Source organism: Acartia tonsa, chromosome 5 (assembly GCF_053477335.1).
Source record: "Acartia tonsa isolate MP-2025a chromosome 5, ASM5347733v1, whole genome shotgun sequence".
Lineage (NCBI taxonomy): Eukaryota > Metazoa > Arthropoda > Copepoda > Calanoida > Acartiidae > Acartia > Acartia tonsa.
This window is the reverse complement of record NC_137264.1, coordinates 37,157,463-37,229,551: the sequence shown is the minus strand read 5'-3', so window position 1 is coordinate 37,229,551 and position 72,089 is coordinate 37,157,463. Positions and strand designations below refer to the sequence as shown.

Below are 72,089 nucleotides of genomic sequence, written 5' to 3'. Positions count from 1 at the left end.
TATCCTGGCATCCTGTGGTCATAAGCATTTAAAACAAGTCACTCAGTTATAGCTCTCTATCTTTCACACACAGAAAATGAGACAGAAAATACCAGAAGGGGGGGCGACCCCCCCCCCCCCGACTATTAAGGGTTAACAAACATTGTTATTTGGGTTTTACAATATCTTTTGATATAATTCCCGTCAATGTAGCTCAAAAAGAAAGGAAGTTACAGCTTCTGAAATGTGCTTATTAGACTATCTTTACACCCCCCGTTGACGCCCCTTGTGTAAACCCCTATTATAAGTATTTTTCACCATTTTTAAAAAGATATATGTATACTTATTGCTATTTAAAGAAAATTTCATCAAAATTTTCAATTATACACTCTCTATGATTTTTTGTCATTTTTCGGGATTTCTGGAACACAGTGTGTGGTGCCTCAACCCTGCAGGGCACTTTATATAATAGATTCCAGTCAAACCTTGAGGTGAGATGTCAGCATGCAATTTCAATGGTTGATATCGAATATAAAAGTGGTCAAGTATTACATAATGTCGAGTCGATATGGCAATATCTTTTTAGGAGCTAAACTACGCAATAATATTTAAAAAACTTTGAATTATTTCCTGATTAAATTCTTGATTTATGTCCACTGAACCTCTGTTCTTTCAACCACTTTGTCTTATTTTCAATGATTACTCATGGCTCGCCATCAATGTTTTATTTTTAGGAAAGCTGGCACTTGTCGAAGATTTTTTACAAATAATCTCAAAACTGAGGTAACGTTGATTTCATAGTAAGAGGAAGGGTGTCTGTCTATATGTTATGAAAAAAAACATTTTGTTTCCTCTTTTTAAGTTTTCTTTCAAAGAGGTTAATGTCCCCTCATTATATAGAGAGAACATTAGGGATAAGACTATCAATAAATATAAAGTTTAGATGTATAATCTTGAAAACTACCTGTCCCTTTTGACAGAGATCCTTTTCGTCTGCCAGCAAATTGCTTTATTGTGTTTATGTTTTCGACGCTATTAGCTGATTTCAATGACCCACTACAAAATTGGGACAATGACCCTGCCCTGATGGGAGAGTTTCATATACCTCATGCCCCTTGTCTTCTTCTTTTACTGGATGGAAAACAGAATATAACCCTGATTACAATTATTTAATTACACCGCTAGTTCAAACCAATCAATCAAGATTTCGGTACCTGTTTTAATTTACAATTTATTATCCCCTTTCTCATTTATCTGTTAGTTTCCAGGGAGTAAGGGAGGGGACAATGGGCAATTAATTCAATTTAAGAGGGTTCGCTGAAAAGCAATGAAAACCAGATTTATCAGGAAAATTTTACCAAAATTGTAAAGGGATCATGATAACCTAATTTAGAACAAAATTAGTTCTAAGAAAAAAATCATTTACTTGAAAATTAAATTGTCAACACATCACAATGTAGTAAACATTCTGTAATTAATCACTAGAAAAATCTTGTTTAGAACTACCTCAACCCTTCTGATATATTTATAACTGGCCCCTAAATTCAAGCGGTTCTTAGATTATTTAATACATAAATATCACAGTAGAGTTTCTATACATGAAATGACATTTTCTTGGGAAAAAATATTTGTTAAAACCAGCGATAAATAACAAACTTTTCTGTCTGCATATTCAAAACTAGCTCAGCTAGTTAGCGGGGCATTGATGCGCAAGTCCCAAAAATCAGTAAGAATCTGCTGTATTCGTGCACATTCCCTTTAAGCAAGTCCCCAAAGTCTGAGACTCCTTAAAAATAGAATATTCAATCCATTGTCCCCTCCCTTACTCCCTGGTTAGTTTCTCTATCTCTACCTCTATCGATCTATCTGTCTATCTATCTAACTATTTATTCTTCTATCTACCTATCTATATATCTATCTATTTTTCTATCTATTAATCTATCTATCTATCTATCTTATCTATCTATCTATCTTATCTATCTATCTATCTTATCTATCTATCTATCTTATCTATCTATCTATCTTATCTATCTATCTATCTTATCTATCTATCTATCTTATCTATCTATCTCTCGCGTTTGTTATATTGAAATATTTTAGGTGAACTGTTATTCCTTGGAGGTTTCTATGTATGGCTACTATCTCAGGTTGTTACTATATAATTATTCCTTGGAGGTTTCTATGTATGGCTACTATCTCAGGTTGTTACAATATAATTATTCCTTGGAGGTTTCTATGTATGGATACTATCTCAGGTTGTTACTATATAATAATTCCTTGGAGGTTTCTATGTATGGATACTATCTTTGGTTGTTACTGTATAATTATTCCTTGGAGGTTTCTATGTATGGCTACTATCTCAGGTTGTTACTATATTATAATTCCTTGGAGGTTTCTATGTATGGATACTATCTCAGGTTGTTAGTAGCGAAGCTACTCTATAATTCACTATGTCCGTCCGTCCGTCCGTCCGTCCGTCAGTCAGTCCGTCAGTCAGTCCGTCCGTAACGCTATGGGGGAAATGGGATTTACTCAGCTCCTATAAAAGATAGAATGCTGAAACTTTTTGACAACATTCCCATCATTAAAGAGCACAATTAAGTATAAAACATCGATGACGATAGGACCGCTTTTAAGCAGGTTTTAGGCTATTTTTGTATTTTTCACATTTTTCTTCATATCTTCAGTGTTTATGGTCCGATTTTCAAATTTTTTTCAGTTATAGATATCAAAATTAAATTTCCTGTCGTTTAAAGAAAACAACTATGGGGTCAGACTGCCTTTAAGCAGGTTTTAGGCTATTTTTGTATTTTTCACATTTTTCTCCATATCTTTGGTGTTTATGGTCCGATTTCCAAAATTTTTTCAGTTTTACATATCAAAATTAAATTTTCTGTCCTTTAAAGAAAACAACTATAACGGCCAGACTGGCTTTCAGCAGGTTTTAGGCTATTTTTGTTTTTTCTCCATATCTTTTGTATTTATGGTCCGATTTCCAAAATTTTTTCAGTTATACATATCAAACTCAAATTTCCCTGTTGTTTAGAGAAAACAACCATGACGGTCAAACTGCTTTTTTGTAGGTTTTTGGCTATTTTTAAATTTTTTCCCTTATTTTCCATATCTCTGATGCATTTTGGGATATCAGTATCAAAATAATTTTTCCCATTGTTATGAGCATCTTTTATGTAATTTTCTTTGACCGACTTCGTTATACAAAATAAAACAAGGTTTCGTGTTTATTTTCTCCAATAAATCTATTCCTGATTTTAATAAATAAACTTTAAATCTACTTTTACGTATTTCCATCCATGATTTTTTGTGCTTCGCTACTTATGGATGTTGTCATCCTTGTTACTATATAATTATTCCTTGGAGGTTTCTATGTATGGATACTATCTCAGGTTGTTACTATATAATTATTCCTTGGAGGTTTCTATGTATGGATACTATCTCAGGTTGTTACTGTATAATTATTCCTTGGAGGTTTCTATGTATGGATACTATCTCAGGTTGTTACTGTATAATTATTCCTTGGAGGTTTCTATGTATGGATACTATCTCAGGTTGTTACTGTATAATTATTCCTTGGAGGTTTCTATGTATGGATACTATCTCAGGTTGTTACTATATAATTATTCCTTGGAGGTTTCTATGTATGGATACTATCTCAGGTTGTTACTGTACAATTATTCCTTGGAGGTTTCTATGTATGGATACTATCTCAGGTTGTTACTGTACAATTATTCCTTGGAGGTTTCTATGTATGGATACTATCTCAGGTTGTTACTATATAATTATTCCTTGGAGGTTTCTATGTATGGATACTATCTCAGGTTGTTACTATATAATTAGCAGGGATAAGATAATGGATGGTAAATTAAATTACATCTGCATTGATGATAAACAAGAGTGTAAGGTTATTGTTTGAAAAGTTTGAACACTATTAGTTTGGAACTATCTAATCTAAATTTAGTAAAATAGCCAAAGTTTAGAGCCAACTAATAAAGTATCGTGAATATTATTCCATTTATCTTTGGGTACTTGTGTTATTTCTGTCCAATGTCCCTTCCCTCCATGATGATTAGGACTAACCGACCAACCAGAAATGCGTAAGTGCGAAGGACTTTGTAGAAGGGGAAAGGACGCATTTTGAAAAACAATTAAAAAATTTATGAGGTCTTAAGATGGGTCGATGACAAATTAATTCCACGCTGTATCACGGGATGGGGGCGTGATTTAAATGTGTAGTATACTCCTTTGATTAAACTCAATTTACGGGTTTTTATATAATTGCAACGTAGTTATAAGACTTTTGGTAGCAATAAATTGAGACGTTGGGTATCCCTCTAACTGAACCGATTTTTGATTAGTCAATGGTCTAAATTTGTCTCGGCCAGGATATGATTAAAAGCCTAAATCGGCCAAGGAATAGCCGAGTACAATATTTTTAAACTTAAAAAATTAAAAATAAAGAGCTAAATGATTTATTGCGTCTTTCTCTTTTTATCGACAGACGCACTTGGATATATTATTTTCATAATTAATTATATGTATTTCCCAATTAACGTCACCTTATGTGTAAATTTGGTGAGCTACATTATTGAGCAGCGTTGTTAAGTTAGGATGGAAGAATTTTGTAATGAAAGCAAAAGTGGGGTAGAGGATAAGGGATGGGGTAAAACGAGTTATCAAAAGACCAAAAAATCTTGCCGGTGGAACAAATTCAACCCTTAAGATGCATGGACGTCCAATGTGGGGGGGGGGGGTAAAGGGGTGATCACCTCTCCCCAAAATGAATTTGTAGGTGCAGTAGCCTCTATGATATAAAGATAACCCCAAAAATTTTGAATTTTTAATTTCTACCCACCCACCCCTCCTCCCTCAAATAAAAAAGCTTAAACTCCCTTGTTAAAATGGGAGGAAGTATTTATGGCTTATTATACCAAATATTAATAATACTCTTCAGGATAGAGTTTAACTTAAAGTCAAGAAAATAAAACATTATGATAACCCGTTTTACCCCATCCCTTATCCTCTACCCCACTTTTGCTTTCATTACAAAATTCTTCCATCCTAACTTAACAACGCTACTCAATAATTTAGCTCACCAAATTTACACATAAGGTGACGTTAACATGGGAAATACATATAATTAATTATGAAAATAATATATCCAAGTGCGTCTGTCGATAAAAAGAGAAAGACGCAATAAATCATTTAGCTCTTTATTTTTAATTTTTTAAGTTTAAAAATATTGTACTCGGCTATTCCTTGGCCGATTTAGGCTTTTAATCATATCCTGGCCGAGACAAATTTAGACCGTTGACTAATCAAAAATCGGTTCAGTTAGAGGGATACCCAACGTCTCAATTTATTGCTACCAAAAGTCTTATAACTACGTTGCAATTATATAAAAACCCGTAAATTGAGTTTAATCAAAGGAGTATACTACACATTTCAATCACGCCCCCATCCCGTGATACAGCGTGGCATTAATTTGTCATCGACCACTCTTCAGGGCTATTGAGTCAACAATAAAGGAAGGGAAAGGGGTTTCAGGCTTTACATGAACTTGGAGGGAAAAGACCTGAAATTATTAAAACTTTATTTTTATTTATATATTTTTTATTAGAGATGAGAAAGAATTGCTGCTCTATGATGATGTAAAGTATATAAAATTAGGTAAAATTTTTATATTTATTTAAGATACTAAACAAAATTAAACCTTCTGTAGATTAAATTAAAGGTTTAAAAGTTAGAACACTGCTTGTTTTAGCCAAACAATCAAAGTACTCAACGTTTTAATCAAACCAAATAAATGTCGTTTTAATGAAAAAAATGTTTTAGGAAGAAATATTTGCCTATCAATCTGGGATTATTTCAAGGTATTTGATTTTAGTTTAGTTTTATATCCTTATAATAAAGTAACAGGATGTGTGTTTGTCGTGTGTCTGCACCAAAGGATCTCGCTAACCGCTGAACCGATATGGTTCCCCTTAACAAGGTAGCTTTTCATAGGTTTATAACTATTTTGTGGAAGGGTACCACCACCCTCCCCAGAGAAATCGACAAAAAGAAAAAAAGACCGCTTTACGGACATTTTTGCAATTAGCTAAAAACACAACTATCACCATCTATCGGCGAAAAAAATATTTTTGGTTTATTTGCTGATTTTACAATAGATTGAAAGAAATAATTTTACGTGTCCCTAGAGGCCTCTTAAATATGAGTATAAAATGAAGGGTAAAATTACTTTAAATGATAATTAACCTCCCAATAATTAAGAACTTGTTGGTCAGTGGTAGGCTTAAATTTTAGTGTAAGGTTAAACATGGATGGGTTAAATTGTTAAAAAGTCTAAACTACCTTAAACTTTTACAATATCAAAAAGTAATTACCTTAATAATCATGACATTTGTTTAAAATTCTTAATTTAAAAATATTAAGATTACTGGAAATCTCACTGGCGAAGACAAGGAACATCCTTTTGCAAGGTGGAGAAACTTCTAGATTTCCCTCAAATCGCCTAGTCGAGCATAGAAAACCCCGTCCCTTGTTTTAAAGTCAAATTAAAATAACGGGGCGGGGTTAGTTTTCCATTTGTTTGTTTATTACTTTTTGTTATCATTGGTTAGGTTATATTGGGTACTGGGTAGCCCCGCAGGGTTACGGAAAGCACCCCCTCCTCCTCTATTTTTATCTACATCTATCTAAGAAGGGTTTAGTGCTCGTTAGACACTTTGAGGGAAAGCACTAGAAACTTAAACTAATAACAATTTTCAAATTGTTAAATATTCGATTTTCAACAATATAAAGAATGATAATTGAAAACAAGATTGTTCTTTTTATATAAATTTTATTAGCGCAGCCACTCTAATTAATGACTGTTTTGTTTAGTAATGGGCCAAAGAACTGTAATCTTCAAACTCTAAGGTATTTTTCCTTTTAAAATATGCTATTATTATCATTACTAGCGGCTTCAACTCTTTGGGTAGGGTACTTGAAGGAAGGTGGAGGGGAGAGGAGTGTTTACCCTCTACTTAAATTAAATTTTGAAAAGAAAAAGTAAAAAATTTGGGGGATAAATTTATAATAGTGGCGATATCTCTTTACTACCCTGACCGAAAATAATTAAAAATCTGGACCTATGACATGCTTCATTGTAAAGAAGAACCTTATCAGTTCAGCTATTAGCTAGATTCTTATCACACGGACAAATACATATCTTGTTAATTTCAAATACAGATAACCAGATGCCAATCACTAAATCATAAATAATAGTGTCAAAACTAGTCAAAAAAGTAAAAAAATTGTAGTAAATAAGATAGGAGATTTGTGTGACAGAAACATTATCTATACTAATATTAAACTTATCATTGTCAAAACAAATGTAATATAAATATTTTTTAATTTTCTAGAGTTCACGCAGAAGAGAGAGAAAAAATAAAGGCTGCCTTTAATGCAAAAAATACAGGAATATTTATTACTTATCTAATTACAAACTTATCCTATTAAATAAAGTGGTAAGGTTTTCATTTTTTTCTTAAAACTTTGCAAACCCTACAATATAGGGAATCTTTTCTTATGTCCTGAGACGGGTTTAAACAATTTTATTTTTAGATTTAAGCCGTATCTCTCTTCCTATTGAATCTAGATGCTATTAGTGCACCCACGTTTAACAAATAGTTTTATGTCACTTTGACCTTTGTACGGTGTTTGACTACAAAAATAATAATGTTTATAAGTAGTGAAGCCATCAAAGAGATGTTCGTATCTGAAATTTCTTACTGATTTTCGGTGATTTTATGATGTACCAACAAAATCAAATCGAAATGATATTAATACATCCAAAATATATCAACATGATTATAAAAGGCTTATAAACTTGTAGAATTAGATTAAAGAGATTCTATGCTTTCTAAATTAAAGGAATCATCTTATATAGTTTAAATTGGATAGAACAACTCAATTATGATTATAATATCGCTATAGATGGACCAACCAATAATTATGGAAAATCTTTGCTATTACCAATTTTGAATTTAAATAACTCTAATTGACATGTGTGTAATATGATAATATTATAGTAATAAATATTCTAATTAGATGGAGAGGAAGAGATTCAAGAAAAGGTAATAGTTATTTCTCGCCTCGTATTATAGACAGCTTTACGCGGATAATAAAATGAAAATTTTGAGATTTAAACTACTTTTGTTAAGCTGAGAACCGGTTCTAATCCAGCGGATAACTATTGGTTTTGAAGCCATACTGGAAACCATTTTAATTTTCATTTACATAATGTATAGAAGTTTAGCGTATTTTTCTTCAATTAAATTAATCTGCCTATATACCCTAAGACCTATTGAGCCCTATAAATCATCCCCTTTATATTTGGAATAAATGGGAAAGTTGGGTTTATTTTATTCTCTCTGTGGTGGGTCTTGACCCTGCAAGGCCAATACCCAACACCCACTACCCAATATGAACTAACCTAGCCTAATATAATAAACAAACAAACGAAAAATAATTTTATTTAAGACATCATCAATTTTTTTAAAAATTCATTTAGATATTTTTTGTTAAAAAGAACAAAAACTAAATATTTTTCTTTCATGATGAAAAGTAATTAATGATTTTACACACCAAGCGTATTATACATATAATGCTTAATTTCCCTCACTATGTAACTATATTTCCCTCACTATGTAACTATATTTTCCTCACTTTGTAACTATATTTCCCTCACTATGTAACTATATTTCCCTCACTATGTAACTATATTTTCCTCACTTTGTAACTATATTTCCCTCACTATGTAACTTTATTTCGCTCACTATGTAACTATATTTCCCTCACTATGTAACTATATTTCCCTCACTATGTAACTATATTTCCCTCACTATGTAACTATATTTCCCTCACTATGTAACTATATTTCCCTCACTATGTACTATATTTTCCTCACTACGTAACTATATTTCCCTCACTAAGTAACTATATTTCCCTCACTATGTACTATATTTCCCTCACTATGTAAATATATTTCCCTCACTATATAACTATATTTCCCTCACTATGCACTATATTTCCCTCACTATGTAACTTTATTTCCCTCACTATGTAACTATATTTCCCTCACTATGTAACTTTATTTCCCTCACTATGTAACTATATTTCCCTCACTATGTAACTATATTTCCCTCACTATGTAACTATATTTCCCTCACTATGTAACTATATTTCCCTCACTATGTAACTATATTTCCCTCACTATGTAACTATATTTCCCTCACTATGTAACTATATTTCCCTCACTATGTAACTATATTTTCCTCACTTTGTAACTATGTATCGTGGTGCTTTTTCTTTTCAACATGATTGTAAAATTTATATATTAAAGATAAGTCTTTGTTTTTTTATCTCGTTCCGTTCAATATTTATTCTAGTGTGTGGGGAGGGTTTAAAATCTTCTCCTCTCCTCTCATCTCCATCATTATTATGACGTTACATGGCTGATTTTTGAGACACTTTGCCCTGCTACCAATCTTTTCTTGAATTTAATATAATCTATATGTTATGGTCGTTGTCATTCTTGTTTTCTTAAATAATGAATGTTTATTTGATTAAATTTCTATAAAAGATTAATTAAAAGTGGCACTCATAATTTTGTAAGTAACGTGAATTATGTATCATAAAATAAGCAAGGATAATTGTATCCAAAAGTAGGAAATTAATAAAAAATCACAATAACATGGATAGAAAAGAACAGGAAACTATTATTTTTATAAAGGAAGTTTGTAAAATTATGAATTTATAGTAAAGTTAAATGAAAATACTAAAAATATTGAAACAATTTGTTTGAAAGTATGGTGACATGTCCTAGTTGTAGAGAAGCTAGGATAATGATATACCAAGTAGCGCATATTTGAATGGTAAGGAATAACTAAATCACCTCCCACACGACAAACTAATTTTATTACAGGTTCATAAAAAAAACCACGGTATCCTCTCAATATATTACATACATATCAAAAGTGAATATTATAAGAAATTACTGATGGACACATCCAGCTGGTTATAAGCGAGGAAAATATTGTTCATAGCTAGGGCAGCAATAATAAGGTAACAAAATTCAAGATTCTCAGGAAATATTAAATTAAAGGGGAACAAAACTTGGTAACTAATTATAAATTAACAAAATACAGACAAACAGTCGTGCGGATATTCTAAAATTGTAAAACAGCTCCGCTAAAACTAAAAATAAAGAAACATGAGTAAATAACGAGGGAAATTAAAATTTTGTACAATATATTATGTATCTAATGATACTAGGAAGGAAGGAAGGAAATATTGAAATTTAAATTATAAAGGTCTCCAAACTTTTATAAACACAATTTCTTATCTACAGCTCAAAAGTCTCGAGGACTTTATTAAATCTTAATTGGGTTATGAATATGCAAATCCTTAGTGTCTAAACTTTTCCACCTATAATTTTAATCTATAGAAGACAGTGTTCATAAATTTATCGTTAACATCAGTTAACATCCCTGAAATCTTTTGATTTAGAAAACAGTGCCATCAAAAGTTTTGTCTTTGAGAAGAAGAAGAGAATTACTTGGTCTCGTCGGCAAAGCATTTCAACAACATCAGGTTTTATGCTATTTTCTATTGAAACAAGGACAATAGTATTCATTAGTAGCAGAGGAAATATGGTCAGTTTAAATTTTTAGCCCTTCATTTTCCCTTTTTACCTAGATCATTTCAATATTGTTCAGCATCTGTCGAGCCATATTCAAACTATTTATTGATTAAATTTTTCAATAATTTGTTATTAAAACCGTTTAAGCTGGGAAAAATGGATCATTAAATTGTAAATTACACTGGTACCCAAATTTTATTCTTTGGGTCCTCTTTTTAATTTTGATTGGTTTGTTCAAAACTAATGGTGCCTAAACTTTTCAACCCAAAACTTTAATCTATTAAAGGGGTAATTTTGTTTATCATCTTTAGGGATGTGTATCTTTTTATCGTACCTTACTTTATCTCTTATGATCTCTGGTCATAGGGAAGACATTTATTGACCTTACCTATCTATCCTAGAGACTAGGGGTGAAGCAACAAAAGTAATTATTTTCAGAAACGACAAGTGCGTATGACAACAGCCACAATTTCTCCATTTCAAATTTCCCCATTTTCTATGAAGGGCGGTCAGTCTTTCACACAACGATCTTTACAGCTTTCAGGTTAGTCAATACACTGCGGACAAAAGAACTAATGACAGGCCATTATATATTTAAATTGACCAATGGTAGGCCAGTATTTCGTCGTATTTTTAAAGGCACTATATAAAGCTTTGATAAATTGGAGTTAAAAATTTTGGATAATCTTTTGTCCGATTAAATAACAATGCTTATTATCACAATTTCTATCAAATATTTTGCTAATATCAATAATAAAAAGTTGTAAGTGTGTCATTTTATAAATTTCATTTGAAGCCGACTAAGTTCTTTTTTTAAAAAGGAGAAATTAAAACATATATTTTATTATTTTATTTAAACCATAAATCTAAGAATATGGCCCTTTTTGGGATTCAAAATCTACAAAAATAAATATCTCAGATTATCATTCCTGAAAAAAATCATGAATGCAATTTTCAAAGTGAATTTTTCTTTCCATAAAAAATGATAATTCATACATTAAAATCCATTTTTTCATTATTCTTTTTTTTCGCCCTCTTAAATAAATTATCAAATATATGATATGATGTAACCTTTCATAAAAGTATAAGTCTGTAGAAGTCTGTACACTTTCGAACAAAACAAATTATTTCAAACAGTTTATTTGGAGAAAAGTTGTGTGAGACTTGCTTAAAACCTAGGTTTTGTCGAAGTGATATGTGATGTATTTGTTTAGATTTATTGTCATCCAGTTCTACATTCAGAAGTTCGAGCCTTACAAGTCCAAATTCAGGGTAAGAAATAACTTTTAGTAACTTTATTTGTAGATTATTACAGATTTAGATGTAAGCTCAATCTTATTCGTTGGCTCGAAAACTTATAGTTTTTTTGATTTTTTTTTGTTTTTTTATTCATTACCTTAAGCATATATGTATGTATGTATATTATAGACAAAATAACCTTTGTTTAATGAGATTCAAATTTATGTATCATTAATATTATATTTTTGTTAGATTTGGGTTGTCAGGACCGCCGCCGCTATCATTTGACTTCTTAGACAGTCTAGAAAACAATTATCAGGTTATAAAAGAGAAACTTTTCTAGCTACATATAAGGTGGGTCTGCTGGTCTGCTTCCCATGGATGTTGATTATTGCTGTTTTCTACAACAACCTTTTACATTTAGAATAGATAGTAATCGCATCGTATATTAAACAGCTCTCCGCAGATATTAAAATGAAAAATTATAAGCTTAAAACCAGTTTTCTTAGTCCCGATTAATTTTATGATTTTTTATTTCAATACTTGTGGAAATTTGTTTTTAATACGATGCTATACGTGATTTTTTAATCTGGATATATTTAGTAGGTTTCGAAACCATACTGGAAAATAAATCATTTAAAGGAACCCTGCAAGAAATACCCCGCTTTAACTGCTTAAAGCCTGCCATGAGTAGACCCAATACCCAAAATTTGAAGCCTCCAGCTTCACTAACAAAAAAAGTTGCAGGTGCCGAAGTCAAGGGCTAAAAAAACTGGTTTTAATCTTATGATTGTACATTTTTATATTCGTAGAAAGCTGGATATAATACGCTCGATGCTAGACATAGTTTTTTCGTATGGATGAGAACCGGTTCCTATCCACCGGATTCGAATAATTACGAGAAAAGGTTTTATTAAAGTCGAATATTTGGTGGTTTTTTATCAAGTTTCTATCGAGCACTGAAACCCCTCCCGTTTAGAAAAAGAATTTAAAAAAAGTTTTTGTCTAACCCTATGGGAGAAACTAATTATAGCCTTACCTAAACTGACCTATCCTTATAAGTAAAAGAATCTCTTTCTGTGTGTTCCGAAGGATCTTGCTAACCACAGAACCGATATGGTTCTCCTTTACAGGTCCTGGGAAGGTTTATAACTATTTTTTTTAGGGTACCGCAACCCTATTTTTAGAGATTGTGTAATCTTTATACAGACTTTTTAATGGTTATAATTTTAGGAGACGCGTAGCAACCCAATAACACCGCTAAGATCTGAGAACAGCGCCAACATTGGAACACAATTATCTTGGCAAAAGCTGAAGCTTTCCCTAAATAACATTCAGAATGATGCTAAAGAAAATAACAAATATAATGATGTCTTAGATGAAAAGGTAAACAAAGATGAGACCATCCATGAAAGCTTTAAATCTAACAAAAGATAAATTATCAAATATTTTATTTAGCAAGAACAATTTTAAAATCTGATGAATAATGCGGTCAATAAGAGTAGATGTATTAAAAAACAATTATATGTGTTTAAAAGCAAAGCTTTTCTAAACTTAGGATAGGTCCGTCCGTCCGTCTGGAACAGTTAGCTTCTTCTCATTAATTTAAACAGGTTAGAATTGTCCTATCGATTTCAAGCTTTGTACAGGGTGGGGCAAATAAGACCGGACAAACTTTAAACGGCCATAGCGCAAAAACTACTTGACCAATCAGGACGTTTGACCACACTATAAAAAGCTTAGGTAATGACCTTTCAGCACAAAAAAATCTTTGTACGAAGATGGACGTGTACAACGAGCTGGCCGTGCATATGTTCAACAAGGCAGATTCCAAATGCGCCGGTGGTTTAAACTGTATTCTCGACTAGGGCCCACTAAATCTGACCTCAGCCCATCTGTAGGTGAGGTAGAGGTATGCAACTTGCTGGGGATACTGTTAGATACAAATGTAAGACACTACAAAAGACTAGAGCTTTCTTTTTGAAATGGCTTGGCCGTAGTACTCCAGCAAAGTGAAACGGGTCAGATTTTGAGATGTAAAAAACGTCAAAAACCATAAAAATTCGTGAAAATTTCTCGGTTCTTGACTTCAGGGACCCATATTGAACTTAAAAACTCATTCCATTGCAAAAAACGCGATATTCAGTTTGTTTAAATATTCAATTAATTAGGTTTTTTCAAGAATGTCAAGCGTGGGAAAATTTTTCGAGTGTGGGAACCATTTAATTTTCATTTAAATGGTACATATGATTTTCATTTAATTTCATTTCTAGGACCCGTGGGAACTTTTTTTTAACGTGAGAACCATTTAATTTTCATTGAATTTCATTTTTTGGAAGTGTGGGAAAAAACGGGAGAAAAAATATGTTTTAGTATAAAGAAATGTTCTATCAGTTTCAAACCTTTTTCATTCGATAGATCATACTGACTTTGGAAAAACTGTCAGACCGATTTTTGAAATTCAATCTGTGAAAAAAGATATTCAAGTTTTAATTTTTTTGTTTTGAAAATATTATTTTACATGTATTGCCGCCATCTTGGATTATGATATTTTTTTTGTTAGAAGATTTTTTTTCTAAAATGTTTTTAAAAATTTAACTTTTTACAATAAAAAAATCTTTGAACTTAAATTGACCAATAATTCAAAGATTTTTTCTCTTTGATTTGGAAGATTTTTTATGATTTTTATTTTTAATGTCAAATAAAAACACAACAGTGAAAAAAATGAAAATTAAATGAAAAAACGTTTTATGATTTTATTCAAGAAATTATTTGCTAACATCACCTTTTTGTTGCAATAGAATGTTATTTAAGCAAACAAAATTTAGCATAAATGGATATTTAAATCCCTCGGTATTAAATGATGAGCTAGCGCTCGATCATTTAATACCTTGGGATTTAAATATCCATTTATGCTAAATTTTGTTTGCTTAAATAACTCATTTTAGACTATGGGAAACTTCATGCCATTTCTAAAAAAGGTAAAGAACGTCGTTCGCTCAACTGTGGTCCAAATAAGAGCCTCCGTGTATAAGGGTAGCTTGAAAGTTGGGCGAATTTGGATCCTGCAGTTACTCACGTTCCTAAAGAAATGTGGCCTCCCAGCAGCCCGATCTTAATTCAATAGACTTTTGGGCCTGGGGCTACTTTGAAGCATGCACCAATAGACGTGCCCATACCACAAAGACCTCCCTCATTGCCACTATCAAGGAGAACTACGCCAACTTGGACAGGTACATTTTGACCTGGACCTGCCAGCGGTTGAGGAGGCGGATAAAGGTGGTGATTAAGGCTGACAGCGATTTTATTGAATAATCTAATAGTCATTAGTCATATACCTATTTTGCTTGCCAGTTTTTAAAATTCAATAAAATCTTTAAAATTGACGATTTTATGTTCATTTGTTTAGAAGTTATAATTTGTCCGGTCTTATTTGCCCCACCCTGTATGATGATTCATATAACAGTTGGGTCCGACTTAGAAAGCGCAGCAACTCTATAATCGTTACCGGAAAGTCCGTACGTCAATTTAAAAACATGCTGTTTTTTTACTTTTTTGACAACAAATTTTTGTATGTTAGAATTATCTGATTCATCTGATTTTTTGGTACACTGATTCCTATTACAATAAGGTACAGTGTTATAAGCGACGCATCCCTATAATCAATTCCTTGAGCAGTACCATGTATTTCAGCAGTTTTGCAACAAATTTAAGTAAAATTAGGATTATTCAGTTTTGACACGCTACTAGTGTTAATGTCCGTTTGTCCTATTATTTCAGAGCTTCGCTTTCATGAATGTTGTCATTCTTGTTCAGTTGTAGTAAATTAAAATATTGTGACCGAATATGTAACCATGAACCAAAAAAATTAAACCTATTTTCAATTGATTTTGTTTATTTTTTTAATTCGCCATTTTATGATAATTGTAATGATCACAACTGAAGATTTTGTTTATTAATTCAAAGTAATAACCGTCATGTATGAATGTACATTGTACAAGGTTAGTGATAAAGTAAGTAAAATCACTCTCCAACAATTTGGCCTTAAGAATTAAAAAATGTAACCAAGAATGGTTAAATAAAATTAAAACCCTTTGACCTGCCATTTTTTAGGCAATTTATAACCTTATAATTTAACTTTGGGCTCGGGAACGAAGTAGAGGTTGGAAACAACAATATGATGTTTGGCTGGGAAACCGCTAAAGGACCAGTCAGGCGGATGATTCTGAATTCCCGCAGACCAGCAAAAATGTTTCAGTCAGGCCAGACAGAAAACATTTGCCGAGAAATGCTTAAAGCCAGGGTTGATATCCTGCCTATTACCGAATCAAGGTGGACAAATAATGGAGAGTTTAAACATCATTCTGACTTGAAAATACTTTACTCAGGCCATAAGAATGAGGATCTAGGACATAACCAAGGGGTGGCTCTTATGCTGACCAAGCAAGCAGAGCAGGCCATGATCAGTTGGCAACCCCATGGTCCAAGAATCATGGAGGCTTACTTCAAATCCTCAGATAAAAACATCAATCTGAGAATAATAGTAGCATATGCTCCTACAGAACAAGCAGATACAGAGGTAAAAAACGAATTTTATGACCAGCTTGACTCTGTATTTAAGAATGGTCATAAAGAAAAGGACCTGACCATGCTCCTAGGAGATTTCAATGCTCAAGTGGGGAGTAATAATGAGAATTTAGAAGAAGTCATGTGCAGATATGGCCTAGGCTTAAGTAATGGAAAGGAAAATGACAATGGTGATAGACTTGTAAGTTTTTGTACTGAAAACAAACTTGTCATTGGTGGAACCATCTTCAAACACAAGAAGATTCATACTGCCACCTGGAGATCACCAGATCAAAGAACCTTTAATCAGATAGACCACATCTGTATATCTAGACGTTTTAAAGGGTATCTCCTTGATGTCAGGGTTGAAAGAGGACCTGATGTTAATTCAGACCATTATCTTCTATCTTCTAAAGTTCGGCTTAGATTTAAAAAGCAGGACACAAAGCCTAACCCCAGGAAAAAATATAATTTAACAACCCTTCAAAACTCTGAAAAGCTACAAGAGTTTAAGCTCACTCTAAAGAACAGATTTGAGTTGTTGACTCTTTAAGAGGATGATGAAGTTGAAGATATTTGGCAAGGTATCAAAAAAGTTTATAATGATACTAGCCAAGAAAAATTAGGTTTCAAAAAGGCTAACCAAAAGCCGTGGATCACTCAAAGATCCATTGATCTCATGGATCAAAGAAGAGAGGTAAGACAAAAGACACTCTCTAGAAACTCTCCAGAAGATAAAGACCTGTATAAGATGCTTAGCAGGGAAATCCAAAGAAGTGTCAGAATTGACAAAAAAGAACACTTGGAAAACCTTGCTATGCAAGCAGAAAATGCTGCTAATCAAAATAGAATGAAAGATGTCTATGAGATTACTAAGAGCATTGCAGGTAAAGTACACAAATCAGGATCACACATCAGGGACAAGGATGGTTCACTCCTTAAAACTGATGAAGATATTCTAAATAGATGGGCAGAGCATTTCACTGAACTGCTGAATCTTCCAGTTCCAGAGGAAGAAACTGAGATTCCACCCTCAGATGCACTTGACATTGACTGTCGAGCGCCAAATCTATTGGAAATCAAGGAGGCCATTAAAAGTTTGAAAAATAACAAGGCCGCTGGACCTGATAACCTCCCAGCTGAGGTCATAAAAGCAGACCTAGATACGTCTGCTGAGGCATTCCTACCTTTGATCACAAAGATATGGAATGATAAGTTATGCCCAGAGGACTGGAAGAATGGACATATCTCAATACTAGCCAAATAAGGAGACTTGACCCAATGTGGAAACTACAGAGGGATAATGCTCCTTTCAGTACCTGGACGTATCCTTAGTAAGATTCTTCTTAATAGAATAAAGAAGAAGGTTAATGAAAAGCTAAGACCTAATCAGGCTGGATTTAGACCAAACCGTTCCACTATTGATCAGATAACCTCTCTAAGAATCATTATAGAGCAATCCAAGGAATGGAACTCTGAGCTTTTTGTAAACTTCATTGACTACAAAAAAGCATTTGATTCTTTAGACAGAAGATCTCTCTGGAAAATCTGCCGACACTATGACATTCCAGAAAAGATAATCAATATCATTAAAGCTATCTATCATAAAGGAGGTGGAAATGTAATGTATAAAGGTAAACTATCAACCTTTTTTGAGATTGTAACAGGCGTCAGACAAGGATGCCTTCTTTCTCCCTTCCTTTTCCTCCTTGCCATTGACTGGATCATGAAGAACTGTGAAAGTAATGATGGCATTCGCTGGGAGCTATTTGGCAATCCCAAATATTTAGGAGATCTGGACTTTGCTGGTTATATTGCTTTGTTAACAAGCAATAGAAGTCAAATGCAAAGAAGGACTAACAGGATAGCTGAAACCTCCAAGAAAATTGGATTAGAAATAAATGTTCCTAAAACCAAAATACTCAGATTAAATGCAAATTCCCAAGAACCAATTACTATTGGAGACCAAATTCTTGAGAATGTAGATTGTTTTGAGTATCTTGGAAGTAAAATTGATGAAGCTGGAGGCACTTTAACAGATGTTAAAGCTAGAATTAACAAATCTAGGACAGCCTTTGCCAGCCTAAACAAAATTTGGAATTCCAACAACATCTCCATAAAGACTAAGTTAAGACTGTTCAAGTCAAATGTTCTCTCTGTTTTGCTGTATGGGGCTGAAACTTGGTTCCTAAACACAGCAGTGGTCTCCAAGCTACAGACATATGTCAATAAATGTCTCAGGAGAATCCACAAGATCTTTTGGCCAAATAAGATCACAAATGCTGAGCTTCTAGAGCGCAGTGATATGTCAGACATTAAACTGACAATAAAACAGAGAAAATGGAGATGGTTGGGGCACACTCTAAAGAAAGGGCATGATGATATAACCAATCAAGCCTTGACTTGGAACCCCCACATAGGAAAGAGGAAACCAGGTAGACCAAAAACAACCTGGAGGAGGGAACTCTTAAGTGAACTGAAAGCTAAGGAAATTCCATCTTTCAGCAATGCCTCAAAACGTGCCGAAACAAAGGAAGATTGGAGAACCATTGTGCATGGCCTACGTTCTGCCGAGAACTAAAAGGCAATGATGATGATGATAACCTTATATAAATTTTATAGTTAAAATCACAATACATTTTATCTTGTTTATTAAGGTTGAAGATGATCTAAGTTTGTTCAAAACCCCGTCAACCAAAGATGGACAAACAGACAGAATGACTGATCTAGAACTTGACCTCCTTATGAGTACAAACAGGTTATTTTCCAACAGTAGCTTAATGTCTGTCTGTGTGTGTGGTTCACCTTTACAGTGAGGCTTTTTATTGGACCAGGAAGGTTTGTAACTTTTTTGGGGGGGGGGAAGGGAGGAAGTAAGTACCTAATCCATTCCGAAAGAAATCGCCCCTGGAAAAATATATCCTCTCCAAAAAATATGTTTTTTACTTTTTCTTTTTAAGACCTAATTGGAAAGTGTAGGATCCTTTTACTCAACCCCACAATCTCCCCCCCCCCCCTCCCGTCCTAGCAAACCTGTTTTTCTATACTAGAGAGCCCGTAGATGCAAAGGGCGAAGCCTCTAGTCGTTAGGTAATCTACTTTGAAAGCACACTTGACTTTTCAAAAGCACTTGACACTTATATATCTAAGTGTGTTGCCATTATACAAATGTACTAAATTCAATTAAAAAATAATTTGAAATGTAAAGATTCGGTGTTATAACCTTTTAATCAAGTAAATTCTTTAGTAACAGCAGATATTTTTAGCTTTCAGCTATTTTGTTTCAATTTTGTGGTAAGGGACAATCACACAGAAAAGGCCAATGATTTCATGCTACAAAAATGTCGAAATGATAAAAAAAATGAATAAAGATCTTGAGAACTGCATGTTTTTATGGGTTGCACGTTCGCCCCCACCCTCCCCTAGAGGCTAGGGGAAAAAACACTTGTCCCGACTAACATATTATCGACTTGTCGATATTCTTAGGACAACATGACATAACAACAAACCGAAAATTTAACAAGGATTTTAATTACTTACACACAAAACAAATGTTTTTGCTTGCCGTTTAGAATATTTAGCTGTCCTTTGGACATAATTATCCTTGTTTCTGTTTAATTAAAATGTTTTCCTAGGTCGACAACATCAAGTAGCAAACAGTTAAGAAGTGTTAGGTTCCAACTCTCTCAGGATTCTAAGGAAATTAACAAAAACAGTTTAAATTGTATTTTCTTAATTAAATCTAATCTAAAATTTAAATTGCATAATATAATATTATAGAATTTACCAACAACAGAGGCTAGGTATAAGAAGGAAAAAATGTACCCCCCTACCCTTTTTAAATTTATTTCAAAACAAGGGGTGTTGGTTTCAGTCAGTGCTCGAAAAGGCACTTTGAGAAAAATTACCAACGAATATAAATGCATTAGAATTGTTTAATTTGTTTGAATAAAATTAGGAAAAGTTAAGAAGTTGCTCCAGATCTATAGATTACAGTGAAAAAGTTACCAAGAAAACCACAAATTTCAGGTAAATCCTCATATAAAAGCAACAGGATGTTTGTTTGTGTGTGTAGCGAAGGTTCTCGCTAACCGCTGAACCAATTTTGTAATAATATACAGTAAACCTTTTATAGTTGCAGGAAAGGTTTCTAATTATTCTGGGGTGGGTGTACCTTCCATCCTCCCTCCCAAGAGAAATCGTAGACAGAAAAAAATAAAAATTCGCCCCCCCCCAAAAAAAAAAAATTATAAAAGAATCATCCTATCAAATAAAGTTTACGTAATATAAGTATGATGGATATCTGTGTAAATGTTTGTCTGTCTGTATGTTTAGTAAGATCTCGTCAACGGCTATACCGATTGTTTAAAAATTATAGAGAAGTTTTGTATTAGTCCAGGGCTCTAACTCTGGGCAATCATTAACAATTACCTAACCTAAAATAACCTATCAAAATCTACTGTGAAAATACGACGAAACCTGCTAAATTTAATTTTGAATAAAAAGGTAATTTTTACGTAAATCTGCACTCTTACTGAGCAAATTTAATAAAATTTATATTTAACAAGGATGACAATATCCATAAAAGCGAAGCTCTGAAACGGTAGGACAAACGGACATTAATACTTATATAGTGTCAGAACTGAATAATCAGAATATAAATGTATAAGAGTCAAAGCAAAATTGTGAGTAAATTTGTTGAAAAACTACCTGATACAGGATAATGTTTATGGACATACTTACATTTTTAGGACTTGATTATAGAGTTGCTTCGCTTATAACATTATACTTTGTTGTCCCAGAAATCAACATATCAAAAATCAGATCAATCGGATGATTAGATCACATAAAAATTTGTTGTTAAAAAAGTAAAAAAAATCAACATGTTTAAAATGGACGTACGGACATTCTTGTAATGATTATAGAGTTGCTACGCTTTCTAAATTGTACCTAACTACTACAGGAATCATCATGCAAAATTTAGAATCGATAGGACAATTCTAACCTGCTTAAACTAACGAAAAAAGCTATCCGTTTGTGACGGACGTACGGACGGACGAACGTACGGACCGACCCTAATTGCAGAAAAGCTTTGCTTTTAATAATTATAGAAAAGCTTCGCTTTTAAAAATATTTAAAACTATTAGGTAATAAAAAACAAATTTTAATTTTGAACTTTAAAATTAAATTGGTTGTAAAATCAAATATTTATGTTAAATGTTTTAAAATAATATTTATAGATAAATTTATTTAAAATAGATTATTTAATACTAGCGGCTACGCCCCCTAGAGGCCTCTAGTGGCACTTTAAATGTTTTTTTTTATATCTAAAATATGTCTATGTTGCGTTTGACGTTTATGTTTACGTTGAACTCTCTTTTTAAAATCGAGAACGTAAAAAAAATTTTGATTTTTTGTGATTTCTCTTGGGAGGGTGGTGGTACCCTCCCCCAAAATAGTTAAAACCTTCCCGTGACATATGAGAATCTACCCTGTAAAGGATAACCCGATCGGTTCAGCGGTTAGCGAGATCCTTCGGTACAGACAAACAAACAGACAAACATCCTGTTACTTTAGTATAAGAATTTATGGAAAAATTAATTTACCTTTTTTTTAAATTATAAAAAATATAAATCTAAGATAGTGTGGATTACTACCTACATCAAATAAACTAAGAATAAAATTTTTAACATGTTTTTTCCTATGACTTTGTCCTGCTAGGGGTCCCTACCCTACGGTGATACTACGTCCCTAACCTAAAGTAATCAACAGACAATCGAAAAACTACGCCTATTTTTCAATTTATTTCAAACGAAAAGGGGAGTGCCCGACGAGACACTTAGATGGATACCGCCGACCAGGGGCGTCCAAGCATTTTTATTTGGGGGGGGGGGTAATCACCCCCTTATCGTCCGCCCCCCTTGGACGTCCTTGCCGCCGACAGTTGCAGAAAAAAGCTATCCGTTACAATCTTAATACTAACAGACAAGATCATTTATAAAAGCTTTGCTTGCAAAAGTGTAAAGTTCAATAATTCTAGTTTCAACCAATAGCTGAAAGTTTATCAATAGCTCTGATTTCACAAAAAAATGAAGCAATCATATATGTAGTTATTATGATAATCTTATTTTTGGTATATTGATTTCTACGACAATCAAACATAATGTTAAAAGCGAAGCAACTCAATAATGTCCATATAAAAAAGCATTTCGTATTCAAGTAATTTTAGACTCATATTTTCTTGTTGCATATTTATATGGTTGTTTGTAAATCCATATGATATGATGTTTGAGCTTCGATTTTGAAAGTTGTTATTTTTTTTTACAGAAAATCGAGTGAACTAAAGACGAAAAAGGAAGTTAGAAAATCATCCGAAGAAACACTTGATAATGAACAGGATGAAAGTCCTTTGAAATCCATAGTCATCCAGAGAAATAGGTAATGGTTATTTTTTAATCTTTTCCACCCCAATTCCTACTTCCATTTTGTATGTGTAAAATTCTGCTTTAAGTTTACCAGTTTTGTGACAAGTACTATCTCTTAATCAGCTTTTTTTTTGCAAAGATACCTGTCAAAAATGCTTCGAGTTTATACGAAAGTCGACATCCTAAATCGGTTAGTTGGTGCTGTCAGCCGCGCGGCTTTGTATATAAGCCACCCATAAAGCCTCAGCCACAATCACCAAATTTCAAATCAGCAGCAGCTACTTATATCCGCAGCCACCATAAGTCCAACTAAGCCCAAGCCACACCAGCTGCAACGATCCAGAACTACAGCCGCGCGACTGTTGATCCTTTTAATTAAAGGCGCTAAGACAAGTTGAGAATAAAAATAAATGTATAAGAATTGAGTATAGACGGAAAATCCAGGTAAATACCTAGCCCAAATGGTGGAAACCGCCTTTATGTTTACTAGCAAATTTCTGTCTGTTCTTGTTTAGCCACTTTGATGTATTTATATTTCCTTCGCTATTATCCGATTTCAAATCCCCAATTGAAAGTCGGCAAAGGGTTCTAAACCCGTTGGTAGAGTTACACTGAGCACGTTGCCCTCTATTCTTTTAGTTTAATAACGAAAAGCTTATTAAAATTTAACCTAAAATTAAATATAATGTAGCCGTGCTGCTTAGTATAAAACGTACAACCATTCTTTTTTATTGCTATGTCCCCAAATATGATTCAATAAAATAAAGGGAGAGGTCATTTTCTAGTAAATCCCGTAAAGGTGTGTGTTATAAGGCCTAAAAATAGTAGTAGAACAATAAGGTGCTCTATATATTTGTATTTCCTATTGAATAGAACAATAGGGAAGAAATTTTTTTTTTTTTTTTTTTGATAACCGTACCTGGAATATCTGAAATTTCTATCAAACGCTTTGTTTGGCTCAAACTGACTCAAATAAAAAAAAATATAATTAAAATAAATCAACCTGTAAAGAATGACTTCTTCCTTTGTTTAATGGTATAGATTGTTCTTAACTTTTACCTTGTACCTATAGAAAACATTATTATTATAATTATATTTTTTTTTAATTTTTGTCAGTTTGAGCCAAACAAAGCGTTTGATAGAAATTTCGTATTTTTTTTAGATAATCCAGGTACGGTTATCAAAAAAAAAAAAAAAATTTCCCTATTTTTCTATTCAATAGGGAATACATATATCTAGAGCACCTTATCGTTCTACTACTATTTTTAGGCCTTATAACACACACCTTTACGGGATTTACTAGAAAATGACCTCTCCCTTTATTGTCATACCTATCATTTTTACATTACATCATCATACTATTCTCTAGTAGAAAAGATTCTCTATGGTTAACCATTTCACTTCAACTTAACTTTAAAACTATGATGGCATTTTAAACAACTTTAAGCGCTTTGATAAAGTCAAAGTTTAGTTTTGCTTTGATCAGGTAGCCACTAATATCATATCACTGCGCTTTTTGAAATAAATAATGCTTATCTCTAGCAAGTTGCTTTAGAATAATTTGACCCAGAAATCTTCTAGAAGCCTAAAATAAGAGCACTTTTATATACAAAGACACGCCCTACATTTTATCAAAATAAGGTATTAGCCATAAGTCCATTAGAGCCACATCCCCCCCCCCCCTTATAAAAAAATGGTTGTTCCAACTACCCAGTTCAATTAGGGTATAAGATATAACCAACAAGCGAAATAATTCTAAAATAATATTTGGGGGGGGGGGGCAGATGGAAAGGTCGTCCTTTCTACGATATTTTGACCTGACATGGCTGGGTTTTATTTAGTATTTGTTTGTTTCATATTCATGGCAAGTGATGTCAAAAGATTTTTTTTTATTTTGAAAAGGAAGCTTTACTAAAATTATTATCGGTCCGTCCGTACGGAAGTAACGGATAGTTATTGATTTCAAACTTTGCAAGATGATTCCAGTAACAGTTTTGTACGATTTATAAAGCGTAGCAACTCTATAATCATTAAGAAAGTTCATTTAAAACATAAATTTTGTTTACTTTTATGGTATGATATAATTTTTCTAGGAATAGGCAATGCATTCCTAGGACAACAAGGTATACTATTATTAGCAAAGCGTCTCTTTATAAGGGGCGATTCGTCGTATTTTTAAAATGGCTTTTTATAGGTTAGGTTATATTGGGTTAGGTGATTGCCCCACAGGGTTAGGTAATTGGCCCCGCAGGGTTAGAGCCCCCCGCAGGGGCTAGAACTGTGAAAAGTACGAAGAATCGCCCCATAAGGTGCGATTTTACGAAAGGGACTATACCCAAAAATTTTGGTATGTTCTTAAACAGTGCTTACTGAAATTTTATAAAATTTGGATTAGACTTAAAGATTAATATTCTGCGCTAAGTTCTGGCACTCCACAAATGTAATTGTTTTTTGTCCTACAGTCCGATTTTAGAGCTTCTCTTTTATGTATTTTGTGAACCTTTTTATTTCGTAGGAAAACTGGCCGAGTACAACAACATCATTTCTCCACAACTACAGAATAAAATCAACAGAAATGGCGGAGATCTTTTAAAAGGTCTATGAATTGTCTATTAAAATGAGAATTTAAAAATTTGACTTTCATTAGAAAGAAAATTTAAACTGTATTGTAGTTAATTTGTACTTGAGTATATCATGTCTGCCAAGATTTAGAGTTTATATAGCCCAATAAAATAAATTTATTCATAAATCATTTTCTCATATTCATTCGAATCCGGTGGATAGGAACCGGTTCTCATCCATACGAAAAAAACTATGTCTAGCATCGTATTATATCCAGCTTTCGAATATAAAAATGTACAAATATAAGATTAAAACCCGTTTTTTTAGCCCCGAAGTGCTGAAGGCGCGGGCTATATCCCCGGAAAGCTGTTAATAATAATGCGAGAAATAACTATTATTGTTTTCAAACCAAAATTTATTTGTGGGTGTTAACAATTATCCTGTTAGGAGCGAAGCCCCTAGAGGCCAAATATGAAGCCACTAGTAAGCAGGGATACTAGTAAGTACAAAAAAGTCCACTTTTTTTTATCTCCATTGACACTGGAACCCACCATGGCCTGGCTACTGTTTTCATGATGATTTTTTTTTTCAACCTATACTTTCTTCAAGTGGGGTGTGATGTAAATTTTTACAAAATAGATCACAGTGCGCATAGACGTCCAAGGGGGGGGGGGGTAATGGGGTGATTACCCCCCCCCCAACGAATTTGGGGCACCCCCGAAATTTTTTTCATTTTACCCCCCCCCCCCCATTTAAAATTTACCCCTTCCCTGGGGGTTCCGTAGGCACCCCCAAACATTTAGGAGGGGGTATTTACCCCCCCTAAACAATTTTGGGGGGTAAAACCCCCCTCCAAAATAAAAAATCTCTAATAAACAAAATTTACCCCTGCCAACAGATTTCAGGGGGGGTAATTACCCCCCCCCCCCCCCCGAAGCAAATTTTACGGCGTACTTCGCGCGCCATTTTACCCCCCCCCCCAAAAAAAAAAAAAAAAAAAAGAATTACCCCCCCTTAAAAAAATTTTAACCCCCCCCCAAAATAAAAAGCTTGGACGTCTATGACAGTGCGTTTGAAGGTGTTGTGACTTTTGTGTCAGAACCTAAATTGGGACATAGTGCATTTCATTACCCTAGGTTAGGTAACTTCATTTCACTTTTCAACAAAATCTAAAATGCAGCCGTTTTTGAGAAAATTAGATTTTTCATCCACTAGGAGTTACCGCATAATCATGACAAGGAAAGCAAAGATTATTTATTTCAAATTTTGAACAATTTTGCTTTTATAAAGTCTGTCATTAAACCCCTCTATATATGATTTATTTAAGGCTTAATTTCCGTGACCTTAGCAAAGCAACTGATAAAAATTGCCGTGAATCAACTCACTTAAGGAGTGGTTTTATGAAGAACTTTATAAAAGCAAAATAGTTTAAAATTTTAAATAAATAATTTTTGCTTTTCTTGTCATGAATATGCGGTATCTTCTAGTGGATAAAAATTGAACTTGAAATTTTCAAATCTAATTTTCTCAAAAACGGCTGCATTTTAGATTTTGTTGAAAAGTGTTCATAAAACCAGTGGCGTGCGAACCGAAGGGGGCATTTGGGGCAATCGCCCCCCCCCTAGCGACCAAAACGCCCCCCCCCCCCTGCCCCCCCCCTAGCCAACGCCCCCCCTGCCCCCCCCTAAATGTTGAAAAATGCCCCATTTTGCCCCCCCCTGGTCAACAAAAATGCCCCTTTTTGCCCCCTACCCTACAAAAAGCAAAACTATCCCAGTTTCCAAAAAAAAGATCAAGAAACACTCAACAACAAAAAAAATTTGGCGCTTCGCGCCAAACAGACAGTTACTATTCATTTAACCTTACCAAATTTTTAAATTAGTGTAGAAATTAGGTTATAATCTTTTTTCACTGAACATAACAAACCAGGTAATAGGAAGTATTTTATTTTGTATAATTTAAACTTTTTACCAAAGAAATTTTGTATATACCCAATGATGTTACACAAAATTACCCCTTATATAGATTACAATTAGTGGATGAAATGTAGGGAAACTCGACTTAATTAACCAACCAATCAAAATTCCATTAAAGTCCCCAAAGTTGTTGAGCCAATGAATAAGAAAATTTTATATGAAATATTGGGGACTAGTGTAATAAATAGCCCAAAAACCCCTCCCTCCCTGCATATTTGAAGAAAAAAATTTGCGCTTCGAGCCCTTCCAAATGGTTTCTGCTTTTTATTACATTGTATATTTTGTTTTTATTTCTATGAAAACATGTGTAAACAACAAATATTTAATCAAAAAGTTATTTTATATAAAAAAGAAACAGCGTTGATATTTATCTAAGCCTTTTTCTCAACACTGTATGTCTGTCTAAATGAATAACTATATATGATGTCATATTATTTTCAGGATAAGTTTATCATTTTTTTTTGTGTACATACCCTTACAAAAAGATATGTTTTTTTTATGGCAATTTTCATTAAAAACCCTTAAAACTAACTACACTCTATATTCCTAACTTGATAAAATATGCCACTCTTGTTGTCTTTAATTGATTTTAGTTCAAAGGGGGAGTAAATATTTTTAGGTGCGCTTCACGCACCGCCCTTATAAATCATTGGAAACACCAATTAAAGTGCCATTTAAAGAGGGTAGGATATGTTGATATAACTTTTTAACTTCTCTCTAATTCACTATGGCTGTCAGTACGTAATGCTAAGGGGGAAATGTGATTTTTTCAACTGCAATTAAAGATAGAAAAAAATTACTTGTTCTTTCATCTACAGATATAAAAATCTCTTAGAAATATGGAAAACTTTAGGGTATAGTCTTTTTTGTGGCAACGCCTCTTAAGGTGCATTTTGTCGTATTTTCACAGTAGCTTTTCACCTATTTATACCTCCTGCGGGGCCAATTGCCTAACCCTGCGGGGAAATCAACTGACCTAACTTAACCTAGAATAACCTATTAAAAGCTACTATGAAAATACGACGAAATGCCCCTTAAGAGGCGTTGCCACAAAAAGACTATACCCCAAAGTTTTCCATATTTCTAAAGATTTTTATATCTGTAGATGAAAGGACAAGTAATTTTTTTTATTTTTTACATAGTTCTTTACATCTTTGGTTTTTATGGTACAATAAATTTTTTTTGTGGATTATAAGATTAAAAAAAATAAAATTTCTTGCTGTTTCGAGCATCCAGTATGTAATTTACTTTGACTGTCATCACACAACATACAGGAAAAAGGATTTTTGACTTTTTCTATCTAAAATATATATTTATTTCAACAGATGCTCTTTAAATCTACTTGTCTGTATTCTTATTAATGATTTTTTGTGCTTTGCTACTTAAAGATGTTGTCATCCTTGTTGTCATACAATAAAAAAATATATTTAAATCAGTTTTACATATTAGGTTAATTGTTGGTAAATTATTTCCAAAATGAGTGTTTTTATCTCCCCCCCCCCAAAATTTTTTTTAATGGGGTTATTTATCCTTCCTGCTGAGATTTTATAACATCCCCTTCCACCCATAAAAAATGTTTTGTGGTGGGGGGGGGGGGGGGGGAGGTTAAATTATCTTCTGTACTTTTTTTTTGAAGATGCTTTCTAGCTCCCTTTTCTTCGGTCATTGCAGGGTGGGGAGAAGGAATGGGGGAGAAGAGATGGGGGGGGGAAGAGATGGGGGATATAAATGGGAAATATGGATGGGGGAAGGGATGGGGAAGAAGGGATAAGGACTAGAAGGCCCATAATCAAATAATCCCACCCCAAAAACGCCCTTATTTAAAATTAGTATATATAATCAAAATGCCCCCCCCTAAAGCAAAGTGCCCCCCCGGGGCACTTTGATTTAGGGGGGGGCAAAATTTTACAAAATCTTCAAAATGCCCCCCCCTAGACAAAGTGCTTCGCACGCCACTGCATAAAACCACTCCTTAAGTGAGTTTATTCATGGCAATTTTTATCAGTTGCTTTGCTAAGGTAACAGAAATTAAGCCTTAAATAAATCATATATAGAAAGGTTTTATGACAGACTTTATAAAAGCAAAGTTGTTCAAAATTTTTAATAAATGATATTTGCTTTTCTTGTCATAATTATGCGGTAACTCCTAGTGGATGCAGGAATAAGGTATAACCAACAAGCAAATTAATTCAGAAATTGATTTGGGGGGCAAAATAACGCAACCTTTGCCTTAAATTGCCTTTTTCAGCTGTCGTTGGGGGGCAAAATTTGTATTTCACCATCGATAATGTAGGGAAATCGCGCATTGTGTACATTATCAATAACCAAAACAATCTTATAATAGCAGACAAGAATGAATTATAAGAATGAAAAGGACTGCCCACAGAAATTTTTCTTTTAAATTTTAAGCATACTATATATATTAACAGAATCAAGATCTAATCCTTTTGAAAAGTCTGACCTCCAACCATTAGGTTATTGTGCTTCTTTAGTGTTGGCTGTGTAGTTTTCTCTTCTTTTTGCCTCTCATGGCGCTATATACCACCAGCAGGATAATATAATAGAGGTAAAATTTTTAAATGGCTTTAATTGCTATGCTGTCAATATAAAATCCGAAGAGAAAGCAATAGTTATATGAGTAAAGTTAAAGTTTTACTTTTATTTCTTTTTTTCTATGGTACAGTCCTAATTGAGAGTACAAATTCATTCAAGTTTTAGATTTGTAATTTGAATAGTAGATCTAGATGGTCAATCTGGCCTCTTATTCTATCAAACTAAACAATGAATTTCTAAGCAGACAAAACCTTTTTGTTTATTTATACATAAATAGAATTTGTTCCATTAATACAAACGATATTTTTTTTGGCTATATAATTTCCTGAAAGATATTTTATCATAAGAAATTAAACTATGCACATCTTATTATATTTGTTTTCCCATATGTTTCACTTTTAACGAAATTAAAGAAATGCTTTATCCTAAGTTATATCTGTTTATTTTCTAACCATTAATTAACCTGATTATTCCTGTTGGCTGATTTATAGATTATGTATCTAGATTATATTTAACATTGAGCACCCAATAAGATATAACCACGTACTTAACCATTGCAATGGATATAGCATACACGGATATATTGACAGGGGAAAATGTGTTGTCAATTTAGGTTGCTAATATGCAGGGATCTAAAGGGATATAAGACAATGACAAATAAATTGATATATACAGGGTGCGCCACATAAATCCGGACTTTTTCTTATTTTTAAAAAAATGAACATAAAATCGTCAATTTCAAAGATTTTATTGAATTTTAAAAACTGGGAAGCAAACTAGCTATATGACTATTAGATTATTCAATAAAATCGCCGCCAGCCTCAATCACCGCCTCTACCCGCCCCCAGACCCTGGTCACCATGTCCCTGTCCAAGCTGGCGAAGTTCTCATTCATAGTGGCAATGAGGGAGGTCTTTGTGGTATGGGCGCGTCTATTGGTTCATGCTTTAATGGCGCTCCAGGCCCAAAAGTCAATTGGATGAAGATCGGGGCTGCTGGGAGGCCATATCTCCTTAGGGACGTGAGTAACTGCAGGATCCAAATTCACCCATCTTTCAAGCTACCCTTCGACACGGCGGCTTTCATTTGGGCCACAATTAAGCTAGAACAACGTGCAATACCTTTTTGGAAATGGCATGAAGATTAAGCTAGGGTTATCATCGCAACACATAGTCTAAAACGAGTTTTAAGGTTACAAATGGGCCCATGTAGTCGGGAACCGAGAAATTTTCACGAATTTTCACGATTTTTGACGTTTTTGACCTCTCAAAATCTGCCACGTTTCACTTTGATGGAGTACTACGGCCAAGCCATTTCAGATAGAGAGCTCTAGTCTTTTTTTAGTGTCTTACTTATGTATCTAACAGTATCCCCAGCAAGTTGTATAACTCTACCTCACCTACAGATGGGCTGAGGTCAGATTTAGTGATCCCTAGTCAAGAATCCAGGGTAAACTATCAGCGCGTTTCGATTCTGCCATGTTGGACATAAGCGCTGCCAGCTTGGAGAACACGTCCTCCATCGTCTAAAAATTTTTATGGGCAAAAAGATAACTACCCAAGCTTTTTATAGTGCGGTCAAACGTCATGATTGGTCAAGTAGTTTTGGTGCTATGGCCGTTTGAAAAAAGTCCGGATTTATGTGGCGCACCCTGTATATCCCCAATGATGCTACACAAAATAACCTCTTATGTATATTAAAATTAGTGGTTGAAGCGTTTGGACATTTAACTTTATGAACCAACCAATTAAAATTCAGTAAAATCACTAAAGTTGTTTTGCCACCGAATAAGAAAACGTTATTATGAAATAAGACTTGTGTAATAAACAGTCCAAAGGCCTCTCCCTCCCTTCTAATATGGTACTCATTTATTAGTCTGTTCGTTTATCCAGTAGGAGGGGAGGGAATAAGGTCAAGGAGGTGGATGGTGGGTTTTGTTATTTTATCCAGCTGACAGTGGATTTTTACAACAGTAGATAAAAATCTGGTGCAACATCCATGTAATAATATGTTGGACTGTTTTAATGCTAAAAATTGAAGCTTCTAAAAAACAGGTTTTAAGCAAGTATGGTGAAATAGGGTTAATTAATTAATTCGCTTGTTGGTTATAGCTAGCTGTAGTGGATGAAAATTGAACTTGAAATTTTCAAATCTAATTTTCTTAAAAACAGCTGCATTTTAGATTTTATTGAAAAGTGAAATGAAGTTACCTAACCTGGGGTAATGAAATGCAATCTGTCCCAATTTAGGTTCTGACACAAAAGTCAAAGCATTTTCATACGCACTGTGAGATAGTTATGTAATATTCCAATATCTGTATTATGGATTTTTTGTTGAGTTTTGTGTTTATGTAAGGCTTGAAAGAATTTGTACGTTTTACATTCATCGTGTAAGCAGCAGTTTCCCTCGAAGTGCCTAGTCGAGCACACAACCTTTATTTTAAAATAAATTGAACATTTTGTTTGTTTGTTTATTACTTACGGTCAGTCAGGTTAGTTTAAATTCTTTTGAATACTGAGTAGCATCAGAGTTATGAAATATTTAAATCTAAAAACTTTTCACTCCAACGAATTTATATTAGATAATAATTATGAAACTTTAATTCATTGTAACTCACTGCAATGTCAAAATATTTTCTGAAATAAAATACTTCAAGACAATAATATTTTGTTGGTTGATAATACAAAAGTATTTTTAATTCTTAGAATTGCGTTTTCGAGAAGGAAAATTGTTTTATCAGGGAGGGAGTTTTATAATAACGTTTACTTATTTGTTGGCATAACAAATTTAGAGACTTATTGAATTTTCATTGGTTGGTTCATTCAAATGAATGTTCAAACATTTCAACCAAATTCTTTATTATAAACAGAAGTGGTAATTTTGTTTACATCATTGGGGGGGGGGGGGGGGGATATAGATCAGTTTATCAGTTATCGCTCAATTCTTTTTAAAAAATTTCTGAGTTTTATTGATCAAGTAACGTTGGGAAGTGAAAAGTTAACTTGCCCTTCATTTTTTTGTAAGACAAGTAGATAACTTTGGAAATTCCATGTCTGTCTGTCCCTTCATATCAACCCCCATTGCAAAGATTACAACAAGATGCAAAAGGATATCTTTAAGGATTTTAATTATTGGTTGAAAAGTACATTTGAATCATCCGATTAAGATTTTTATAAAATACCTCAAGAACTATTTCAATTAAAAAAACAGTTCTTCCCTTCGGAAGAAACAGCGACGTCATTATAGTCCCGATAACAAATGTCCAAATTTAAATGGCGAAAAATTTCGGCGATTCTATACCTGGTCGTTTCTTACTGGTTTCAGAGGCAAATTCCAATCAAATGTTGGTTTTATAATTCTTTTGGCTAGTATTTTGAAACAAGAACAGTCAAAACAAACTACAAACTAGACACTGCGGCTCGCTCACTTATAGAAATGGGAAACTTATAAAAGTTTTACTCAATACACGAAATCGTAACAATTTTCATGAGAAATGCGCATTTTATAAGGCATACAAAACGCTCTAATTTTCGTTCTATTTAACGTAATTTTATAATTTTTTTTGCTGTTTATTTTATTTTACTTATACTTTTATCATTCTATCAAAAAAAAATTAACTTTTTTCATCATTTTTTGGAGAAATTAATGCTTAAACTAAAGGTATCTTTAGACGCAAAATTGACGCACTTAAAATAAAAAATGCGTATTGAGTACAAAGGGGGGATAATTTCAAGTCATGAATGTTCTAAAAATATCTTTTTTTCCATAAAATTTTAATGTTTAGTCCACCCCACGTCACCCCGAAAATTATATATTAATTTAGGAAGATAATTTTTGTAGAATAATTACAGAATTTACAACTTTATGGACTCTGAAAGTATAGTTAAGATCAAAGGCGTGCAAAAGGTTGGTGTAGGGGTTGTTTACACCACCCTTGTAAAATTAAGGGGGATGGATACACCTCCTTAGGTGTCCACCCATGTCCACCCTCTTGACAAGAGCCTACACCCTCAGATACACCCCTCTATAAATTCCAAGGGGGTGTAAAGGAAATAAATTTACACCCCTTAAAATAAAGTGGGGTTGGGGTTGTTTAAGGAGGGTGTATGTAAGCAAGTCACAGATTCAGATAATTATATGCTATCTATTTTTAGATAAATTAATTACCAGACTTTACTAAAATAATCTTGCAATATTCTGTACAACTGTACTGTACAACTTTTAATTAGTAAATTGAGACATGAGGAAGCTCTCATATATATGTAGAGGGGGGGGGGGGAGTTAATGCAACCATCCCATAATCAATTAATCCAAATTTTGTTATGAAAATTGGCATGTGTAATCCTTGGTAGGTCTGTTTTTCAAAATTTAACAAAAAGTTAAGCTTAAGGGGGGGGGGGGTTAAGGCAACCATCACGTAATCAATGCACAAATGGCACCTAGAATTCGAATTTCATTACAAAACTTGGCATGAGTAATCCTATTTTCCCAAAATCGAACAAAAAGTTGGAAAAGTAATGGCTAATGGCTGTTTGCTCAGCTGTTTAGCCGTTTTTGGGCTATTTTCAGGGTAAATCCATCAATAATCATGTAGGAATCATCCATTAGGGATAGGTTTTAATGGGTGCTGAGCTGAAAAATACTACCAAAAATAGCGGCAGCTGGGTAATGGCTTATAAGGATATAAAAAAAATTGAATATTTCCATGGAATTAAACTTTTCTTAATTAACATTATAACTTTATGTCATTGACATATTACTAAAAGAATTTTTTTTAATTTCTAGATTTCGCTGTCATAACAGCTAAAAACTGCCAAAAATGGCTGAGAACAGCTGTCAACAGTCAAAAGTATATATTGTAGATTAAATCATCCCGCCCTGGAAAGATTTTGATAAAAGTTTTGCCCCCAGTAAAAATTGGTTGATTTAAGCAAAAAAATGACCCATGCTAAATATTTTTTCTGTGATGCAATAATTGTGACCTCATGAGCACTGCAAAGTTTTTGAAATCTGCAAAAAAATGTTTTTTTAGTTCTTTTGTGTGATCTCAATTTTAAAGATTTTTACAAAATTTTGATTCTAGTATGTCAATATAAACCTGAAATTTACCAAAAAAATTGGAGCAGTGTCAATTATAACATATGAAGGTGTAGCAAGTAATCTGCAAAGTCAAATTCCATTTTTGCATTTTTTTGGGGTTTCCCTCAAAGTTTTTACACAGATAGTGTTAGTATTTATAGTAAATTATGACCTCAAAAATTGTATTATATGTGTATGCAATTTTGACTTTGGAAGATGTGACATGTCTAGGGTAGATTTTTAAAAAAAACATACTTTTGATTTAATGTATGTTAAATTATACCAATAACCATATTTTAATTTTCAGTACCACCCACTTAACAGCTAGAACTGGCTGGAAACAGCTGGGAGTGGTCAAGAGTATGATGAGTAGATAGGGCTTTTGATGTGTCTAGGGGTAGGTTTTTATGGGTGCTGAGCTCAAAAATACCACACAACATCCATATGGCAGCTTGCTAACGGCCGCAGCTCAGCTGGGAGCGGCCAAGAGTAGAATGAGTAGACAGGGCTTGTGACGTGTCTCTAGGTAGGTTTTTAACAGTCTGTGTAACAGCCCTAGCTGCCAAATGGATGGACCCCCACTATTGATAGTAGTATTTTTGAGCTCGGTACCAATAAAAACCTACCCCTAGACATGTCACAAGCCCTATCTACTCTTCATACTCTTAGCCGCTCCTCAGCCATTTTCAGCCAGTTCTAGCCATTTAGCAGCTGGTACAAGAAATTTTAAAAATGGATATTTAAAGCAAAAATATGTTTTAAAAAGTTGATTCCTATGTAATTAATGATAGTTTTGCCCTGAATATAGCCCAAAAACGGCTAAACGACTAAGCCGCCAGCTGTTAGCCGTCACTTTTCCAACTTTTTGTTTCATTTTGGGAAAATAAATATACCAAGGATTACTCATGCCAAGTTTTGTAACAAAATTCGAATTCTAAGTGCAATTTGCGCATTGATTACGAGATGGTTGCATTAACCCCCCCCCCCCCTTAAACTTGAATTAATTCCTTTAATGATCTTGATAGAAATATGTTTATAACTTTTAATATATTTTACAATAGTGCTCAAAGTTAATGTTGGGAGGGAGATATATTCCAATCCTATTTTTATAAAAATTTTTTGAAATGTAATAAATTTCTTATGTAAAGTAGTTTTGGTAAAACCTTAATAAAATAACCCTTGATTTTAGTTTAAGGGGACTGTTAAAAGTCATAAGTGATGTGTCAAAAAATTTAGTTGTTAATAAATTAATGGAATATAACCTGATATTATAAATTTGAAAAATATTTTTGATGTACAAAGAGATTTAAGGAACATGTATTACACTTTTTTTCATAGAAGAAATTGAATAATTTTTTTTTTTTTTTTTCAACACAAGGTTATTTGTGTATCTCTTGGTACAAGATACCACCATATTATTAGTTAAATCTAATTTTTTATAAATTAAGTGAATCAGTCTGTTAGACCAAGGGTAGAAACTCAGCAGATAGACAGACAGACAGGCAAGAAGAATTATCAAAGTTTGACTATAATAGACAATTAATTAGATAAAATCCAATAGGAACCTGTGAAAGATCAGACAGACAGAGGGATAGACAGACGGACAGACAGAGGAACAGGTAAATAGTAATAGACAGTCTTTGAGGCATTAACAAATTACAATTAGGCTATGCTAGATGATTCATTGAAATCCAAAAGAGAGGCAGTTAGACAGACAAGTGGTGGGACAGACAGACAAAAGGACAGACATACAGAAGGACAGACAGGCAGACAGACAAATGGGTATTGCCTAAAAACAGTTTGGCTGCTATATGAATCATTAAAACCCACAATAGAAAAGAAATTTACATTAGTTTCTTTTTTTGATACTCAACGCCCCCCCCCCTCCCCTACTCAAAGGGGTTTATTATTTCTTAAAATCAATAAGTGACTTCTCAGCATAATAAAATTTAATATACTTTTTACTTCATCAATTTATCTTAAATAGAACGAAAGTTATAATCATTTTATTGTCTGCAAGAAACATGCGTTGAGTAAAAATCAACCTAATTGTCAGTAAAAACGTCTTATTTATGCATATTTACACAGTAAATAAATTTTAAAATTGTATTTTATTGTAATGAATAACTTAAGGGTGTTGTATGAATTATCAAAAACCTAAAAAAAAACTAATTTGGTTAAATTAGTCCAAGTAATGATTGATTTAGTACAGCACATATGAATATGTTGTCAATTTCCTATCAGAGTCGCAGTGTAGAAGATATAGAGTAGCTACGCTAAATGAATAGATGAATGAACAACAATAAGTTATAAACCCATAATAACTGAATATATTTAAATATACATGGCGTCATAATAGAACTTTTTTTTATTTCTTTCAAATAAATATCAAATGCTTGTAACATATTATCTTGAGTAAATTCGTGGATGTCTTCCTCGTTCCGAGGGATCCTTGCCCCTACCACCACCCCGACTTCTGCCCCCTCTATCCCCCCAACTTCCCCGCCGTTCTCTACCGGGCGGTCCTCTGTAACGGCTATCCGGCCGTGGACCAGGACGTGCTTCCCGGCCAAGGTCTCTTGGCTCGCTGCTGCGGTATTCTGGACTCCACCCGCGTACTCCATCACCTCCACCGCGCGGGCGATAGCCTGAACCGCCACGACCGCGTCCTCTACCGCGGATAATACCATCGCTGCTACCGCGTCCGCGACCTCTGTAAGGAATATGCGATGTGACCGGCTCGCGGGTGGCCTCCCGCATTTGTGTCGGCGGCTGCAAAGCTGCAGCAGCTTCTCTCTGCGCAAACAGTTCTTTCGCCGCTTTAGCCGACTGCTTGTTATAGCCAGTCGGGCCTGTTGGCTGTTGACCTTTTTGTTCCAACATGAGAAAATCATCAACATGCAGTGAAGGCGGACGGCTGGTATTAGGCGGTCGGGCTCTGAACATGTCGCCGCGTGAGTAGTTTCCACGATACGACCGCTGGCTGCTGCGCAGGTTGATGCTGGCGCCGCTTTTGAACGAGGTAATGAGGTTTTTGTTGTGCAGGGCCTTGGTCTCCAGGGCTGACCGCTTCACCTTCTTGACCTTGCGGTCCAGACCAACGGCTAAGCTAGATTCCTAAAAATATTAATACGGTATAGTTACAATTAACAGGGGGATGAGGTCATTTTTACAAATCAATATAAATAAGAGACACTAAGCATTAAGATAGTTAGGGATTCTTTGTGAGAATTACTTCTATGTAAAAAAAAATCTTAAAAACTGTAATAGTTATTTCTTGCATCGTATTATAAACGGCTTTCCGCGGATATAGAAAGTACAATTACGAGATTAAAACCAGTTTTTTTTAGCCCCGGCTAAAAAAACTGGTTTTAATCTTATGATTGTACATTTCTAAATTCGTAGAAAGCTGGATATAATACGATGCTAGACATAGTTTTTTCGTATGGATGAGCCCCGGTTCCTATCCACCGGATTCGAATGAATACGAGAAAATGTATTAAAAAATTCCAATTTAGTGTTAAATTAAGTACCTAATGTAATTTAATACAGTGATCATTTAACCAATGAGTAACTTTTATCGTTAAATAAGCCTTTTAATAATCAATAATCATATTACCTTGCAAATATGTTGTACTTCGGTGATCAGGTCGATATTCTCCAGATACCTGGAGCTTACCTCCAGTAGGTCTACAGAGTCTCCAACCATCTTACTACCTAAATATAAATATCATTAGAATAGCCAAAAATTTGCCCAAGGCCGTAACTAAACTCTCCTAAAAATTGTGAATTTGAAACGTTAGGTCAAGTAAAAACTTTTGTAAATTGTAAATTTTTTTTCCAAAAATGGTTATCTTGTGATTTATGATTGCAATCATTTTCCTTAAAAGAAAACCTTAACAATCGCAATTTTTTACATTTTTAGTGCATCTTAAAACTGTCTGGTAGAAGATAATTTTTATTCGAATATCATAATTATCATTTTCTACAAAAATAAATAAGGTGCACCACTCCAAGTACCTATACTTGTTATATGCCATTTAAGCAACTGTCCTTTTGATTTTTTAATATATTAATAGAAATATAAAAACTGAATTGCGTGTGTGAATCTTAAATGGTAAATAAATAAAATGTTCATATTTGATTAACTTCAAGATTACAACATATAGAATTATGGATGCATAAAATGATTACAAAAGAAGTTTAAAACAGACAATTTTTCCCTTAAGCAGCAAATTTTTTTAAAACATATTGATGAAAAAACAGCAAACGTTAATACAGAAACTATAAGGTCATTTCTATTATATGTAGGGGGGAACATTGACTATTTATTACACTAATACTCAAATTTTCATAACAACCTTTTCTTATTTTTTGGCTAAAAAAATGAGGACTTATAATAAATTTTAATTGATTGGTTCAAGTTAATTGTTCAAACATTTCAGACAATAGTTTCAATCTCGACATGAGTAATTTATCTTATCTTCTTTAGCGATGTACATCAATTTATAGTCCCTTTATATCCATACGTATTTAGGAAGTTAGTAATCATTTTAAGGAAAAAAAATATTTTACACATTCCCCTAGTGTGTCTGCCTTTTAGGAGGGTGTGTGATGGTCTGATGAATAACGTGTGCATTATTATAAGTAAGAAATTGTAAAGTGTAACACCATTTTTCCGGATAGACATACTGACAAGGCAAATTATAGAGTGGGTGCGTCGCCTTCAATTAAGGAAAACTATCAAGTGTAAGAATAAAACTATTCATAAAATTTAATGTTATAACTTTATAAGTTTTAACATTAAAATATTAATCATGATCCACCCACTTAGAAGGGTATTGAATGGTTTCTGGTATAATCGTCATTTAAACATCCTTATTCAAAAAAAGATTATAATGATGAATTAAATAACTTTTTGGGGATCATAGGTTTCTAAAAGGAGAGAAAAGACAATGAAATGAAAATTAATCAAGATCCAACCGTAGACAATGGACATCCTTGTTACGTTCCATAATTTTTAAACTTATTTGAATATTTGGTAATAAATAAAACATTTAGTGAATATTTTCCATAATCCCCCCCCCCCCCAGTAGAGTGAAGGGGGGGGGGGAGAAATTTAAAATAAGAAAATATTCCTCATATTTTAAGACATACTTCATCATTTAATTTTGGTGTTTCCGCCCCCCCACAGAAAACCTATAATCAGGCCTAGCTATTCTAACAATCAATTCTACAAAAAATTACGAAACCTTTGGAAGTAAGGTGGGATTACACTTGTTTTTTTTCTTCATGTAACTGAAGAGGGGTGGGTAAAAAGGGGGAGGAAAGGGAGTTGTGGGGAAATTATCCTTTAGAATTGTTTGTCAGAATCACATTCCCTTTCCCCGCCTAAAATAAACATGTTTGTCAGAATCACATTCCCTTTTCCCCGCCTGCTCTGCTGGAAGCTCTCAATGAGAGCAGCCTCTGCCTCCTCAACGAGGACTCCCCCACCCGCCTCCCCCCCAACGGCCAACCTACCTCCCCCGACCTTTCCCTATGCTCTGCCCACCTTGCACTTGACTTCTCCTGGCACACCCTCACCACCCTCCGCTCTGATCACCTCCCCATCCTCCTCTCCCTCCCTGAAATCAACAGAAACCCCCGCCCTGTCAAAACCTTCCACAACTTCCGTAAAGCAGACTGGGACACCTTCACCCTTGAAACTGAAACCCTCTTTGAAGATCTTCCTGAACCTTCCTCCTGCTCCCAAGGTGAAGCCACTTTCCGCCAAATCCTCCAAACTGCCTCCAAACACACAGTACCCGCTGGCTTCATCAAAAACTCCAATCCCTCCCTCCCCCAGTCTGCCAAGCCCCTTATCCAGCAAAGAGACTCCTTAAGAGAAATTAACCCCCATGATCCTCATATCCAAATCCCCAATGAACAAATTTCCTCAATAGTTAACCAACACTCCAACAAAAAATGGCAAGAAACCCTTTCCAAATCCGACCATAGAACCAACCCTTCCAAATTCTGGTCCCTCCTCAAATCCCTTTCTGGCAAAAACAATTCCCCTCCCTCCAACCAACCCATTTCCTTCAACAACAAAGTTCACACCTCCCACGCCCACATTGCTGAATCCTTTACCAAACAATTCACCTCTGTCTCCCGCCACACCTCCAACCCTTTCTTCAGAAAAATTATCCGCAAAATTAAACACCTCCACCGCCTCAACAGAGATTTCCAACCTTTCACCCCTGCCCTTGTCCTTGAAGCCATTAAAAATTCCTCAAACTCATCTGCACTTAGTCCTGATCACCATAACATCCTCCACCTCAAACACCTTGGTCCAAATGGCATCTCCTACCTTACCAAACTCTTCAACCTCTCCATTTCCGCTGCTAATATCCCTGCCATTTGGAAGCTCTCCAAAATCATTGCCCTCCTCAAACCTGGTAAACCCCCTGACCTTTCCACCTCCTACCGCCCAATCTCCCTCCTCTGTCCTGCAGCTAAAGTCCTTGAACGCCTCCTTCTCCCATACCTTAAACAATCCCTCTCCATCCACCCCTCTCAACATGGCTTCAAACCCCTCCACTCCACCACATCCTCACTCCTTAATCTTTCCACCTCCATTGCTAACGGTTTCAACCAAAACCTCCCCCCCCAGCCGCACAACCGAAGCATCCATTGACCTTTCCAAAGCCTTTGATTGCATCCCAATCCATCTCCTTCTCCAAAAAATCTCCTCCTCAAACCTCCATCCAAACATCATCAGATGGCTATCCTGCTACCTGCGTGGCAGGATGGCCTTCTGCTCCTACCAAAACACCAACTCCTCCCCTCAGAATTGTCCACACTGGTGTCCCCCAAGGCTCTGTTATTTCCCCCGTCCTTTTCAACTTCTACATAGCAGATGCCCCCCACAACCACCTCCTCCTATGCCGACGACCTCAACTCCTTCCACTCCTCTCCTGACATCCCCCAGTCAGTTGAATCCATCAACTCCCACCGTTCCTTAATCGCTGACTGGGCCTCCACCAATGGCCTCTCCATCGCCCCCAACAAATCCACTGTCACCCTTTTCACTCCTGACCGTAAACACCAATCCAACCTCCATCCTCAAGTAAAAAATTAACGGCTCCACACTCCCCCTTGAGAAAACCCCTAAAATCCTTGAAGTTACCTTTGACACCTTTTTCAATTTCAGTTCCCATGTCTCCACCATCTCCTCTAAAATTTCCTCCCACCTCAGAATCCTTAAATGTCTGACTGGCACCAAATGGGGCCACCAGAAGGAGACCCTCCTCACCACCTACAACACCCTCCTCCGCCCCATCACCACCTATGCCTGTCCTGTCTGGTTTCCTAACACCTCCAAAAACAACATTGATAAACTTCAAGTCCTCCAAAACCAAGCCCTCCGCATCTGTACTGGTTCCACCAAAAAATCCCCCATTAGCCACCTCCACCAAGAAACTAAAATCCTACCAGTACGGAACCACCTTTCCCTTTTATGCTCCCAGTACCTGGCCTCCTCCCTCCGTCCTTCCCACCCATCCTTCCCCAATGTCACAACCCCTCCTGGTCCTAGATCCAAGAAATCCACCCTCAAATCCATGTTCCTCCCGACTCTCCAACCTTTTCTCACCCCTGAGAACACTCTCCTCCCTGCAAATTATAAATCCACCATCTCCCGACTCCACACCTCTGCAGTTACCCAAGCCATCAATTCATATCCCACTAATCCTGTCCTTAACCACGCCCCTCCCAACATCAACCCCTCTGAGATCCAACTTCCTAGGCACTACAGAACCATCCTCTCCCAAATGAGATCCAATTATTGTCCTAAGCTCCAAAGTTACCTGCATTCCATCAATGCTTCTCTGTCACCCAACTGCCCATCCTGCCCCAACAATCCTACCCCTGAAACTGTCCAACACCTCTTTTCCTGCCCTAATAACCACACCAACCTTAATCCCATTGACCTCTGGCATAATCCCACCCTTGTAGCTGCCTTCCTATCATCACACCCAAGTTTCACCAGCCTCCCTCCTCTTCAACGCCCCCCTCCAGAGCCCCCTCCATAAGCCTCCCCTCCCCCACCTACTGATGACGAACCTGGACACGAAAATGGACTATGAGCAGCCAATACAACAACAACATTATGATCCCAAATGACTTTATAATAATTCAGTAAAGCTTAAAAATAATGTTATAATCTTTTACATATTTTTGCTAAAATAGATGATTGATTGATTGATTAATTGACCTACCTAGTTTAACCGTATGAGGCATATTCCACCACGAGGTCACACTCAGCTCATTCAAAATTTTATCACTGGAATCTTCCGGAATATCATCACCATCGTTTTCTGCTGAACTAGGCCCGTTAACAAGCTTCAGCCCGCTTCCGCCGCCTCTTGTTGGAAGGCGGACTAATTGCCGCCAAGTCCATTGAGTCAGAATTGGAGTTGGCGGCGGTAAAATACTGCTCCAATCTTCGTCTTCTAACTCAATTTTTGTAACAGCGGCGGAAATTGTGGCGGAATCGTCCTGATCCCCGCCGTTCATATCGCAATCGGCGGCGGCAGCAGGTAACAGTGAGCGGGACTCTTCAAGCTTGGACAACAAGGCAGATAAAGATTCCTAAAAGGTAACAAAATTATTTTTAATTGAAAAATTAGAAGTTCACTTTGATCTTAGTAGCTGCGCACCGATTGTCTAAAAGGGGAAGAATCAGAGCCTAAAACCATCCTAAGACTTAAATTTAGAAGCAAAATAGCTTAAAACAACTACACGACTTATTTAATACTTCCACAAACTAGAAAACAATATAGTTTCAGCGTTTAGCAAGATCTTAACAGAAAGACAAAAAAAACTTTCTACTTTAAAAAAATATATTTCTTAAGTCCTAAAAATGTAAGTATGTGATTCAACTTAAGCAGTTTTTCAACAAATTTACTTATAATTTTGTTACGACTTTTAAATTTTCTATTCTGATTATTCAGTTCTGTCACTCTACAAGTGTTAATGTTTGTTAGTCCTACCATTTCAGAGCTTCACTTTTCTGGATGTTGTCATCCTTGTTTTTACTTATCTAAAAATGATATTAAAGATCTCTAAAACTGCATACACGGATCGAAATATGGTAATTTTTGAGTGAAAATAATCTTTAGATTATTTGTCATTTAAACTTCATGTTTCTTTGTTTCAAATACATCTAACATTCATTAATTTTTATTTCCAATGGAATAAAAGACATTCAATATTGTCAAATATAAATCTTACTTATGCTAAGTTTACACCTTTGTTTAAAAACTGATTTTAATGAAAGGAAGGTGATGATAAATAGCTAAATTTAAAAATTCCACGAACATCCTAGATAATAGTTCCAGGAAAATCCGGCATTGAAAAAAGCATTTTATTAAAACTTAACAAAAGAATAAAGTTACAAACTTTAAATTGTAGACTAGACGCGTACTTTATCCAAAATAAATTATTTATTTCATTTTTCTATTGGTTGAAATGAATGGAATAATATATCATTCAAAAGGTAAAATAACATACAAAATCTAGGTGAGTCTGTTTTTATCTATAACAAAGATGAAAATATCAACAAAAACGAAGCTAAAAAAATCAGGCAAAAATGTTTTTTTTGTAGTTTAGCTCGCTTGCTGTAGACTTTATTACATTTCAACCCATGATACACACAAGTTCTTTAATAATTGTAAAAAAAAGTGGCTAATCGTCTTGATAATCATATCGTATTTACATCCGGGTTTTGGCACCTCAGGGCTAAAAAAAACTGGTTTTTAATCTTATAATTCTACATTTCAGTGCATCTCGGGGCTATTAAACTATTTTAATCATAAGTGTACATTTTAATGACGCAGAAAGCAGTTTGTTCATAATATGATGTGATAAATAACTATATATGTATTATGAACCAAAAACCAAATATTATGGCGAATTTTCCTATAAATTTAAAACTAATTATTAACCTACCTGAATGAATTTTAATTTGTTGTTGATGGCACAATCAGCCGGCCTGTAATCCGCAGCCGCAGCCAGCTTATCCTGCAGACAAATGAGCGGATGCTGGGGCGGATTGTCGGATGTTTCAGTTTCGCCTTCATCCATAATGTCAGATGTATCTTTAGCCGCGTCAACTTCAGTCTGAGCAAGAAATATGAATTCAAGTATTTTTTTAAAATATACAAAGACCTGGGATCTAAAGGGATAAGACAATGGCCGTTAAATTAATGTACATCCCCAATGATGATACACAAAATTATCCCTTACGTAGATTTAGTGAATGAAACGTTCAACCATTAAATTTTATGAGCTAGCCAATAAAAATTCACTAATGTCCCCAAAGTTGTTAAGCCAACGAATAAGAAAACATTATTATAAAACATTGGGGACTAGTGTAATAAACAGCCCATTGCCCCCCCCCTCTCTCGCTGTACAAGGGCACTAATAACAAAAAATATCGCAGCCAATAAATCCAACATGTCTTATTGGAATTCAGATACAGATGATTTTATAGAAACATTAGAAAAGTTTTGATGGACAAATAACCTGTAAACTTTATGTAAAAGTAACAGAATGGTTGTAGCTTTCTTCTAGCTGACCGCTTGATTGATATGGTTCAAGTAAATCTTCTAATAAGTCCAGAGAAGGTTTATAACTATTTTGGGGGAGGGAACCATTTCAGGATATGACTAAAGACGCACTGAGAAGTTTTTTATGAGAATATATACAATTGACGACAGTAACTGACATGGTTCTTATAGGTAATGAAATCATACTAGATCTTAAGAATCACTACAGAGGTGAATGGATTAATAATATTTGCGACCCCATTCTAATATTTCCAAGTGATTTTTTTTATAAAAAAGGGGGGGGGGGTAATATGTAGAGTCTCGTAACACGACATACCAGCAATTTTATTTTGGGTGTAGGCTACTCATTTAGTTTTATAGATAATTGAGTAAAATATTTTTTGGTTGATTCATAAATACCCCAAGGTTTAGTGTATTTTGTAGTTTTTCTTAGGCGGCGGCGGAAAATGACGATGAAGTTTTATAAATACGTTATCTTATTCGTTAGCTTAAAACTTTGGGTACTTTTTAATGAAATTTGATTTATTACTTTCAGACTACCTAGTGTTCAAATTTTTTCAGGCAATAATTTTAAACTACAGAAGGCAAGGGGCAATCTTGTTTATCATCATTTTCGTATACCTAACTTTAGATCCCTGAAAATCCTCATAATAAAGTAACTGGGCTTTTGTCTGGGTGTCTGTACCGTAGGATCACGCTAACCGCTGAACCGATTGGATTCTCCCAAACTGGGTAGTTTCTCATAGGTTCTGGGAAGGTTTATAACTATTTTGCGGGAGGGTACCACCACCATCCCTAAGAGAAATCGTAAAAAAATCGAAAATTTTAAAAATATTCTAGAGACTTGAACAAAACATAGACACAAAATCTTTTTTAATATTCAAGAGACTTGAACCCACATAGACAAGAAATAAAAAATAGAGCCCATTAGGGGCGTAGCCGCTAGTGATAATATACAATGCTTAAAGCTTATAAAAAGAGATTTTTTTTGTGATTCCAAACTCAGTGAAAATAATAAACATAAAATTATAAATCAATTTAAAAGCCCCTTTATACCTTATCATCTAATATTGTTTAGAAAAGAAAATTACATCAAACTATTTAGATTACATTTTTTCTGTGAAATACTACACATAAAAGGGAGGGGGGGGGGGGGGGCGTAATGACATCTAAACTCAAACAGTGAGCAAAATGGTCTAAATATTGAGCTAGATTCTTGAAACTTGGTACATAAGCCTAGTCCATTAGGTACTACATCTTAATGAAAAAAATATAAAATTTATATTTTTAGGTTTGGTAAGAAAACCCTGCGGAAATAGGATTTTTAGGCCTTTTTTGGTCTATTTTGATGTAGAAACTTACTTTTATTGTCTTTTCCTAAGTTTTTTCCTTGAATACACTACGTCTATTCATAAGAACATTATTTAAGATGGTTTAGCAAGTTGGGGACTGAAACTCACAAAAACCTATATTTTGATATATAACAACAAAAACTTTAGAAAAAATGCACTCCCCTTAGTCCGCAGGGGTCGGTCCCCAACTTGCTTAATCATCTAAAATAATGTTCTTGTGAATAGATATAGTGTATTCAGGAAAAAAACCTAATACATAACAATTAAAGGTAAGTTTCTACATCCAAAGTAGACCAAAAAAGGCCTAAAAACACCATTTCCGCAGGGTTTTTCTCCTTAAACTAACCTAAAAATATAAAAGGGAAAGGTAGTTTGCGGGTAAAATCCGTAAATGTTGTGTGTTTTAAGTTAAAAACAGTACCTAGTAGATGATAAAAATTTATGTTAACTTATAAAAAAAAAAGGGAGAAGTAGGTTGCGGTTAAAATCCGTAAAGGTGTGTGTTTTAAGGGTTAAAAACATTAGAACAATAATATTTACTAAATATGTGTATTCCTCATTGAAAAAAACTAGACAAAAATTTTTTTTTTTTAAGTTAACGATACCTGAAAATTGTAAATAAAACCTGAAAACCTCACCAAAAGCTTTGCTAATGTCAAGCTGACAAAAATTAATGGGTATAGTCCCTTTCGTAACATCGCACCTTGTGGGGCGATTCTTTGTTTTTTTTGCACAGTAGCTTTTCTCCTATTTCTAGCCCCTACAGGGGGCTCTAACCCTGCGAGGCCAATAACCTAACCCTGTGGGACAATCACTTAACCCAATATAACCCAACCTAACCTAAAATAACCTATAAAAAGCCATTTTAAAAATACGACGAATCGCCCCTTATGGGGCGATGTTACGAAAGGAACTATTCCCAAATCAATTTTAACATATAATACATAGAATTACTATGGACAATCAAATAATGTTTTAAAAATGGATATTAAAAATGGCATTAATTGTAATCTTTTAAACTCTTTCAAATACCTAATTTTTTTTATAATTGTCAATTTTGTTATTATTGTCAGTTTGACAGTGGCGAAGCATTCGATGAATTTTTGATTTTTTAACAATTTTTTTTAACTATAGTTCTTTTTAATAAGGAATATACAAATTTAGTAAATATTATCGTTCTACTACTGTTTTTAAGCCTTAAAACACACACCTTTACGGATTTTACCTGCAACCTACTTTTCCCTTTGTTGTCTATAGTTCTTTTCAATAAGAAATACACATATTTAGTGAATATTATGGTTCTACTACTATTTTTAAGCCTTAAAACACACACTTTTACGGATTTTACCCGCATTCTACCTTTCCCTTGGATTTTTTTGCTATTTACATGTAGTACCTATAGGACTAGGCTTATGTACCAAGTTTAAGAATCTAACTCAATATTTTGACCATTATGCTCACTGTTTAAGTTTAGATGTTATTACGCCCCCCCCCCCCTTTCTGAAATATTCCTTATGAATAAGATTATCTAAAAGTTAATAATATTGACAAAAATTCTAAAAATATTTAATTATGCTTCTATAAAAGTAACAGGATGTCTTTATGTATGTTTGTAGCTGAAGATCATGATAACTGCTTAGCCGATATGGTTCTCCTTTTCAGTGAAGCTTCTTATAGCTCCAGGAAAGTTTTGAAACTATCTTAAAGGAGGATACCTCTATCCCCTTGAGAAAGTTGAGTGCCTTTGAGTCACAAGAAAAAAACTAACCATTTCTTAAAAATATCTACGGAGGAAGGTGAAATGGACTGTAAATTATACTGATACACATTCTCTCATTCGTTGGCTTATAAACCATTGGGTACTTAAAATTAACCATACATTTATTTTCCGAATGTCAGTACAAACCCATTGAAAGACGTGAAGCAAAAGAAATATTCCAGTTCTCTAAAATCCGGGTTGGAAAAAATAAATCCCTATGGAAAGCGGAACTTACATTTGAGAATATCTTCCTCAGGTTAAATAAAAGAGAAAATGTAAACGTAAATGTGCTTAAAATATACATTTTAGAAATTTAGAAACAGTTAGAAACATAATTCAAATTGTAATATGTGATTAATTATTTCTCGCATCGTATTATAAACAGCCCGTGGCTTCGGCACCTCGGGGCTAAAAAAAAAACTGGTTTTAATCTTATTATTGTACATTCTATATGCGCGGAAACGTTTACAAAAATACATCTAAAATTTACTTCTAATAAGACAATTCATTTATCCTTAAGAATACGCTAGATTTTGTCTTATTCTGTTGTAAAACTCATAATCTAATTTTAGAGTCTTCTTTACAAGCTTCCATAGATTCTAAGATTTTCTATAAATACAAAAATGAGAAACATATTTGATTGTTTATAGAAAAAAAGGATGTAAACCCATAAAAGTATACTTCCTATTTAAAGTTTTAATAATAGTCTTTTTAAAAACTATTTATTGAAAAGAAAAGTGAATTCATTGATTTTGTTTCTATAAATAATAGGTCCTAAAAATTATGAATAGAAGAAAGTTCTAAAAATAAATTGTACTATTTTCATTGTTTATTATTCCTCTGGGGGCAGATGAGGGAAAGGAAGATTGGGGGGTGAAGCGGAAGTCGACCTTAAACTTCTAATTCAAATTTTAAAAAAATTAGGGTCGATTAAAGGGAGGGTGGAGGAAACCTCCCACAAAATTGTTATAAGTCTTCCCTGTACGTACATTAGAGAAGCATAATTGAAAAGGAGAACTATAATGGTTCAGCACCAGCAGTTAGCCAGATCCTTTGCTCCACACACACACTCACACACATACAAACACACACAGACATATGCGGGTTAAAGGCTGAAATGTTTTATATGTCTGTCCATCATAAAAAGGAGGATTCAACCCTACCACCTTAAAGGGGGCTAAAGCACAAATTGATCTAAGCACCTACAAGCAGTAAAGTTGACCTCAATTAACTTACAAAAATCATAACGGGTATTACTTTAGAACTGGTAATTTCTTTTACATTAATACCTACCAAATTTTGAGTTTGGTTTCAGGATTGTGTAAAGAGTTAATTACAGAAGTATCGCAATAGAATTTATTTTTTATCCAACTCGCACTAAGAGAACTATTTTTACTAACAAAAATAAAATTGTTTAGAATTTTATTTAAATTGTCTGCTAATATTTGTTTTGGCTAAATATTTTGTTCTTTAAAAAATAATTATATTATTTGAATACTGAATACATTCCTGAGGAAAATCTAGCAGCCAAGCCAATTCAGCCAGCGACAACTTTCTGTAACCTCCACTCTCACCATCTAAACTTTCTGTCTCAGCCACCGGGCACAAATCTGTCAAATAACGTACAAATTCCGCGCAAAATTTTGCACACAAATCGTTGGCCGGGTCTAAATCACGCACAACCGCCGCGGCCAGCGCGTAAAACGTTCTGTGCCGTTTGGCAGAGCTGTTTAGGCACGATTTTAGTATGCTGAATGTTACATTAGAAACAAACATTAATTTCAACGTCCGGATTTTCAATTGGTGAATTGAAAAAATTGTCCTTAAATGTGGCTGTTGCAATTTTGAATCGTTGTTGTTGCTTTTGCTATGGGAAGACATAACGTCACCGCCGTTTTCATTCGTTTCCGCCAGCGCCGCTGAAGTTTCGACGCTAGTGGTTGGTGGCTCTGGTGACACGGCGGTAGAATCCTGGTCCGCCGGCGAAGCACCGGTAGTAGTAATCATGGACGGTATTGTTTTGATACAATTTTCAAGGGGTGGTGTGGCATCTTTACAACGAGGAGAGCTCAGCAGACAATTCAACATGGATGTTATAACAGCTGGCGACGGCAGGCTGTCCGCCAGGTATTGTTGGTTGGCATCTGTATCCGCCATAATGTAACTACCGGCTGGCAGGTCATCAACAGATCTCTGGGCCAGGCTCTGGTTTAAATCCAGGATTGTGTAAAGAATGCACAGGGCTGTCTCACAGCTAGAAAAATTAAAAATCAAGAACATTAACTAAAAACATGTAGTCACAATTAATACAACGAATATTTTTAAAATATATATTAAGAAAACAAGCAATGATAAATCTTAGCATAAAAATATTTTTAACACATCCGGTGTTGAAAATAAATCTTAATACCAAGTTGACATTGAAGAGTTTAATTATCTAGGAAAGGAGAGGACAATAACGATAATAATCTAAAATCCCACATATATACCATCTCCCATATGGACGTGGTTTACCTCAGAGTGTCAAGCACCTCCCCACCCCCTATTTTAAATAAATTGAAAATAAAGGTTGAGGTGGGTAATTTTTCGTTTCTTTATTTATTACTTTAGGTCGGGTTAGGTTTAGTTATATAGGGTACTTGGTAGCCCCGCAAGACTAGGCATGAGAAAAAACTAAACCCCCATTCTTATTTATTAAAAATATTAGGGAGGATTCATTGTTCGATAGAGGCACTTTGAAATAAAGCGCCTAAATAACCCAAGGAGATTCAATAGTTATGGAATAATACAAAAACTAATATCATATAAATTTTATAATATGTAAACGCTAGGACATACGGAATGAAAATAACCTGGCTATAGAGTAGCTACGCTACCTACTAAACATAAATATTAACCTCTCATCTTGGTTTTGAAGACACGCATCAATAATATTGATAAAATTGTCCGCAAGTTTTTCATCCTCAAGCAAAGACATGAATGCCGCCTGAATTTTAATAAAATATTACAATCATGATATTATCTTTATATGAAAGTAGCAGGATTTCTGCCTGTGTGTCGCGAAGGATCTCGCTAACCGCTGAACCGATATCTATGGTTCTCATAGGTCTAGGGAAGATTTATAACTATTTTAGGGGAGGGTACCACTACCCTCCCAACTAAGAACAATATATCAATCTATGCTACGCTGTACTTCACTTTGTATTTCATACGTCCGTCATTCCGAAACGATATGAGGGAAATGTTATTTTCTCAGCAGCTTTTTAAAATAGAGTGCTATATTTTTTTTTGTTGTTAGATACACCTATTCAAAGAGCATCCATTATACAACCTACTTGGTCTGTTGATCTGTCATTCATGCTATAAAAATATACACTTTAAAACGTGTGAAAAGTTTCAAGTTTAAATTTTCTATTAATTTACCACTTAACATTTACTCTCCAGGATAGATCTTCGAGATAGGCATGGAATCGAACTTATCTAGGGTTTCTAGGAGAGTAATTTAAGTTTTTTATCACTAATATTGGGGGTTTTATATGTAAATTTTTATTGTAAGAGGTTTTAATATTACCTTTAGATGTGGTAGAGTAAGTAGGTACTCCAATAGCCTGAGTAAGTTGACCGCTGCGGGTTTACACGATGTCAAACTTTCCTCTACTCCAACAATTATGCTCCTAAACAAATTCTAGCTCAGATCTTATGTTATAAAATTAGATATTTATTTAAAAACATTTATTCAATACTGAACCCTTAACTGATAAACCTCCCACCCATAGTTATACAATAGTGAATCTAAAATAAGGAGGGGTATTTTTTTCCTATGCCAACTTCCTGCTAGGGGCCTTTTTTCGGGGGAGGGGGGAGGACAAACCTTGTCCGCTTATCTTTTAGGAGGGTTAAGTGTTTTCTGCGTTTGACTAAGCACTTACAGGGGAAAAACCTCCTCCTTACTTTCTTCTGACTAGTTAAGATTGTATTGCTCTATTATACCTTAGAATAGCAGTGCTGGTTGGAGGGGCCAGGCCAGCCAGCTGTTCACAAACCTTCTGTAACAAACAGCGCAACAACCCGCTAGCCACCCCACCCAGCGTACACACAAACTCTTGCAGCAAATCCGCCAGTGGGTGCATGTGAGCACTCCACAAGCTGCGTATGTTGAGGACAGCTGTACGCTGGTCGGCCGTCAGCTGGCAAGGAGCAGGCAGTGGCAGCGGTAAGGGCAACAGTTGTGACATCAGATGAAGGCCGGAGATGTAGTTTCCTGGAGCCGATAATACCTGCAATTTAAAAGATAAGATAAAAATAAAATCTATTAGAACCATAATTAGAACGTATTTGAGGTGTAAAAGGAATTAAAGTAAATGTTAGGTATTGTTATTTATCGTATCGTATTATTAACAGCTTTCCGCGGATATAAAAATGTACAATTGTAAGATTAAAACTAGTTTTGTTACCACCGTGATACCGAAGTAGGAAACTGGATAAAATACAATATGATACATGATTTTTCAGTATGGCTTAGAACCTATTCTAATCCAGCAGATATTAAACGGTTTCAAAGTGATACTGTAAAAAATAATAACATACCTGGCGAATAACTTCTCTCATCATTTCAGTCCAGGACGACTTGGAGATATCATCCTTACTGGGATCAATCCTTGGCTGGGTGTGGGCCAGCAGGCAGCCTTCCAGCTCTGCCATGGTGTTACAGGCAGTGCCGTAGTGCGGGGATGCAGGTGGTACAACTGCCAGCAATAGGTGCACTCGCACAAGGGGCGCGAGAGCTCGGTGATCACGAAAATTGGCGCCACGCACCTACAAAAATATTGAAATTTCATAACCATTATACTTTTCGTTTAGTCATTCCTTTTTTATTGTTAGGTTAATCGAATATATAAGGTTTTCCGTTTTTGTAACTCTACATTTTACGTTAGATTTGGATCTATTTTTAAATCATCTATATCAGTTGTAATCTAATTTTCCGCATCTTAACTTAAATTAACCATAAATATTTAATACTAGGAATGTATTTATGTATAGGTCAGAATAAAACTTGAATGTTGATGTGTCAGAAAATCACTAAAATACAGGTTGCATTATATCTTAATATAGACAAGGACATCCTATTATATAAAGTAGTAAGTGTTTTTTGTTTGTCCCGAAGGATCTCGCTAACCGCTGAACCGATATTGTTTTCCTTTACAGTGAAGTTTCTATAAGATCCTGGGAAGGTTTTTAACTATTTTTGGAGAGGGTGTCTTCACCCTCCCCCCCCAAAAAAAAAATATTTTTAAAAACTCTTTTGAAACTCAAATTTAAAATGGGATAAGGTCGTTTTCCCCTCCTACCAGTCCCCTAGATGCTTCTAGGGGCGTAGCCGCTAGCACTTTTTAAAGCGGTATAGAAAGTCAAGCCTTTTAGGTTTTTTTGATAATTGAAATTCACATTTTTTTCTCTCATTGTTAGAACCGGTTTCCGCCCGTTGAAAACGAGCATATTCCAAGCTATGAATAATATTACCTTTATCACAGAGTTAATGGTATGTGCGAGGATAGCTATGGCTGGGCGCAGGACTGCCAGGATCATGTTCCCCTTGCTCCCCAGGAAACTGGAGGTGTGCATACGAGGCTGGATATGGTCGTCACAGATTTTCTGTAAAAATATATTTTCTCGTATTCATTCGATACCGATTAATATCCGGTGGATTAGAACCGGTTCTCATCCATACGAAAAAAAGGGGGAGGGGGAAATGTAGTGACTCGTCACTCGACATACCAGCAATTTTATTTTGGGTGCTACTCCCTTTATAAATAATTGGGTAAATTGCCAAATTCGGCGAGAAATGCAATAAGAAAAAAATTTTTGTCGGCGGCGGAAAACGGCGAAAATTGCGGAGAACTGCGGTCCCGCCGCCTGTTTTTTTAAAGATACCAAAACATAGGTTAATTTGACACAATTCAAAAGATTTTAGCCAATTATCTCTAAAACTAAGGGAGTAGCGCCCGAAATAAAATTGCTGGTATGTCGTGGCCAGGGTTTCGGATCCGGATCCGCAAGGATCCGCATATTTTTGAGTCCAAGGATCCGGATCCGGATCCTTGGACTCAAAAAAATGCAGAAAAAAGGGAAAAATCTACCTAAATTTATATACAATCTCAGACATTCTCTTGATGAGAGCCAATCTTTAAGGTTTAGGGTCAGACTTGAAAATTAAAAGTATTTTTGACTTCGAATTAAAGAATAAATATTTTTGAAAGGTTTGGTGATTTCATTTTTATTGTCAAGGATCCGGAACCGGATCCGGTAGGATCCGGATCCGCACTGACCAAATTTTGAGGATCCGGATCCGCAAAAAATCAATGCAGATCCGAAACCCTGGTCGTGGCACGAGTCACCACATTTTACCCCCCCCCCCCCTTTCGACTAAAAAATTGAGGATTGAATATATGTAAAATATGGCATAGCATATCATATAATTCCGTTTAAGTTTTCTAACATGAAATTAATTTATAGAATTTTGTGCAAAATCAAAAAAGGGGATGCGTTTTCTGAAGTATAAAGTATATTCATTTCCAATAGTAAAGTTTTACAATTTGACTCCAGTCATGCATTTTTCGTTTCATACAACTTTTTATTTAGTATATTTAGCTTAAAATATTTTTTTAATTAAACCCAAACCTGAGAAAATATAATTTTAAATTCAATTATATGATGAATATTGCTTTTAGTTGTACATGTACACACACTAATTTGGTGTTGACAATAACATGTATATGCAGGGATCTTAAGGGATAAGACAATCTAATGAATTCGATTGTGAACAAAATTACCCCATGAATAAATTAAAAGCACTTATTGGAACCAACCAATCAACATTTAGGAAACATGTTATAAAAACTTTGGTTACAAGTATAATTTTCAGTCCAATGTCCTCTCCCTCCCTGGATAAATGAACCTTTAATTTAATATACATATATATATATGTATATATATATATGTTTATATCTTTATTTACATTAGCATTTTTCTTTCATTAATAAATAAAATAAATAAATAAAGAGTTCTTAAAATATTTTTTCATTTTCCACCCTACTCGGTGAGAAAAAACTAGGGGGAGAAAGATAAAAAAATCTTGTGCAGAATATACACCCCTGTAAATTGTAAAATTGCGAAAGAACCCAGTTGCGTAAAATTGAATTAAACAATATTGCATTCAAAACAATATTTGGCAAAAATAATAAAACTTAGGTAAAACCATCAAGTGAAATAAATCCTAAATAATATTTGGGGGGCAAATGGAGAGGTCGTCAATTTTACTATGTATTATATGTTGTCCCCCAATCACAGCTGAAAACCACGTATAGGTTTCGTGATTTTTTTCGAATAAATTTTGTTATTGATATAAATTGTTTAAAACTACCTGTATTAGATTAAGAAGTAGCTCCAGAGTGTCTGATGAGAAGAGAAGTAAAGATTTGTACTGCCAGGCAAGGTCAAGCTTCTCCAACTCTGTATTTTCCCTGAAAAAAAGGATGAAAATATTAGAATTGGCAATCCGAATCCGAAATCTGCACAATTTTTGTATAGAAAATCCGAATCCGCAATTCAAATTGCAGATTCGGATTGTTAATTTTTATGACTTTTGTAGCACTTAAAATGTGGCAGACAAAACTAAATAACGTAGTAATGCATAATATAAAGTTATTAAATAAAATTTAAAGATGACCAGGGATTTTCCTCAAAAAATGAGTTTTTCATTTCTATTTTCAACTTCCTTACATGTTATATATGGCGAAAACTTTTTTGTCAAAAATACAACTTTAAATAGCATTTACTAGTTAATAGAACTACAAACTTTTTGTACAACAAAATACACATAACAAAGAATGACCAATAAAATATGTAGTATGGTACTTAGAGTAGTGAACTGTTTATATCATTATATGTCTTAGTAGAATATATTAGGCATTGGATAGATATGATTATGTGATAAAGAATTTCAACATTGACCTGGCCGAACTTTTTTTTATTTGACATTATCTAAAAAAGTTAGTGATTTGGCACATAAATTACACGAGAATGGTCTATTTTTATATATATGTTGTATGGTTAGTTGGTATTTCCGTGTGAGATAATGTGTATATCGTAAGTAAACCGGACGGTTTAATTTAAGGGAGGGGGGGGGGGGGGGGGGGTAATGCAACCATCTCGTAATCAATGTATAAATAGCACTTAGAATTCGAATTTCGATCTAAAATTCTGCATGAGTAATCCTTGGTAGGTCTATTTTCCCTAAATCGAACAAAAAAGTTGAAAAAGTAACGGCTCATATCGATATATTCGTATAATATTTGGTTACTTTTGATTTGACGATTATATTATTTACTTTGGCAATTTTCTTTATATTGTACCTGGAATAGTTAGGAACGACCAGATTGGCAAGAATCCTAAGACAGGTTATGTTCTGAGGACTGACCAGGCAGGCAGTTTCCAGCCCTTTCCGCAGGCAATCCAGCACACTCAAGATACCTGGGGGAAAAAATATTTTTTAAAGGAGAGGTTTTAAAATTTTCGTTTTTAAAATCACAACATTAAATATATAAAATATATCATCCTTATTTCGGGATGCTATTTAAAAACGCGCTGACAAAGACGTAATAACAGAAATTTCCTACTATTAACATTATACCTAATCGTTCAGTAAAAACAAGCATAAAATTAATAGGACAGTTTTATCAAATCAAAAGGGGACTTCGTACGAACGAGAGCAATTTATCCTTTCAGTTTTACCTTAGTTTTAAAACAATATCCTCAAATATTATGTTTGAGATCAGAAATCAAAATTAAAATCCATTTAAATTATAAAATACAGGTAAATACAACACTTTTAAATATCAACTGTGCTCTTATTCACTGTGTTAACATTAGGCATATTATACGGAAAATTCAGCCAGAAATCACATGCCCCCTAATTGTTACAGGAATCATAATGAAAGGCTTATAAAATACTCAATTTAAGTTAGAACTTACCATTATGAACGACCGTACGAACTTACTCTTAGTGTAAAGTAAACATTAAAATGTTAATTCAAGAGATTTGAAAGTTTTACCTTGTTCTGAGTGAAGTTTATTTGGTTGCTGGACAGGTTTAAGCCAGACAACCAGCTCGCTTAACTTGCTATGCTCGTCATGAGCTCCAAGACTGTACAGAGCCTGAAAAAGTATTTTTTAAAGAATGAATTTATTTTTAAATGTTCAAATCTCATACACCTACCTAACTATATAGGGAAATAAAATTAATATGGATATAACAAAAAATTTACACAGATAAAAGGTTATTTTTTTAAAATCATATAGGTAGGTATCTAGGTATTAAAATAATATTATATAAAATATAAAAAAAGTGAGTTTTCAAGGTGGAGATAAACTTTTTCATTTCTATGGGAAAATCGCCGAAAAACTGCCTAACTTTAATTTGGGGGAAATAGACTTACCAAGTAAAACACATGCTAAGTTTCATAACGAAATTTGGATTCTAAGTGCCATTTGCGCATTGATTACGAGATGGTTACATCCCCCCCCCCCCCACTTCCTCCCCTTCGGAAGAAAACACCTGTCTATAACCATAATATTAACTCACCTTTGAATACTTGGTTATAAAATCCAAATGTTCACAGTTCCTGACGCACAGCAGTACAAGCTCATTAGCATAGCCGCGGATACCACTCTTTTTCATATCCTTCTGTCCCTGCATGTCTGTATGGTTGCACAGCCGCACCACACCATCCAGGTTGGACTCCATGGTCAGCACCTGGATAACAGCCTGCTTCCCGTTGCTAGTAAACGTCAGGCCAAATAAAGATTGTATTGTTGACAAAATTGTTTCATTTTCAAGCTGGCGTCTGTTCTTAAAAACGCTGGATTGATCAACACCACCAAAAATGTCATATTCATTGGTGTCAGCGGCTGAATATTGGTCTAGCTGTTCAGCCATTAGAGTATCCAGGTAGAGAAGTGTGTAGAGGCGGTATATAATCAACTGGCCATTGGCTGACTCGTCCACAGCAGAACTTTTACCATCAGCTGTCAACAAAACTGTAATCAAACTTTGTAATTGTTCCGTGTTGCTAGCCATGAATTTTAAACCTTCCATGTTGGCTGACCAATTGGACAGCAAAGAACAGATACTGGATATTAGGTTGTATCTTAGCGCATCTGGAACGTGGCTTGGTACGGATTCATGGAATGATGACAAATCCTCACTGTTAAGAAGACACAGGATTGCTGTAATAATATCTATTACGCAGCCTCCAGCTGATAGCATTCGGAAATACCCAACCTCTGGTTGGTGAAAAATATCCCTGTTAAGATTAAACCTGTGCTTGCAGGGTAAATATCTGGACGGATGCGACATCAACGAATCAAGATTTTGGAACGTCCGCTCTAACTGTTTAACACACTGGATCAATCTTTTCATCACATTTGAGGTAAACTCGGGGCCGTTGCTACTGGCGGCCTCCTGTTGCTGCTCCAGGAGTTCAACCTGGGCGGCCATTTCCTGTACAGTTTCGTACAGGCTTACTTTGTTTAGAATGCTTTTTAATGCAAACTTTGTTCGTGTCCGTTCTTTTGCACTCACAAGGGCTAGAACCATTTCCTATTAATAGCAATAAGATTATTATTTCATATTTGAAAATCAAGTAGGCTGACGACATAACACTTTACACATAAAGACAGACTATAAAGGAAAAACAGAATATAAAGGCAATACTAAATTCAGACAGTAATCTAATCGAATCTTTGAAAGCTTAGGTATTTACATTAGGCATTTCCGAAAGGCAAAGTCAGGGTATTCAACACAGGGTTCGAGATCCCTTGCAGATGCCAAAAATAAAGGAAGAAAAAGGGAAAATTGGCCATTTTTATACAACCCCCAACCCATTCTTTTCATATTATATATCCTGCTACCAAAGTCAGAATTTCAAACGAAAAATCCGTAGGTAAGTGTTCCTTGATGCAAGTTAGAATCAAATAAAAATCTAATTTTCCTGGTGCGGTGTTGATGAAATGAAAGCTTGGAGGCCAGCCTGGGTGTCCAGGATCTTATCAAGAGTCCTGACCACCAGAAGTTTCACAGGTATACACATGTTCTCACACACGTAAATACTCCATAGTCTAATTATAATTAAACAAGTGTTCAACTACTTATGATATGTACCGCATTCATCCGTTGTGGAAAGGTTAAGGTTCCGAATCTTAGTCCTTATCACGCCATGACTAAATACGTAAACTAGACAAATTAATACCTATAAATACAGGAAAAAATATTCAAAACAATTTTTTTTTAAGTTTTTAAAATTTTGATCGACGGGTAATTTCTCACCCTCACCCCCTCCCTCTTTTAAATATTTTGAAATGAAGGGAGGGGGGAATACATACCTGCACTATCCCCACAGAATAACCCAGACAAAATATTATAGAACCTTACTAAACTAATCTGATCTGAAGTAATAAACAACTCATATTTTCAATAAATTCTAAATTAAGAGAGAAAGTGAATTAGAAAAAAAACAATACGCTGCAACTTTTTTCTTCGGGTATGATCTAATTAACTAAACACAAGCATTTCCTTTGAATTAGTCTGATGTCGATGATTTTGTTTTGATTGATAGTTCTTGGGATTGAGGATATTATTTGCATCAAAAACTTCATACCAGACTTCAAATGTCGTAGTTTGTTGGTGGCTTTGCTTTGTTTCATAGCCAGATCGTAGTCTAATCCTATTAAAAAATGGCATCTTTAGATTTTATGATTTAAGCGTTTTTAAATAAAACTACATCAATTTTAACAATCGAGAAAGAAGGAGAAATAGTAAAGTATAATTTCCTTGACTTTTTAAAGCTAAGACTATTGACTTCGATCGCTGAAATATTGGAATCACCTAAAAACCAACTTATGTAGGTACACTTTCCCTTCATCATCATCATTGCCTTTTAGTTCTCGGCAGAACGTAGGCCATGCACAATGGTTCTCCAATCTTCCTTTGTTTCGGCACGTTTTGAGGCATTGCTGAAAGATGGAATATCCTTAGCTTTCAGTTAGCTTTAAGTTCCCTTCAGAAGTTCCTAAAACTGAAATTGGTCTTATAATTAGACATACCTGTTTCAACAACATTTATAAGAGCATTGGCATGTTTAATGGTGTCATGATCTTGGATTCTATCACTGTCAATCAGCTGTTCAGGTCCAGTCAACAGCTGATCAATAAATTGACCTGGTATTACGGATTAAGGGATAAGTAAATGGGTTAATTTGATAGATTTTCAAAAGGGCTCTGTAGAAAATGAGTAGGTATTCTTACAAAAATAACTAAAACATGAAAATATTTTACGGTCAAGGGAAAATGATATAAAAGATTCGGGTGTGTATATTCTGCACAAGACTATTTTTTCTCCTTGCTACGATTTTTTTATTCCCCCCCTAGTTTTTCCCACCAAGGAGGGGAGAAAAATGGAAAAATATTTGAAGAACCCTTTATTTTTATCATTTTATCCCCCCTCCCATATTTTTTTAGTTTTTTTTACGAGGAGGGGAGAAAATAGAAAAAAATGTTTTCAGTTCTCTTAATTTTTCCTTTTTTTTCCCTAACCACATATTTTTTATTCCCCCCCCCCCTTTAGCAGGGTTATTTTGCAGAATATACACCCCAGACTAGTTCACATTATTTTAATTTGACATTTAGATGCAACTAGGTATTCTTAATTTGTTTTGATTTTAGAAAAAATATAAATACAGGGTACGAAACCTAAAAGTTTTAGTACATTAAGTTATCCTTTAACCCTGCCTTCTTTATCTAGCAGAAGAGTAATTTCTTCTAACTTTTCTATCCATGTCTCATCTACAGTTTCTTCTGATGTTTGGGTTAACCTCCTATAACAAAAAAGTTCTTTTTTATAATAATTATAAGCATACACTAAACACATTAGTTGGGTTTTCGCAACCAAAGTTAAACCCAACTTTTGTGCTCCTTATGAAGGCCAACCCAAGTGAAACCCAACTGTTGTCCTCTTTATGAAGGGCAACCCAAGTTAAACCCAACTTTTGTCCTCCTCATGAAGGCCAACCCAAGTGAAACCCAAATGTTGTCCTAATTATGAAGGCCAACCAAAGTTAAACCCAACTTTTGTCCTCCGCATGAAGGGCCACTCTATAAAAAGGAGTGGCCACCCCTTAAAAAGGAGGAGAGGGGTCACCTAGCGCAACTGATGAGTTGAAAAGTACTGCATGTATGAATTCATAAGATATATAGGTGATTTTCCTCAAAGCAACAGAAACCCAACCCCACTTACTTATAAAATTAATTGAGGGAAAGGTATAGTTAATCCTCATGCCTAACCCATGACCTGTAACCCTTTACTTAATATGATCATCCAAACACACAACACATTTCCTCCCCCCTCCAATTAAATAATAAAATAAGAGGGAACTTTTGTGTTACACTAGGCACTTTAAGGGAAGCAACCGATATATCTTAAAACTTGTTAGAATTAAACTAATACCTAAATAGGTAAGTTAAAATGTGAATCACATTGATAATAGTTAGGTAAATACTAAAATAGGCAAACATCATTGGTGGTCATTAATTCAAATCGTACTTCATGCAAGTTTAAGAAAAGATAGCATGTTAAATTGTTAATTTCATAACTGAAATAGGAGCTGATGGCAGTTCCACACTGTACACGGGATGGTTAATTTACCAAATGCCATTCGTTTTTTGCAATTTTCGAATCACTTAAAACATAGCCTTCTAATTCATATTTTCGAAAATTTTAACAGTTTATAATGAGGACATTGACGCCTTATAGATTAGCTTTGCACCTTAATCAGATACACGAAATTAACTTTACTTTTATAACTTTATAACACATAGAGCTTGCCTGAAAATATCTGAAACTTTTTGCACTTTTGCCTCAATGGGATCAAGAGCCACCCCATTGGTCTCATGTTTATCCTCCCCACACTCCTCTTCAATATCGCTTTCACCGCCTCCGCCCCCAACACCATCCCGAGGCTTACTAGGAGTCCGATTTTGCCGGCTCGGGGCGGGGTTCATAGTCCGTGTTGGCTCATTTGTATCGGGGCCAATAGTCCGTTGATCACACTTGGTCACAACACCACTGGGAAGTACACCGGGCGGTGTCCAATATTTTAGAGCGGTGACGGGAGGCGGGTTGGCAATGTCGAAAATGACGACAGGATTGCCTAACATTTTGTCCTCCTCCTCCAGGTCGCTGGCTGTGCCCTGGCTGGCGGAAAAATTGATGGGCTCAAAGTCATCGGACCATTCTGCCTCCTCGTCAGAGATTTCTTCAATATCCTCTCTAAAAAGCAAAGTAAAACGTTGATATAATATTAACATTTTGTAAAGAATTATTTTTTAGAAGATTTTTACATTTATTGGGTTATAGCGCAGCAAGGACGATTAATTTTCGCATTTGAACGGTTGGACCGGTTGATTCCAAATTTTCATTGGATTATAGCAGTTGTAAACCACCCAATAAATGTTTGTAAGTTAAATATATAACGTCTCATTGATTGAGATCGGATGCATATCATTGATAGCAGCTGAATGAATCTGTTTATAGATGGATTATTGAACATAACTTGTTTTTAGAACAGCTGCGCTACCAAAAATAGTGGAAATGTAGATTACCTGTCGAGTGTTCTAAGTCTTAAATGAGCCTTATCTGGATGAGGCATATCACTAGGACCATCATCATCCATATCCTCCTGGTCAGGTATGTCAGGAATATCTCCATCAGATATGTCAGATACGTTGTCCAACACGTCCTGCTGCTGCTGACCTTTCAGGGTTCCTACACCAAATACTTTGTCATTTTTTTTGTAAATATATTGGGATAAGTCAATATTATATGTACATTTAAATTCCCTTCAAATACCAAATTTTAAAGTTCTATTTTGTTGGTAGTTAAAGATGGAAATTGGAAGATGTAAAGTGATTATTTTTAATTACAGAAAATTTTGAATAATTAATCTTTATCAGATAATCGAATGGGTAGAACTTCTCAGAAACATAATTTTTTGTTGGTTCAAGGCTATTTGCTTGACCTCCCCTACATAATAGAAGTGAAGCAACTGTTTTTTGTATGTAAATAGTAAATGCAAAGAATGATTCCTGTATCAACTAGAACACTGCCAGGTTGTGGCATAAGTCCATCATGTGGAGCTCCTATCACTGCAATATCACCTCCCAGCGGGGGACCAACATTGTATGCATCGTGGTGACCATTCCTAGAAAGAAATACACATATGTACATTTTTTAAAAATCAATATGTAGGTGGGTACAAAACATTATAAGTAGCAAAGCAACTCTACAATTAGAATAAAACAACAATATAGTACATATGAAAATTGTTAAAATTAACATCATGAATATGTTAAAAGTAAAGTGTTAAAAATCAATTAACTAAATACTACATGGTTAATTGTTCATTTTTTTTTCTATTTTCTGTGCATCTTTGAAATTCAAATTAGGCATTGAGTTCTTTCTTTCTGTCAGTTTATTAATAATTAAATTTAAATCAAAGCCTGCGGGGCTTCACAGTGCTAAAAATACCCAACCTAAAGCATATGAGTTAAGATTACCTGGATGGAGATCTATGTAGGATAGGTGGGGGTGAGTATCTTTTCTTCCAGTGATCTGGAGATCTTGTTGGCACCAGGTGGCCACCATCATACGGAGACCTGACATTTTTAAATAGTTTTTCATTGAAGATCTTTTCATAATAAAGTTAATCATATTCATCATAGATATAATATTAATAGCTTTTTTCCTGAGGCAAGTAAAATTTCAAATGACTGGACCAATTTCGCTATTATCTACTTCAGAGGCATTCTTAATCTTTAGGTACCTAAAAGGCTAGAGTTTAGTTATTATAAAAACTAGCATATCAGCTAGGATAAGTTTAAAATAAGAGAAACAAACCCAAAAATAAATCAAACCTTACATAAGAGAAATCCAAAAATCAAACGACACACATTAATGCAAGGAAATTTGTTATTAACAAAAACAAAACAACGGATCTACTGCAGTTCACGGTAAAATATTGCCAAAAACGAATATTGCCAAAAATCTATGAATTTTAAAGGCTACTAGCTGCCAAACGGCTGAACGTACAGATCATACCCGCACACCATTTTAAGCGGTATAAGAAGGGCTACAAATAATCTTGAATAGCCAAGATCCAATGATGCACAGGGAAAGCTTCACTGAAGAAAAAACGCGTAAAATGGGCCTTTTGCGCGCATTTCTCTGCACTGCGAGATGATTATGGCTATTCCAGATTATTTGTAGGCCTTCTTATGCCGCTTAAAACAGTGTGCAGGAATGATCTGTACGTTCAGCCGTTTGGCAGCTAACAGCCTTTAAAATTCATAGATTTTTGGCAATATTCGTTACCAGCAATATTTTACCGTAAACTGCAGTAGATCCAAAACAACAGTTTTTCCATTTGTACCTGGATCTAGCTGGATAACGAGTAGATGGTGATCCACGTATTCTCGGGGATATGGATCTTCGTCGCGGTGAAATAGATGAACGTCTAAAACAAGAATAACCTGTGTATACAATATCATAGTTACCATTAATTTTCGTAGCAATTATATTTCTAATAAGTCAAAATTTTTGTTTTATAGGGCCATCAGATAAACTTGTGATTTTTAATCAATTTATGTAAAAATGTTAACTTTCTAAACGTATAACAGACGTGAGAAAATATCAAGTCGTCGGGTTGCTACTCTACAAAAAAGTTAACACAAAAAATCACAATAACAGAACTTGATAATAATAAGTCGATATCTTGTTAAAAACTTTCGGTGCCAGTATAATTTAGTCAGAATGTCTTCTCCCTTTCTTATAACCTTAAAAATTAAATACCTTGGTGAAAAATGCCTTCTACTGCCACTTGATTGCAGGGAGTTTCTGTCATAATCCCGCGGGGACCTCGACCGCTCTCTGGAATACCTGGCAGCAAACCTGTCCCGCCCACCGCTCCGTGGTGAATAATCACGCGGCGACCCATCCCGACGAAAATCAGGCGACTTACGGTCAAAACTGGGCTGCGGACTCCTATATATTCTAGGCGAGCGTGATCGCGGTCGCAGGCCACCACTACCGCGAGCACTGACAGGCGAGTGATGTGCAGGCAAACGGTCGCGTGATCCCGGCCGCGAGTATTGCAACGGCGACCGGGAAAGCGGTGATCTACCACCCGGCGACCGTGAACCACGGCGATAGGATTCTTTCATCGAGTTGTACGACCGCATGCGATAACTGTCTTTTGAGCCGTCCCTGGAACGTCGACCGTTGCGCGATAATGAACGGGGCCTGTGGCCGCCGCGTGGCGACTCGACAGATCTTGAACGGTACCGACTTCTTTCAAGAGAATTTTCTCGTGACCTGAAAAAAAAATATGTTCATCAATGTGGTAAACAACTATTTGGCCGGTTATTTGTAAATAATGTTTAGTTAAATTTGAAGTTTAAAGATTTAATTCCTTATGTTAAAGCTAATGACTTTTATGTATTTTTTAGCTAATACAGTATGTTTAATCTAATCTCATTCTAGGTTTTCTTCTCTTATATAAAATAATATAGGTATTCATATTTGAAAAAAAAACTTACCTAGAAATGTAATTGTATCCTGGAGACCTATCTTTAGATCTATATCTCGGTGGCAAGGGACTTCCGCGGCTGCCACTTCTACGCACCAGTCTATCCCTAGAGCTGGACCGGCCAACTCCGCGTCCATGACGTGAATCTGGCCGCCTGCCCAGCCGTGAGCTCGACCTGCGTAGTGGCAGCAGGTCCCTCGAGTCGGATCTTCGGCTAGAAGGACGACCGGCTCTATCACGAGGAGATATGGAACGATGGTTGGGTCCTCTGTCGCGGGAATGGGATCTGGGATGGCGGTCGCGAGACCCAGACCTGAAATATCATATTATATCTAAATATAAAAATAGTACCTACCTATTAAAATATGAATTTTAAGACATTAGCAATATTGAACTTATAAGGAAAAATCAAAGTTGTTAAATTGAATTATTCCCTGACATATCGACAACACCTGCCAATTTTTGTCATATTTATGGTCTTGTAATATTGTAATATCAAAACTAATCGTACAATTATTTGTTCCACATGCTTTATTATTACTATCATATACATCTTCCTCTGATCTATTTTTTTCTTCTTTTTTTTTATAAATGTTGTTAATTTATAAATTGCTGCAGTATTTATGCATGCACCTAATTGATAAACTAAAATATTATATTAACCTTCTATATCTTTCTCTGGAGATGGGATCATCAGGAGAAAATGATCTGGACCTTCGCAACTTTCGTGGAGGGGAACCAGAAACCCTTCCAGCTGGAGAAATTGATCTCCTGGATTTTTTCCATGCATCTCTGTCTCTATCCAGGTGATTCAAATCATCTTCCTTTTTTATTCGGACTTTTTCCGCCATTTCAACTTCTGTTTTTAGACCTAAAGAAATAAAACTATGATTTCAACGGCTAAAACGCGGCATAAAAAAAAGAGGGCTGTAATTTTTAGTTTCAGATGTCAGCTGAATGTTGTTCTTTAAAAATGTCAAGGCACGGTTGAAAATTATTACTTGTAAGTTGTAGCTTTGCTGGAGCAAAATAGGCAGCTTGATGAAATTAAAAGCAGGCTGCCTTTTATCGACATTGTTTTTCTATTCTTAGGTAGGTATGTTAGTATTATGTAATTTCTAGATAGGTAAAATACCTGATTTAGAATTAGGCTCAATTTTAGGTTTTACAGATTTCCAATCTAAAATAGATAGGTTTTCTTAAGAAAAATAGTTTTGGTGAAAGAAATATACCTAATCGAAAGGAATATTTGAATATTTAAGTGATTATAGATTTCTAACAAAAAAAAAATTAAAGCTTCAATTTACTAAACAGCATAAGATTTAAAATAGATGTAGATAGGTTTGTATTACAACATCAGCATACCAAAAAAATAATATTATTAAACAACTTTTTGGGGTATTCTTCAATAATACTTAATGCATAAGATATTGGGTATATTTTTGGCAATTGTTAAAAATCCAAATTAAAATTTAATTTTAATGTAAGGGGGGGGGGGGGATTTTGACACATTTGCGTAAACCTGGAGTATATGCTTTATCTTTGGACTGAAAGGATAGGTCATTAAAGATAAAATCATTCTTATATGATGAAACACCCGCAACTTTAAGATTTTCTGGATAGGCCTCCAGGTGGTCTCTGTACAGGTAAAAATGAAAAAAAAAAATTTGGAGTTAGAGGTCAACTTATTATACAAAATATGCATCTTTTTAAATGTTATTCACGTATTTGATGAAAAAACATGCATATTTTGTTTCATAAGCTGACCTCTAACTTTTACATACATTTTTTTCATTTTTACCTGTACAGAGACCACCTGGAGGCCTAGAACTCCGGAACCTGGAGGCCTATCCAAAAAAAATCTTAAAGTTGCGGGTATTGTATCTTTAATAACCTATCCTCTCAGTCCAAAGATAAAGCCTATACTCCAGGTTTACGCATATGTGTCAAAACTTACCCCCCCCCCCCCTTTGTTCAAGTAAATACTCACCATCATTATTAAGCCAATCAGCCGGAGGCTCAGCTTTTAGAGCTACCTCACTATGCTTAGCCGTCCAAGCAGCCGCATAGCTTTCACCGATACTCCGCCCTGCTGCGTCTGGCAGCGGAGATTCAGGCGGTCTGACCGGCTCCTCTTTGATTCGTTGTAAATCATCATGACGAACAGTGGCGTTCTCTTGCACAGATGCTGGAGTTCGAGCTTGTTCCTGCGCACGAGAAACAGTCTTGAAAATTCATTTTTATTTTAAATTGTATTCTACATGAACCTAATAAACTAGTTAATTACCTTTAAAATATTTAAGTTAAGATAATGTTTTAATTTTTGTTTACTTGTATGAGAAAAAACAAACTAAAGGGATAGTTGCATGAAGTGCATTTCAGAAAAATTATTTCCAGCATAAGTTTTAAGTATACCATGAAACATATATAATTTTATATTACAATAAATAACAAACAATTAGACATTACTAATTCAGTAGTCATGCTGTTTTTGTGAGAGAAATAAAACAGCTGTATTACGTGTATGTATCATAAGAATACGATTTTCAAGTCTTGATATAATTAAAACTACAAGGTAGAAAACTGAAATTCTTTCAAATATATGCCCTATTAGTATTAATGTAGTTTAAACCATTGAACAGGAAAGACTAGGTATACAGTTAACTAGATCCAAGCTTAAATGTATTTAAGTTGGCTTAAACATCTTATGTTTTTTTTTCTTGCTTTATGAGTTTTGTTTCTGTTGTATTTGCCTTCAAAATAACTGGCGTACTTTTATTCTTCATTGAATACCTAGGACTCTAAATGAAATTCAACAAGGCCAGCAAAATAACTTGAATATCACTAAATTGAACATATAAACTGTTTCACGTTCCTGGAGGTCAGTGACGATACCGTATACAGCCAGAGTAAGGGCAGAGTATGTGCCTCTCAGCACTAGACCATCTGTGGGCAAGTATTTGCTGCAGTTCAGGCTGATCGTATCGCCAGCGTTGTAGCACAAGGTTCCAACATTTTCAAATGTCGAGGCGCCTAGTTTTATAGAAAGTGTTATGATATGCCTACATCAAAACAATGAATTCATAGATGACGTTGGCAAATCTCAAACTATAAGTGACAAATCTTACAGAGATAAATAACCTATTAAAAATCACACTAAAACACGATATACATAGATAAGTCATATTAAAGCATCGAAAGAGATTTGGTACGTAGCTAGTTGGACTATGCCAAAACTCGTAATTTGAAAAAAAGATTAGCCTGCATTAACTATTTTTCTTTAAGGGTCTTAGAATGTATTATGATGATCACATAATCAATCGCCTATTAGACAATTAACCAATTAACTCTTTCGTGGATTAAAAGAAATGAAATTGTGACCTTAAATATATAGTAAGTCGTAATAGTAGTTATTCTCCCCTTTTGACAATGTGCTCAGGTGTTAATTGTGAAATTAATTCGTTATCACTTTTTTATAATTCTAAATTAATAGCATTAAACGAAATATATTTTGTTTGAAAAGACGGTTCTAAGATTTGTTTAACAAATAAAGTTGGCGCGCAGTTTAACTTTAAAGTTTGATTAAATAGATAATTTTCTAATTTACTTAATACTTTTGGGTTAAATATGATATAAGTATACTTAATTTGATATACTTTAAAATCTACACACTATTGAATAAGTTCATTATTCATATTCATATATTATTATTTATAGTAACAGTTTTGATAATTTTCATTTCTATATAGTTTTGATGTTTAATATAACACTTTCCTTGAGCTCTAAGATTGTTGACAAACAACTCCAAGTCAAACTTTGCCGGGTTGGTCGCGCCCATCCTTGCGCCCCCGGGCAGGTTCGAGTGAACCTTGGCGCCCAGGGGGATAACCCTGACCTCCCGAACGCAGACAGGGCTGGGGAACTGGACCAGGTCCAGATTGAGTTGGTCAGCGGCGGCGCCGCTCACCCCAGCCGCCGGCAGCTCGTGCGAAAAGGTGTCAAAGAATAAGAGCTGCATCCTTTTTTGCGGCTTTTTGTGAAATTTTCAAGACTTTTGAATTCAAATAACTATGTCATTGTTATGCAACTAACAAGATCACTTTTGTATCCTCCTTGCTATGGAGGAATACAGTCACATTGTTGGATTTTTGCCACAAACATAAATATTTTTTTCTTGGTTGTGCTGTGTATTTATTACATAGAAAAATAAACCGTGTCTCCCACTACAAACCACGGCCACACACACACAAATTCACGATTTTTGTGTACACTTGACACAGAAATGTAGACAACAAATACCCTGTTCAGGTTTCCTCCGAAAAAATAAAATACATGTTTATACAAAGCGACCAGTGTTCTGAGGAATTTAGAAAATTTAAAAAGAGCTAAAAATCTTCAGAACAATTCAAATCAAATTTAAATAAATATCAATAATCTAGTAGTTTTTTGATTTTTCAGAATTGTTTTAAATTCACAACAGAAAAAAATTTCAGAGAAAAAATTATCTTTTTGAATTAAATTGAAATATGTTCTGAGGAAACTTAAAAATTTGGTTAGATAGGTTGCGTGATATTATTATTGTGGATAGTTTAGTTTGAGGTTGCGTGATTTGTTTTCCTTGAAATTCATGCCGAATTTCTCCTTCGACTCCCATAACTGAGGTAGTAAATAATTTGATAATATTAGAGAAAAACTTTGGCGTTATTCTTTTATTTCTTTAATAAAGAATAAAAAAGCTGCAGTGATTTACGGGCACCATCCCAGTTGAGGAGTGAGATTCTACCCCATACGAAAAAATAAACCCCCCCCCCCCGCCATCTGTCAAAATTAACCCCCCCCCCCCCGGCATCATTTGATTTTGTACCCCATCTTAAATTTTGGTCCCTGTAATTTTCAATGTTTAAAACAAAGCTTGGTAGTAATAAACTATGAGTTATAGGGGTAAAATATTACATATGGGGTAAGTATATAAAATATGGGGAACAAAAATCACACATGGAGGTCCAAAAATTAATATGGGGTCATTTTTTCATGATGGGGTAGCTTCAAGTGCTTATATCTTGAGAACCGTAAGAGATAGAGGCCTAGTTGCTTGACTGTGGTAACTCAGATTTACATAAGAAAGCCATTTATGCACATGGGGTGTCAAAATTTGAGATGGGGTATTTTTTTCATGATGGGGTTTCAAAATTTGATATGCGGTATTTTTTTCATGATGGGGTAGGTTTGAGTGCTTATATCTGGTGAACCGTAAGAGATAGAGGCCTAGTTGCTTGACTGTGGTAACTCAGATTTAAATAAGGAAGCCATTTATGCACATGGGGGACCAAAATATGATATGGGGTATTTTTTTCATGATGGGGGTAGTTTCAAGTGCTTATATCTTGAGAACCGTAAGAGATAGAGGCCTAGTTGCTTGACTGTGGTAACTCAGATTTACACAAGGAAGCCATTTATGCACATGGGGGACCAAAACATGATATGGGGTATTTTTTTCATGATGGGGATAGTTTCAAGTGCTTATATCTTGAGAACCGTAAGAGATAGAGGCCTAGTTGCTTGACTGTGGTAACTCAGATTTACATAAGGAA

The 72,089-nt window shown here is 34.8% G+C and overlaps 2 protein-coding genes and 1 long non-coding RNA gene across 3 annotated transcripts; 2 read left to right on the top strand and 1 right to left on the bottom strand.

Moving 5' to 3' along the window:
* The first annotated feature begins 8,092 nt into the window (after window positions 1–8,092).
* LOC145320006 (uncharacterized) lies at window positions 8,093–20,276 on the top strand. Its single transcript, XM_080162442.1, has 8 exons — window positions 8,093–8,114; window positions 10,549–10,632; window positions 11,120–11,225; window positions 11,896–11,953; window positions 12,173–12,239; window positions 13,154–13,306; window positions 19,144–19,244; window positions 20,122–20,276. Exons 3-8 carry the CDS (start codon window positions 11,135–11,137, stop codon window positions 20,264–20,266), a joined length of 615 nt encoding a protein of 204 aa, XP_080018568.1. The 5' UTR covers window positions 8,093–8,114; window positions 10,549–10,632; window positions 11,120–11,134; the 3' UTR covers window positions 20,267–20,276.
* Window positions 20,277–20,442: 166 nt separating this feature from the next.
* On the top strand, window positions 20,443–25,785 carry LOC145320007 (uncharacterized). The gene is made up of 3 exons (XR_013880103.1): window positions 20,443–20,515; window positions 22,814–22,924; window positions 25,427–25,785. It is a non-coding gene; the product is annotated as an uncharacterized LOC145320007 (long non-coding RNA).
* Window positions 25,786–37,388: 11,603 nt separating this feature from the next.
* Window positions 37,389–70,821, bottom strand: vir (VIR_N domain-containing protein). The gene is made up of 30 exons (XM_080162569.1): window positions 70,275–70,821; window positions 69,377–69,533; window positions 68,489–68,708; window positions 67,634–67,678; window positions 67,162–67,369; window positions 66,509–66,811; window positions 65,763–66,284; window positions 65,344–65,427; window positions 64,472–64,570; window positions 64,003–64,116; window positions 63,518–63,682; window positions 62,742–63,185; window positions 61,649–61,734; window positions 60,965–61,078; window positions 60,413–60,585; window positions 59,856–60,006; window positions 58,446–59,464; window positions 57,916–58,018; window positions 57,217–57,334; window positions 56,226–56,325; window positions 54,326–54,457; window positions 53,393–53,620; window positions 52,796–53,082; window positions 52,377–52,479; window positions 51,703–51,791; window positions 50,320–51,059; window positions 45,075–45,250; window positions 43,343–43,715; window positions 38,701–38,798; window positions 37,389–38,198 (listed from the first exon to the last, which is right to left on the bottom strand). Exons 1-30 carry the CDS (start codon window positions 70,514–70,516, stop codon window positions 37,488–37,490), a joined length of 7,404 nt encoding a protein of 2,467 aa, XP_080018695.1. The 5' UTR covers window positions 70,517–70,821; the 3' UTR covers window positions 37,389–37,487.
* Window positions 70,822–72,089: the final 1,268 nt, after the last annotated feature.

Excerpts from the sequence above, each read along its gene's own strand:
- LOC145320006 (XM_080162442.1), top strand. The coding sequence starts at position 11,135 with ATGACAACAGCCACAATTTCTCCATTTCAAATTTCCCCATTTTCTATG. Across the intron at positions 11,226-11,895 it reads ACGATCTTTACAGCTTTCAG|ATTTATTGTCATCCAGTTCT; the intron begins GTTAGTCAATAC and ends GTATTTGTTTAG. Across the intron at positions 11,954-12,172 it reads CTTACAAGTCCAAATTCAGG|ATTTGGGTTGTCAGGACCGC; the intron begins GTAAGAAATAAC and ends TATTTTTGTTAG.
- vir (XM_080162569.1), bottom strand. The coding sequence starts at position 70,516 with ATGCAGCTCTTATTCTTTGACACCTTTTCGCACGAGCTGCCGGCGGCT. Across the intron at positions 68,709-69,376 it reads ACGGTATCGTCACTGACCTC|CAGGAACAAGCTCGAACTCC; the intron begins CAGGAACGTGAA and ends GTTTCTCGTGCG. Across the intron at positions 52,480-52,795 it reads ACCAGCACTGCTATTCTAAG|GAGCATAATTGTTGGAGTAG; the intron begins GTATAATAGAGC and ends GAATTTGTTTAG.